Source organism: Zea mays, chromosome 5, assembly GCF_902167145.1.
Source record: "Zea mays cultivar B73 chromosome 5, Zm-B73-REFERENCE-NAM-5.0, whole genome shotgun sequence".
In the NCBI taxonomy this organism is placed as follows: domain Eukaryota; kingdom Viridiplantae; phylum Streptophyta; class Magnoliopsida; order Poales; family Poaceae; genus Zea; species Zea mays.
Genome location: NC_050100.1, coordinates 80,440,513 through 80,512,601, shown reverse-complemented (window position 1 = coordinate 80,512,601; position 72,089 = coordinate 80,440,513). Strand labels below are relative to the sequence as shown.

Genomic DNA, 72,089 nt, shown 5'->3' with positions numbered 1-72,089 from the left:
AGGGGAAGAAGAAGGAGAAGAAGAGGTACTACAAGAAGAAGGGCAGCGATGCCCATGTGTGTCGGGAATGAGACTCCGATGAGAGCTCCACCGACTCCTCCTCCGACGAGGACACCGCCAATATCACCGTCAACAAGGGCCTCCTCTTCCCCAACGCCGGCCACAAATGTTTCATGGCTAAGGACGGCAAGAAAAAGAAGGTACACTCTAGAGCCACCCCCAATTATACAACATCTAGTGATGAGGGTAGCTCTAGTGAAGATGAAGATGATTTACTTGTTCTTTTTGCCAACTTTAGCATGGAACAAAAGAAAAAAAATTAAATGAATTAATAGAATCCATTCATGAGAAGGATGAACTCTTGGATAGCCAAGAGGATTTCCTTATTAAAGAAAACAAAAAACATGTTAAATTGGAAAATGTTTATGCTTAGGAAGTAGAAAAATGTGAAAATTTATCTAAGGAGCTTAGCATTTGTCATGATTCAATTTCTAACCTTAGAGATGAAAATGCTAGCCTAGTTTCTAAGGTTAAAGATTTAAATGTTTGCAATGATTCTATTTCCTGTCTTAGAAATAAAAATGTCATGTTAAAATCTAAGATAGAAGAATTAAATGTTTGCAAACCCTCTACATCTACTGTTGACCATGTTTCTATTTGCAATAGATGTAGAGATATTAATGTTGAGGCTATAGATGATCATCTTGCCATGATTAAAAACCAAAATGATCATATAGCCAAATTAGATGCTAAAATTGTCGAGCATGAGCTCGAAAATGAAAAATTTAAATTTGCTCGTAGCATGCTTTACAATGGGAGACGCCCTGGCATTAAGGATGACATTGGTTTCCAACAGGGGAGCAATGTCAAGCTTAATACCCCTAAAATATTGTCTAATTTTGTTAAGGGCAAAGCTCTCGTGGTTCAGGATAGTGAGGGTTACATTTTATATCCTGCAAACTATCCCGAACATAAAATTAGGAGAATTCATACTAGAAAACCTCACGTTGTTTCTCATCATGCATTTATGTATAAAAATGAGGCTTCTAGCTCTAGGCATTCAACTCATGTTAAATTGCCTAAAAAGAAAACTCCCACTGCATCAAATGAGCATAATATTTCATGTAAAACTTTTGATGCTTCTTATGTGCTTACTAACAAATCAGGCAAAATAGTTGACAAATATGTTGGGGGCAAACACAAGAATCCAAAGACTTATGTTTGGGTACCCAAGGTGCTTGTTTATAACGTGAAAGGACCCAAGACTGTTTGGGTACCTAAGAACAAGGCCTAAAATTGTTTTGTAGGTTTACGCATCTGGTGGTTCAAGTTAGATAATCGATAGCGGATGCACAAACCACATGACAGGGGAGAAAAGGATGTTCTCCTCCTATGAGAAAAACGAAGATCCCCAACGAGCTATCACATTCGGGGATGGAAATCAAGGTTTGGTTAAAAGCTTGGGTAAAATTTCTATATCACTTTACCATTCTATTTCCAATGTTTTTCTTGTAGATTCTTTGGACTACAATTTGGTTTCAGTCTCTCAATTATGCAAAATGGGCTAGAACTGTCTATTTACAGATGTAGGTGTTACTGTCTTTAGAACAAATGATGATTCAATAGAATTTAAGGGAGTGTTAGAGGGTCAGCTATATTTAGTTGATTTTAATGAGAACAAAGCTGAACTTAACACCTGCTTAATTGCTCAGACTAATATGGGTTGGCTCTGGCATCGCCGACTAGCCCATGTTGGAATGAAGAATCTTCATAAACTTCTAAAGGGAGAGCACATTTTGGGACTAACCAATGTTCATTTTGAGAAAGACAGGGTTTGTAGCACATGCCAAGCAGGAAAGCAAGTTGGCGCTCACCATCCACACAAGAACATCATGACGACTGACAGGCCGCTCGAGCTACTCCACATGGATCTATTCGGTCTGATCGCTTATATAAGCATCGGCAGGAGTAAGTACTGTCTAGTTATTGTGGATGATTATTCTTGCTTCACTTGGGTGTTCTTTTTGCAGGAAAAATCACAAACCCAAGAGACCTTAAAAGGATTCTTAAGACAGGCTCAAAACGAGTTTGGATTAAGGATCAAAAAGATAAGAAGCGACAACGAGACGGAGTTCAAGAATTCACAAATTGAAGGCTTTCTTGAGGATGAAGGCATCAAGCATGAGTTCTCTTCTCCTTACACACCTCAACAAAACGGTGTAATGGAGAGGAAGAATAGAACTCTATTAGAGGTGGCAAGGACCATGCTTGATGAATACAAGACACCGGACCGGTTTTGGGCTAAGGCGATTAACACCGCCTGCTACTCCATCAACCGGTTATATCCACCGAATCCTCAAGAAGACATCATATGAACTCCTCACCGGTAAAAAGCCCAATATTTCATATTTTAGAGTCTTTGGAAGCAAATGTTTTATTCTTGTAAAAAGAGGTAGAAAATCTAAATTTGCTCCTAAGGTTGTAGAACGCTTTTTACTTGGTTATGACTCAAACACAAGGGCATATAGAGTCTTCAACAAATCCACTGGATTAGTTGAGGTTTCTTGTGACATTGTGTTTGATGAGACTAATGGCTCCCAAGTGGAGCAAGTTGATCTTGATGAACTAGATGATGAAGAGGCTTTGTGCGTCGCGCTAAGGAACATGTCCATTGGGGATGTGTGTCCCAAGGAATTCGAAGAGCCTCCACAAGCGCAAGATAAACCGTCATCTTCCAACCAAGCATCTCCACTAACCCAAGATGAGGATCAGGCTCAAGATGATGAAGTTGAAGATCAAGAGGTTGAGCCACCTCAAGAGGAGGACAATGATCAAGGGGGAGATGAATATAGTGAAGACAAGGAAGATGATTAAGAGATTCAGGGTCAAAGACCGCCACACCCAAGAGTCCACCAAGCAATTCAACGAGATCACCCCGTCAACTCCATCCTCGGTGACATCCATAAGGGGGTAACCACTAGATCTCGAGTTGCACATTTTTGTGAGCATTACTCTTTTGTTTCCTCTACTGAGCCATACAGGATAGAGGATGCACTACGAGATTCGGATTGGGTGCTGGCAATGCAAGAGGAGCTCAACAACTTCACAAGGAATGAGGTATGACATTTAGTTCCACGTCCTAACCAAAATGTTGTAGGTACCAAATGGGTATTCCGCAACAAGCAAGATGAGCATGGTGTGGTGACAAGAAACAAAGCCCGACTTGTGGCCAAAGGTTATTCACAAGTCAAAGGTTTGGACTTTGATGAAACTTATGCACCCGTAGCTAGGCTTGAGTCAATTTGTATATTACTTGCCTATGCTACTTACCATGGCTTCAAGCTTTATCAAATGGACGTGAAAAGTGCCTTCCTCAATGGACCTATCAAGGAATAGGTCTATGTTGAGCAACCTCTGAGAGCACCTAGAGGGGGGGTGAATAGGTGATCCTGTGAAACTTAAACTTATAGCCACAAAAAACTTGTTAAGTGTTAGCACAATAATCGCCAAGTGGCTAGAGAGGAGTCTCAACAAAACACAATACCACAAGAGATCAAACACAGAGATGACACAGTGGTTTATCCCGTGGTTCGGCCAAGACCAACGCTTGCCTACTCCACGTTGTGGCGTCCCAACGGACGAGGGTTGCAATCAACCCCTCTCAAGCGGTCCAAAGACCAACTTGAATACCACGGTGTTTTGCTTTGCCTTTCAATATCCCGTTCGCGAGGAATCTCCACAACTTGGAGCCTCTCGCCCTTACACTTGAGATTCACAAAGAAATACGGAGTAAGGGAGGAACTAGCAACGCACACAAGACTCAAAATCAGAGCAACAACACGCACACAAGTCGCAACAAGAGCTCGCAACACAACTCAATGAGTTCACAACTCAACAAGAGCTCTAGATGCTATCACAATGAACCAAATGCGCGGAATCGATGTCTTGGTGCTTAGGAATGTTGTAGGAATGCTTGGTGTCCTCCTCCATGCGCCTAGGGGTCCCTTTTATAGCCCCAAGGCAGCTAGGAGCCGTTGAGAGTAAATCTGGAAGGCTGATCTTGCCTTCTGTCGACTGGTGCACCGGACAGTCCGGTGCACACCGGACACTGTCCGGTGCTCGATTTCTTTCCTTAAACGGCGCAGCCGACCGTTGACCACCAGAGAGCCGTTGGCGCACCGGACATGTCCGGTGCACACCAGACAGTCCGGTGCCCCCTTCTAGCCGTTGGCTCGGCCACGTGTCCCGCGCAGATTGCGCGGCCGACCGTTGGCCCGGTCGACCGTTGGCTCACCGGACAGTCCGGTGAATTATAGCCGTACGTCGCCGGTAAATTCCCGAGAGCGGCCAGTTCGCCCGAGTCAGTCTGGCGCACCGGACACTGTCCGGTGCACCACCGGACAGTCCGGTGCTCCAGACCGAACAACCTTTTGGCTGTACACAGCCAACTTTTCTCTGACTCGATTTCTCCTGTTTCAAGCACTTAGACACAATACATTAGTCTTCAAAACAATGTACTAAGGCTTAGAAACATACCTTTACTCTTGATTTGCACTTTGTTCATCCATGGGTATAGATTCACTTTAAGCACTTGTGTTGGCACTCAATCACCAAAATACTTAGAAATGGCCCAAGGGCACATTTCCCTTTCAATCTCCCCCTTTTTGGTGATTTATGCCAACACAACATAAAGCAACTAGAACAAGTGCAATATCACTTCAAATAAAACTCAAATTTATTTTGATTCAATTTTTGGCATATATGGATCATCCTTTGCCACCACTTGGTTTGTTTTTGCAAATCTAACTCAAATTTCTATCTCTAAGTCAAACACACATGTTAAGTCATAAAGAGAATCATTTCAGGAGTATTTGATTCAGGATTCCAAAAAAAAACTCCCCCTTTTTCCCATAATCAACATTTCTCCCCACAAGAAGCCAACTTTTGACAAGAGAGACAATAAAAGAGTTTTGACAAAACAAAAAAAACTCTATTCTACTATTTTCAAAATCTCTCAAGTGGTAGCTGATCCATTTATCACTTTGGCCTTTATTTTCTCCCCCTTTGGCATCAAGCACCAAAACAGGATCAATCTTGGCCCTTTAACCCCATTGCCTCACCAAAATCATCAAAAGAGAACACAAAGGCAATAAGAGTATGAAGATGAACTTGAAAAGTTACTCAATTCATCGGAGTGCAGTGGAAGTCTTGCATGGTCCAAGTCCACCTTTTCCCTTTCAATTCTCCTTGGAGACTAAAACAACCAAACTCAAGTACATGGTTAGTCTCAAAGGGTCAAGTTGTAGCACAGCTCCCCCTAAATATATGCATCACTTGCAAAAAGGACTTGTGAGGTCCAGGGAGTGTTTGTACAACTTGAGCACCACAATAAGCAACAAAATGCAAAAAGGAACATGATCAAAAGCATAAATACATGTATGCTACAATTCAATCCAAGTTCCGCGAATCTAAGACATTTAGCTCACTACGCAGCCTGCAAAAGGTCTTCTCATCTAGAGGCTTGGTAAAGATATCAGCTAGCTGGTTCTCGGTGCTAACATGAAACACTTCGATATCTCCCTTTTGCTGGTGGTCTCTCAAAAAGTGATGCCGGATGTCAATGTGCTTTGTGCGGCTGTGTTCAACAGGATTTTCCGCCATGCGGATAGCACTCTCATTGTCACATAGGAGTGGGACTTTGCTCAGATTGTAGCCAAAGTCCCGAAGGGTTTGCCTCATCCAAAGTAGTTGCGCGCAACACTGCCCTGCGGCAACATACTCGGCCTCAGCGGTGGATAGGGCAACGGAGGTTTGTTTCTTAGAGTTCCAAGACACCAGGGACCTTCCTAAGAATTGGCACGTCCCCGATGTACTCTTCCTATCGACCTTACATCCAGCATAGTCGGAATCTGAGTATCCAACCAAGTCAAAGGTAGACCCCTTTGGATACCAGAGCCCGAAGCAAGGTGTAGCGACTAAATATCGAAGAATTCGCTTCACAGCCACTAAGTGACACTCCTTAGGATCGGATTGAAACCTAGCACACATGCATACGCTAAGCATAATATCCGGTCTACTAGCACATAAATAAAGCAAAGAACCTATCATGGACCGGTATGCTTTTTGATCAACGGACTTACCACCTTTGTTGAGGTCGGTGTGTCCGTCGGTTCCCATCGGCGTCTTTGCGGGCTTGGCGTCCTTCATCCCAAATCGCTTTAGCAGATCTTGTGTGTACTTCGTTTGGGAGATGAAGGTGCCGTCCTTGAGTTGCTTCACTTGGAACCCAAGGAAATAGTTCAACTCGCCCATCATCGACATTTTGAATTTCTGCGTCATCACCCTGCTAAACTCTTCACAAGACTTTTGGTTAGTAGAACCAAATATTATGTCATCGACATAAATTTGGCATACAAAAAGATCACCATCGCAAGTCTTAGTAAAAAGAGTTGGATCGGCTTTCCCAACCTTGAAAGCGTTAGCAATTAAGAAGTCTCTAAGGCATTCATACCATGCTCTTGGGGCTTGCTTAAGTCCATAGAGCGCCTTAAAGAGCTTACACACGTGGTCGGGGTACCGTTCATCCTCGAAGCCAGGGGGTTGCTCCACGTACACCTCCTCCTTGATTGGCCCATTGAGGAAAGCGCTCTTCACATCCATTTGGTACAACCTGAAAGAATGGTGAGCGGCATATGCTAGCAAGATACGAATTGATTCTAGCCTAGCCACAGGAGCAAATGTCTCCTCAAAGTCCAAACCTGCGACTTGGGCATAACCTTTTGCCACAAGTCGAGCCTTGTTCCTCGTCACCACCCCGTGCTCGTCCTGTTTGTTGCGGAACACCCACTTGGTTCCCACAACATTTTGCTTGGGACGAGGCACCAGTGTCCAAACTTCATTGCGCTTGAAGTTGTTGAGTTCCTCCTGCATGGCCAACACCCAGTCCGGATCTAGCAAGGCCTCTTCTACCCTGAAAGGCTCAATAGAAGAGACAAACGAGTAATGCTCACAAAAATTAACTAATCTTGAGCGAGTAGTTACTCCCTTGCTAATATCACCCAATATCTGGTCGACGGGATGATCCCTTTGAATCGTCGCTCGAACTTGGGTTGGAGGTGCCTGAGGTGCTTCTTCCTTTTGAACATCCTGTGCTCCCCCTTGATCATGTGCCTCCACTTGAGGTACCTGTTCGTCATCTTGGGTTGGGGGATGCACCATAGTTGAGGAAGACGGTTGATCTTGCTTCAGTTGTTCCTGAGGCCGTACATCTCCAATCGCCATGGTGCGTATCGCGGCCGTTGGAACATCTTCTTCATCTACATCATCAAGATCAACAACTTGCTCTCTTGGAGAGCCATTAGTCTCATCAAATACAACGTCGCTAGAGACTTCAACCAAACCCGATGATTTGTTGAAGACTCTATACGCCTTTGTATTTGAGTCATAACCTAACAAAAACCCTTCTACGGCTTTGGGAGCAAATTTTGAATTTCTACCCTTCTTCACTAGAATGTAGCACGTGCTCCCAAATACACGAAAGTAAGATACATTGGGTTTGTTACCGGTTAGTAGCTCATACGAAGTCTTCTTGAGGAGGCGATGAAGGTAGACCCTGTTGATGGCGTGGCAAGCCGTGTTCACGGCTTCCGACCAAAAACGCTCGGGGGTCTTGAATTCTCCAAGCATCGTCCTCGCCATATCGATTAGCGTCCTGTTCTTCCTCTCTACCACACCATTTTGCTGTGGTGTGTAGGGAGCGGAGAACTCGTGCTTGATCCCTTCCTCCTCAAGGAACTCCTCCACTTGAAGGTTCTTGAACTCGGACCCGTTGTCGCTCCTTATCTTCTTCACCTTGAGCTCAAACTCATTTTGAGCTCTCCTGAGGAAGCGCTTGAGGGTCCCTTGGGTTTCAGACTTATCCTGCAAAAAGAACACCCAAGTGAAGCGGGAAAAGTCATCAACAATAACTAGACCATACTTACTTCCTCCTATGCTCAGATAGGCGACGGGTCCGAAGAGGTCCATATGTAGCAGCTCCAGGGGTCTTGATGTGGTCATCACATTCTTGCTGTGATGCGATCCTCCCACCTGTTTACCTGCTTGACAAGCTGCACAAGGTCTATCTTTTTCGAATTGCACGTTAGTCAAACCTATCACGTGTTCTCCCTTTAGAAGCTTGTGAAGGTTCTTCATCCCTACATGTGCTAAACGGCGATGCCACAGCCAGCCCATGCTAGTCTTAGCAATTAAGCATGCATCTAGACCGGCCTCCTCTTTTGCAAAATCAACTAAATAAAGTTTGTCGTCTAATACACCCTTAAATGCTAGTGAACCATCACACCTTCTAAAGACAGACACATCTACATTTGTGAATAGACAGTTATATCCCATATTGCATAATTGACTAACAGATAGCAAGTTATAACCAAGAGACTCAACTAAAAACACATTAGAGATAGAATGCTCATTAGATATTGCAATTTTACCTAACCCTTTTACCTTGCCTTGATTCCCATCACCGAATATTATTGAATCTTGGGAATCCTTATTCTTGACGTAGGAGGCGAACATCTTCTTCTCCCCCGTCATATGGTTTGTGCATCCGCTGTCAATAATCTAGCTTGAACCCCCGGATGCATAAACCTGCAAGGCAAATTTAGGCTTGGGTCTTAGGTACCCAACTCATGTTGGGTCCTGCAAGGTTAGCACAAATATCCTTAGGGACCCAAATGCAAGTTTTGTCTCCCTTGCATCTTGCCCCTAATTTTCTAGCAACTATCTTCCTATCCTTTCTACAAATAGCAAAAGAAGCATTTAAAGCATGATATATTGTAGAAGGTTCATTTACTTTCCTAGGAACATTAACAACATTTCTCCTAGGCATATTATGAACAGCATTTCTCCTACCAACATTTCTATCATGCACATAAGAAGAACTAGAAGCAAACATGGCATGAGAATCAAAGGCATTATATGCATTACAACTCCTATAAGCATTTCTAGATTGTCTCCTATCATGGTACATAAAAGCATGGTTCTTTTGCACACTACTAGCCATAGGGGCCTTCCCTTTCTCCTTGGCGGAGATGGGAGCCTTATGGCTTGTCAAGTTCTTGGCTTCCCTCTTGTAGCCAAGTCCATCCTTAATTGAGGGGTGTCTACCAATCGTGTAGGCATCCCTTGCAAATTTTAGCTTGTCAAATTCATTCTTGCTAGTCTTAAGTTGGGCATTAAGACTAGCTAATTCCTCATTTAATTTGGAAATTGAAACTAAATGATCACTACAAGCATCAATGTCAAAATCTTTACACCTATTACAAGTTTCAACAATTTCTACACAAGAATTAGATTTACTAGCTACTTCTAGTTTAGCATTTAAATCATCATTAAAACTTTTTAACTTAGCAATAGTTTCATGACAAGAAGATAATTCACTAGAGAGCATTTCATTCCTCTTAATTTCTAGAGCAAGAGATTTCTGAGCTTCTAAAAATTTATCATGTTCTTCATACAACAAATCCTCTTGCTTTTCTAAAAGTATATTCCTATCATTCAAGGCATCAATCAATTCATTAATTTTGTCTACCTTGGTTCTATCTAATCCCTTGAATAAGCATGAGTAATCTATCTCATCATCATCACTAGACTCATCCTCACTTGAAGAAGCATAAGTACTAGTATCATGAGTGCTTACTTTCTTCTCCCTTGCCATGAGGCAAGTGTGACGCTCGTTGGGGAAGAGGGATGACTTGTTGAAGGCGGTGGCGGCGAGTCCTTCATTGTCGGAGCCGGAGGAAGAGCAATCCGAATCCCACTCCTTTCCGATATGTGCCTCGCCCTTGGCCTTCTTGTAATGCTTCTTCTTCTCCCTTTTGTTCCCCTTTTCCTGGTCACTTTCATTATCGGGACATTTAGCAATGAAATGACCAATCTTACCACATTTGAAGCACGAGCGCTTCTCCTTTGTCTTGGTCTTGCTTGGCTGTCCCTTGCGACCTTTAAGCGCTGTCTTGAAGCGCTTAATGATGAGGGCCATCTCCTCATTATTTAGCCCGGCCGCCTCAACTTGCGCCACCTTGCTAGGTAGCGCCTCCTTGCTCCTCGTTGCCTTGAGAGCAATGGGTTGAGGCTCATGAATAGGACCGTTCAACGCGTCGTCCACATATCTTGCCTCCTTGATCATCATTCGCCCGCTTACGAACTTCCCCAGAACTTCTTCGGGCGACATCTTGGTGTACCTAGGATTTTCACGAATATTGTTCACCAAATGAGGATCAAGAACGGTAAAGGACCTTAGCATTAGGCGGACGACGTCGTGATCCGTCCATCGCGTGCTTCCGTAGCTCCTTATTTTGTTGATAAGGGTCTTGAGCCGGTTGTATGTTTGAGTTGGCTCCTCGCCCCTTATCATTGCGAACCGTCCAAGCTCGCCCTCCACCAACTCCATCTTGGTGAGCAAGGTGACATCATTCCCCTCATGAGAGATCTTGAGGGTGTCCCAGATCTGCTTGGCATTGTCCAAGCCGCTCACCTTATGGTACTCGTCCCTGCACAAAGAGGCTAGCAACACAGTAGTAGCTTGTGCATTTTTATGAATCTGTTCATTAATAAACATGGGACTATCCGTACTATCAAAGTGCATTCCACTTTCTACAATCTCCCATATGCTAGGATGGAGAGAGAACAAGTGACTACGCATTTTGTGACTCCAAAATCCGTAGTCCTCTCCATCAAAATGAGGAGGTTTACCAAGTGGAATAGATAATAAATGAGCATTAGTACTTTGAGGAATACGAGAGTAATCAAAAGAAAAGTTCGAATTGACCGGTTTCTTTCTCTCGTATTCGTTGTGGTCGTCGTCCTTTTGGGAGGAAGTAGACTCATCGCTGTCGTAGTAGACGATCTCCTTGATGCGTCTTGTCTTCTTCTTCTTCCCATCTTTGCGTATGTGGCCCGAGCCTGAGTCGTTGGACTTGTCATCCCTTGGCTCGTTGACGAAGGACTCCTTCTCCTTGTCGTTGATCACGATTCCCTTCCCTTTAGGATCCATCTCTTCGGGCGGTTAGTCCCTTTGTGAAGAGAACGGCTTTGATACCAATTGAGAGCACCTAGAGGGGGGGGTGAATAGGTGATCCTGTGAAACTTAAACTTATAGCCACAAAAAACTTGTTAAGTGTTAGCACAATAATCGCCAAGTGGCTAGAGAGGAGTCTCAACAAAACACAATACCACAAGAGATCAAACACAGAGATGACACAGTGGTTTATCCCGTGGTTTGGCCAAGACCAACGCTTGCCTACTCCACGTTGTGGCGTCCCAACGGACGAGGGTTGCAATCAACCCCTCTCAAGCGGTCCAAAGACCAACTTGAATACCACGGTGTTTTGCTTTGCCTTTCAATATCCCGTTCGCGAGGAATCTCCACAACTTGGAGCCTCTCACCCTTACACTTGAGATTCACATAGAAATATGGAGTAAGGGAGGAACTAGCAACGCACACAAGACTCAAAATCAGAGCAACAGCACGCACACAAGTCGCAACAAGAGCTCGCAACACAACTCAATGAGTTCACAACTCAACAAGAGCTCTAGATGCTATCACAATGAACCAAATGCGCGGAATCGATGTCTTGGTGCTTAGGAATGTTGTAGGAATGCTTGGTGTCCTCCTCCATGCGCCTAGGGGTCCCTTTTATAGCCCCAAAGTAGCTAGGAGCCGTTGAGAGTAAATCTGGAAGGCTGATCTTGCCTTCTGTCGACTGGTGCACCGGACAGTCCGGTGCACACCGGACACTGTCCGGTGCCCGATTTCTTTCCTTAAACGGCGCAGCCGACCGTTGGCCACCAGAGAGCCGTTGGCGCACCGGACATGTCCGGTGCACACCGGACAGTCCGGTGCCCCCTTCTAGCCGTTGGCTCGGCCACGTGTCCCGCGCAGATTGCGCGGCCGACCGTTGGCCCGGTCGACCGTTGGCTCACCGGACAGTCCGGTGCACACCGGACAGTCCGGTGAATTATAGCCGTACGTCGCCGGTAAATTCCCGAGAGCGGCTAGTTCGCCCGAGTCAGTCTGGCGCACCGGACACTGTCCGGTGCACCACCGGACAGTCCGGTGCTCCAGACCGAACAGCCTTTTGGCTGTACACAGCCAACTTTTCTCTGACTCGATTTCTCCTGTTTCAAGCACTTAGACACAATACATTAGTCTTCAAAACAATGTACTAAGGCTTAGAAACATACCTTTACTCTTGATTTGCACTTTGTTCATCCATGGGTATAGATTCACTTTAAGCACTTGTGTTGGCACTCAATCACCAAAATACTTAGAAATGGCCCAAGGGTACATTTCCCTTTCAACCTCTCGGCTTTGAAGATAGTGAGTATCCTAACCATGTGTATAAACTCTCAAAGGCGCTTTATGGGCTCAAGCAAGCCCCAAGAGCATGGTATGATTTCCTTCGAGATTTCCTTATCACTAATGGCTTCAAAGTCGGAAAAGCCGATCTTACACTCTTTACTAAAACCGTTGCCAAAGATTTGTTTGTATGCCAAATTTATGTTGATGGTATTATATTTGGGTCTACTAACAAATCAACTTGTGAAGAGTTTAGTAGGATCATGATTCAAAAATTCGAGATATCTATGATGGGGGAGTTGAAGTATTTCCTTGGATTTCAAATCAAGCAACTCCACGATGGCACCTTCATCAGCCAAACAAAGTACATTCAAGACATACTTAAGAAAATTGGCATGAAGGATGGCAAACCCATCAAGACACCCATGGGAACCAATGGGCATCTCGACCTCGACACGGTAGGTACATTCGTAGATCAAAAGGTATACCGGTCGATGATAGGATATGCTTTCTGTATGCATGTGTGCAAGGTTCCAGGCTGACCCTAAGGAAGTTCACCTTAGGGTCGTGAAGAGAATCATGAGGTATTTAGTTTACACTCCTAAGTTTGGGTTGTTGTACCCCAAGGGATCCACTTTTGACTTAATAGGATATTCCGATGCCGATTGGGCAGGGTGTAAAATTGATAGGAAGAGCACATCAGGGACTTGTCAGTTTCTGGGGAGATCCCTGGTGTCATGGGCTTCAAAGAAACAAAACTTCGTAGCTCTTTCCACCGCCGAAGCCGAGTACATTGCTGCAGGCCATTATTGTGCGCAATTACTTTGGATGAGGCAAACCCTTAGGGACTATGGTTACAAATTGAGCAAAGTCCCTCTCCTATGTGATAATAAGAGTGCAATCCGCATGGCGGATAATCCCGTTGAACACAGCCGCACTAAGCACACAGACATTCGGTATCACTTTTTGAGAGATCACCAACAAAGGGGATATCGAAATAGCTTATGTAAACACCAAGAATCAATTAGCCGATATCTTTACTAAGCCATTAGATGAGAAAACCTTTAGCAACCTTAGGAATGAGCTAACAATACTTGATTCTCAGAATTTTGATTGAAACATTGCACACATAGCTCATTTATATACCTTTGATCATATCTCTTTCATTTGTTACAAATGAATATTTCTTATTATGTATGTACCAAGGCTACGACTAATGTGTTTTCAAGTATTTTTCTATACTAAGTCGTAGATTGAAAGGAAAATGCAGTATGTGACGAAGACAAGGCTTCCACTCCACTCTAACGGTATCATTTACCCTTCGTCGCTACTCCACTCACTCCAAATTGGTATAATCCTTCACTCTTATTTACTTGTACCAATGGGGAGAAAACATTAAAGGGCTCTCAACGTCTCCGTTTTTGGCGATTAATGCCAAAGGGGGAGAGAATATTAAGCCCAAAGCAAAAGGACCGCACCACCATGATTTCAAAATTTTCAAAATAAAGCTTTAATTGATATTTGGTAATTTCTCAATTGGTATCCATGCTTCACTTGTCTTGAGAAAGCAAAATTTCAATTTGTATAAAATTTTAAATTGGTATTTTTCACATTGGTATCTATGATGAAAACCCCTTCAATTGGTATCTTCAGAAGTTCATCTTTAAATTGGTATCTATTTTAAACCCTCTTGAAAGCTAAGAGGAGAATTTCATTCAGGGGGAGTTTTGTTTAGTCAAAGAAAAAGCATTTGAAACAGGGGGAGAAATTTCAAAACTTGAAAATGTTTCTTGCAATCTTATTCATATACCTTTGACTATTTGCAAAAAGACTTTGAAAAGATTTTCCAAAAGAATTTGCAAAAACAAAACAAGTGGTGCAAATGTGGTCCAAAATGTTAAAGAAAAGAAAAAGCAATCCATTTCGTATCTAGTAAGATTATCAATTGGTTTAATTCCAAGTAACATATGCACTTACCATATGCAAACTAGTTCATTTCTGCACTTTATATATTTGCTTTAGTTTGTGTTGGCATCAATCATCAAAAGGGGGAGATTGAAAGGGAAACAGGGTTAACCTTTTCCCATAATTAATTTTGGTGGTTGAATGACCAACGCAAACACATGGACTAACTAGTTTGCTAAGTATTCATGTATTACAGGTGCATAAAGGTTCAACACAAACCAATAAATATTCAAGTTAGGGATCCAATTCAAAGGAGCAAAAGGAACCAAGTGTGTTGTGGTCTAGCGCACCGGACTGTCCGGTGTGCCACCGGATAGTGTTTGGTGCACCAGGACCGTACAGGGTCCAAGCAGCCACTCTCGGGTTTTCGCAGGCGCGCCCCGCTATAATTCACCGGACTGTCCGGTGAGCCAGTGGACAATGTCTATCCACGCGCAATGGTCGACTGCAAAAGTACTGTCGAAGTGAACAGTGCAGCGACAGAAGTTAGAGTTGCGAAGTCAGAGGGTACCGGATTGTCCAGTGTGGCACCGGACTGTCTAGTGCCGCAAGGAGACAAAACTCCAACGGTCGACTTCGCTCCGAACCCTAACGGTTGGGTGACGTGGCGGCGCACCGGACAGTGAATAGTGCGTATCCGATTGCGCACCGGACTATCCAGTGCGCCCATCGCCAGCAGCCTCCCCAACGGCTACTTTGGTGGTTGAGGGCTATAAATACCCCCAACCACCACAACTCAAAGCATCAAGATTTCTGAACATCACATTCAATATAAGAGCTCTAGCATTCACTCCTAGACACAATTCAAAAATCAAAGCCTCTCCAAGTCCCAAATTCATCTCAAACACTTAGTGACTTGTGAGAGAGAGATTTTTGTGTTCTTTTGAGCTCTTGCTTCTTGGATTGCCTTTCTTCTTTTCCCATTCTTACTCTCAAGAGGTTTGTAAGCAAAGCAAGAGACACCAAGTGTATGGTGGTCCTTGCGGGGCCTTAGTGACCCGTGAGATTAAGGAGAAGGCTCACTCGGTCTAAGTGACCGTTTGAGAGAGATAAAGGGTTGGAATAAACCTGGTCTTTGTGACCATCTCAACGGGGACTAGGTTCTTTGGAACCGAACCTCGGTAAAACAAATCACCGTGTTCATTCGCTTGATTTCCATTTGATTTGTTTTCCCCTCTCCCCCGGACTTGATTTAAGTTCTAACACTAACCCCGGCTTGTAGTGTGTGTTGAAAGTCGTAAATTTCAGATTACGCCTATTCACCCTCCTCTAGGCGACTTTCAAGACCGCAATCAAATCTACTTTCACCACCCACGATGACACACCTACGCGAATAACGGGTACTATTCCCCCCACTCTAGTCACTTTTTCAACAACTCCAGGCAGGATATGCAACGACTAGCCACGCCCTCGGTCTCGCTAGGAAACTTTGCCTCGCTCGAGCTCGGCCTCAGCCAACTGCCCCGGTAGAGGCTCATGAAATGCCACCAGTCTCCTGCGAATCTCGCGGGAGACTACTCCAATTACTGTAACCACTCCAAGCATGGCTACGTACACGTGCGTAGACCCAGCCTCGGCCTCGAGAGAAGTCTCCGTCGCCTGAGCTCGGCCTCGGCCACAAGAATCAACAGAGAAACACGTGACACCACCAACCATCCAGCGAACACCGCTGAAGACAGGATGACTATAGAACCGCAAGGCCAGTATCCCGTCTGCTTTCCGCCATCGTAGATGACGAACGAGCCAGGTTACCATGTACTTTTCACCATTTTGAGCACTATTTCAACCACTACAACTCGACACACTTCTAAAATATCCCGTCCACGCCCCTCACTAGACAGGAACGGGTATGTACCCGAGCCCTTGAGCCCGGCCTCGGCAATCTACCCGGTCAAAGCATAGGCTACAAGGACCGGACATCCTTCTCCTGATCAAAAGCAACATCCAGGACAAGGGCCATCCCGATGACCATGCTGCTACAGGGGCTCGGATTCACCTCCTCTCAACATTACAGCAGCCCTACGACCCTTGTACTCCTGGTTCCCCCTTGCGGCTATAAAAGGAGGGGGTGCATGGTCCCGAGGGGAGAGGGGGACAACACTTCACCGTTTGCACTCCACTTCCAATATTAGCATTTGCCTCAACCACTCTCAAAAAGTTGGGATTCTCTCCCTCTATCGACTAGCTTGTACCCCCTACAATGAGCACCTAGGTGCAGGATAATATAAGTTTTATCCTCCTCGTTGGAAGCAGGGTGATAGTCGCCTAGAGGGGGGGTGAATAGGGCGAAACTGAAATTTACAAATATAAACACAACTACAAGCCGGGTTAGCGTTAGAAATATAAACGAGTCCGAGAGAGAGGGCGCAAAACAAATCCCAAGCGAATAAGCAAGTGAGACACGGAGATTTGTTTTACCGAGGTTCGGTTCTTGCAAACCTACTCCCCGTTGAGGAGGCCACAAAGGCCGGGTCTCTTTCAACCCTTCCCTCTCTCAAACGGTCCCTCGGACCGAGTGAGCTTCTCTTCTCAAATCAAAGGCGGGAACAAAACTTCCCCGCAAGGGCCACCACACAATTGGTGCCTCTTGCCTTGATTACAATGGAGTTTTGATCACAAGAACAAGTGAGAAAGAAAAGAAGCAATCCAAGCGCAAGAGCTCAAAAGAAACACGACAAATCTCTCTCTCTAATCACTAAAGCCTTTCGTGGAATTGGAGAGGATTTGATCTCTTTTGGTGTGTCTAGAATTGAATGCTAGAGCTCTTGTAGTGGTTGAGAAGTGGAAAACTTGGATGCAATGAATGGTGGGGTGGTTGGGGTGTTTATAGCCCCAACCACCAAACTTGACCGTTGGCTGGAGGCGTCTGCTCGATGGCGCACCGGACAGTCCGGTGCACACCGGACAGTCCGGTGCCCCTGCCACGTCATCACTGCCGTTGGATTCTAACCGTTGGAGCTTCTGACTTGTGGGCCCGCCTGGGTGTCCGGTGCACACCGGACAGGTACTGTTTGATGTCCGGTGTGCCAGCATGGGCGATTCTGACTACTGCGCGCGCAGAGGGCGCATTAAATGCGCGGCAGAGAGCCGTTGGCGCCGAAAAGAGCCGTTGCTCCGCTGGTACACCGGACAGTCCGGTGCACACCGGACAGTCCGGTGAATTTTAGCGGAGCGGCTGCCACGCGAATCCGAGGCTGGCGAGTTCCGGAGACCGCGCTTCCTTGGAGCACCGGACATGTCCGGTGCACACCGGACAGTCCGGTGAATTATAGCGCGCCGGCTTCCGAGAAATCCCGAGAGTGAAGAGTTTGAGTCTGAGTCCCCTGGTGCACCGGACAGGAACTGTTCACTGTCCGGTGGCACACCGGACAGTCCGGTGCGCCAGACCAGGGGTGCCTTCGGTTGCCCCTTTGCTCCTTTATTGAATCCAAAACTTGGTCTTTTTATTGGCTGAGTGTGAACCTTTTACACCTGTATAATCTATACACTTGGGCAAACTAGTTAGTCCAAAGATTTGTGTTGGGCAATTCAATCACCAAAATTATTTAGGAACTAGGTGTAAGCCTAATTCCCTTTCAATCTCCCCCTTTTTGGTGATTGATGCCAACAAAAACCAAAGCAAACAGAGATGTGCATATTTGAACTAGTTTGCATAATGTAAGTGTAAAGGTTGCTTGGAATTAAGCCAATATAACTACTTACAAGATATGCATGGAATGTTTCTTTCTTATTTAGTATTTTGGACCACGTTTGCACCACATGTTTTGTTTTTGCAAATTTTTTGTAAATTCATTTCAAAGATCTTTTGCAAATAGTCAAAGGTAAATGAATAAGAGTTTGCAAAGCATTTTCAAGATTTGAAATTTTCTCCCTCTGTTTCAAATGCTTTTCCTTTGACTAAACAAAACTCCCCCTAAATTAAATCCTCCTCTTAGTGTTCAAGAGGGTTTTGAAGTAAGATTTTTGAAATCCCCCTTTTGAACATAATAGGATAACAATTGATAAATACTTTTGGAAAACACTAAGTTTTTGAATTTGGTGGTGGTGGTGCGGTCCTTTTGCTTTGGGCTCATTTCTCCCCCTTTTTGGCATGAATCGCCAAAAACGGAATCATTAGAGCCCTTAGGTACTATCTTCCCCTTTGGTCATAAGTAAATGAGTTAAGATTATACCAAAGACGAAGTCCTTTTGCTTTGAATTCTCATTTCTCCCCAAAGAATAGAGAGATGCTTGGAGTGATGGCGAAGTATGAGTTACGGAGTGGAAGCCTTTGTCTTTGCCGAAGACTCCAATTTCCTTTCAATATACCTATGACTTGGTTTGAAATAGACTTGAAGACACATTAGTCATAGCATATAAAAGAGATATAATCAAAGGTATTCAAATGAGCTATGTGTGCAAGCTAGCAAAAGAAATTTCTAGAATCAAGAATATTGAGCTCATGCCTAAGTCTGGTAAAAGATTGTTCATCAAGAGGCTTGGTAAAGATATCGGCTAATTGATCTTTAGTGTTAATGTAAGAAATCTCGATATCTCCCTTTTGTTGGTGATCCCTAAGAAAATGATACCGAATGGCTATGTGCTTAGTGCGGCTATGCTCGACGGGGTTGTCGGCCATTTTGATTGCACTCTCATTATCACATAGTAAAGGAACTTTGGTTAATTTGTAACCGTAGTCCCGCAGGGTTTGCCTCATCCAAAGCAATTGCGCGCAACAATGGCCTGCGGCAATGTACTCGGCTTCGGCGGTGGAAAGAGCGACCGAATTTTGCTTCTTTGAAGCCCAAGACACCAAGGATCTTCCCAAGAACTGACAAGTCCCCGATGTGCTCTTCCTATTAATTTTGCACCCCGCCCAATCGGCATCCGAATAACCAATCAAATCAAACGTGGATCCCCGAGGGTACCAAAGCCCAAACTTAGGTGTATAAGCTAAATATCTCAAGATTCGTTTTACGGCCGTAAGGTGGGATTCCTTAGGGTCGGATTGGAATCTTGCACACATGCAAACGGAAAGCATAATGTCCGGTCGAGATGCACATAAATAAAGCAATGAACCAATCATCGACCGGTATACCTTTTGATCCACGGACTTACCTCCCGTGTCGAGGTCGAGATGCCCATTGGTTCCCATGGGTGTCTTGATGGGCTTGGCATCCTTCATTCCAAACTTGGTTAGAATGTCTTGAGTGTACTTCGTTTGGCAAATGAAGGTGCCCTCTTGGAGTTGCTTGACTTGGAATCCTAGAAAATACTTCAACTCCCCCATCATCGACATCTCGAATTTCTGTGTCATGATCCTACTAAACTCTTCACATGTAGACCCGTTAGTAGACCCAAATATAATATCATCAACATAAATTTGGCATACAAACAAGTCATTTTCAAGAGTTTTGGTAAAGAGTGTAGGATCGGCCTTGCCAACTTTGAAGCCATTAGAAATAAGGAAATCTCTTAGGCATTCATACCATGCTCTTGGGGCTTGCTTGAGCCCATAAAGCGCCTTAGAGAGCCTATAGACATGGTTAGGGTACTCACTGTCTTCAAAGCCGGGAGGTTGCTCAACATAGACCTCTTCTTTGATTGGTCCGTTGAGGAAGGCACTTTTCACGTCCATTTGATAGAGCTTAAAGCCATGGTAAGTAGCATAGGCCAATAATATGCGAATTGACTCAAGCCTTGCTACGGGTGCATAGGTTTCATCGAAATCCAAACCTTCGACTTGGGAGTATCCTTTGGCCACAAGTCGAGCTTTGTTCCTTGTCACCACACCATGCTCGTCTTGCTTGTTGCGGAAGACCCACTTGGTTCCTACAACATTTTGGTTAGGACGTGGAACTAAATGCCATACCTCGTTCCTTGTGAAATTGTTGAGCTCTTCTTGCATTGCCACCACCCAATCCGAATCTTGAAGTGCTTCCTCTATCCTGTGTGGCTCAATAGAGGAAACAAAAGAGTAATGTTCACAAAAATGTGCAACACGAGATCGAGTGGTTACCCCCTTATGAATGTCGCCGAGGATGGTGTCGACGGGGTGATCTCGTTGGATTGCTTGGTGGACTCTTGGGTGTGGCGGCCTTGGTTCTTCCTCATCCTCCTTTTCTTGATCATTTGCATCTCCCCCTTGATCATTGCCATCATCTTGAGGTGGCTCATCTTCTTGATTTTGCCCTTCATCAACTTGAGTCTCATCCTCATTTTGAGTTGGTGGAGATGCTTGCGTGGAGGAGGATGGTTGATCTTGTGCTCTTGAAGGCTCTTCGGATTCCTTAGGACACACGTCCCCAATGGACATGTTCCTTAGCGCTATGCATGGAGCCTGTTCTTCACCTATCTCATCAAGATCAACTTGCTCTACTTGAGAGCCGTTAGTTTCATCAAACACAACGTCACATGAGACTTCAACTAGTCCAGTGGACTTGTTAAAGACCCTATATGCCCTTGTGTTTGAGTCATAACCAAGTAAAAAGCCTTCTACAGTTTTAGGAGCAAATTTAGATTTTCTACCTCTTTTAACAAGAATAAAGCATTTGCTACCAAAAACTCTAAAGTATGAAATGTTGGGCTTTTTACCGGTTAGGAGTTCATATGATGTCTTCTTGAGGATTCGGTGAAGATATAACCGGTTGATGGCGTAGCAGGCGGTGTTGACCGCTTCGGCCCAAAACCGGTCCGGTGTCTTGTACTCATCAAGCATGGTTCTTGCCATGTCCAAAAGAGTTCGATTCTTCCTCTCCACTACACCATTTTGTTGTGGCGTGTAGGGAGAAGAGAACTCATGCTTGATGCCCTCCTCCTCAAGGAAGCTTTCAATTTGAGAGTTCTTGAACTCCGTCCCGTTGTCGCTTCTTATTTTCTTGATCCTTAAGCCGAACTCATTTTGAGCCCGTCTCAAGAACCCCTTTAAAGTCTCTTGGGTTTGAGATTTTTCCTGTAAAAAGAATACCCAAGTGAAGCGAGAATAATCATCCACTATTACAAGACAATACTTACTCCCGCCGATGCTTATGTAAGCAATCGGGCCGAAAAGATCCATGTGGAGTAGCTCAAGCGGCCTGTTGGTCGTCATGATGTTCTTGTGTGGATGATGGACTCCAACTTGCTTCCCTGCCTGGCATGCGCTACAAATCCTGTCTTTCTCAAAATGAACATTTGTTAATCCTAAAATGTGTTCTCCCTTTAGAAGCTTGTGAAGATTCTTCATCCCAACATGGGCTAGTCGGCGGTGCCAGAGCCAACCCATGTTAGTCTTAGCAATTAAGCAAGTGTCGAGTTCAGCTCTATCAAAATCTACCAAGTATAGCTGACCCTCTAACACTCCCTTAAAAGCTATTGAATCATCACTTCTTCTAAAGACAGTGACACCTATATCAGTAAAAAGACAGTTGTAGCCCATTTGACATAATTGGGAAACAGAAAGCAAGTTGTAATCTAAAGAATCAACAAGAAAAACATTGGAAATAGAATGGTCAGGAGATATAGCAATTTTACCAAGTCCTTTGACCAAACCTTGATTTCCATCCCCGAATGTGATAGCTCGTTGGGGATCTTGGTTTTTCTCATATGAGGAGAACATCCTTTTCTCCCCTGTCATGTGGTTTGTGCACCCGCTGTCGAGTATCCAACTTGAGCCCCCGGATGCATAAACCTACAAAACAATTTTAGTTCTTGACTTTAGGTACCCAAATGGTTTTGGGTCCTTTGGCATTAGACACAAGAACTTTGGGTACCCAAACACAAGTCCTTGACCCCTTGTGCTTGCCCCCAACATATTTGGCAACTACTTTGCCGGATTTGTTAGTCAACACATAAGAAGCATCAAAAGTTTTAAATGAAATAGCATGATCATTTGATGCATTAGGAGTTTTCTTTCTAGGCAACTTGGCACGGGTTGGTTGCCTAGAGCTAGATGTCTCACCCCTATACATAAAAGCATGGTTAGGTCCAGAGTGAGACTTCCTAGAGTGAATTCTCCTAATTTTGCTCTCGGGATAACCAGCAGGGTACAAAATGTAACCCTCGTTATCCTGAGGCATGGGAGCCTTGCCCTTAACAAAGTTAGACAAATTTTTAGGAGGGGCATTAAGTTTGACATTGTCTCCCCTTTGGAAGCCAATGCCATCCTTGATGCCAGGGCGTCTCCCATTATAGAGCATACTTCTAGCAAATTTAAATTTTTCATTTTCTAAGTTATGCTCGGCAATTTTAGCATCTAGTTTTGCTATATGATCATTTTGTTGTTTAATTAAAGCCATATGATCATGAATAGCATCAATATCAACATTTCTACATCTAGTACAAATAGATACATGTTCAACAATAGATGTAGAGGGTTTGCAAGAATTAAGTTCAACAATCTTAGCACGAAGTATATCATTCTTATCTCTAAGATCGACAATTGTAACTTTGCAAACATCAAAATCTTTAGCCTTAGCAATTAAATTTTCATTCTCTAATCTAAGGCTAGCAAGGGAAGCATTCAACTCATGAATCCTAGCAAGCAAATCAACATTATCATCTCTAGGATTTGAAGTTGAAACATTGCAAACATGTGAATCAACCTTAGCATTTAAACTAGCATTTTCATTCCTAAGGTTGTCAATCATCTCACGGCAAGTGCTTAGTTCACTAGATAATTTTTCACATTTTTTAATTTCTAGAGCATAAGCATTTTTAACCTTAACATGTTTTTTGTTTTCTTTAATTAGACAATCCTCTTGGGAATCCAAAAGGTCATCCTTTTCATGAATAGCACTAACCAATTCATTCAATTTCTCCTTTTGAGCTATGTTAAGGTTGGCAAAAAGGGAACGCAAATTATCTTCCTCATCACTAGCATTGTCATCACTAGAGGATTCATATTTAGTGGAGGATTTAGATTTAACCTTCTTTTTGCCGTCCTTTGCCATGAGGCATTTGTGGCCGACGTTGGGGAAGAGGAGTCCCTTGGTGACGGCGATGTTGGCGGCGTCCTCGTCGTCGGAGGAGTCGCTTGAGCTCTCGTCGGAATCCCATTCCCGACAAACATGGGCATCGCCGCCCTTCTTCTTGTAGTACCTCTTCTTCTCCTTTCTTCTCCCCTTCTTGTCGTCGCCTCGGTCACTGTCACTAGATATAGGACATTTAGCAATAAAATGACTGGGCTTACCACATTTGTAGCAAACCTTCTTGGAGCGGGACTTGTAGTCTTTCCCCCTCCTTTGTTTGAGGATTTGGCGGAAGCTCTTTATGACGAGCGCCATCTCCTCATTGTCAAGCTTGGAGGCGTCGATTGGTTGTCGACTTGGTGTAGACTCCTCCTTCTTCTCCTCTGTTGCTTTGAATGCAACAGGTTGAGCTTCGGATGTGGTGGCATCATCAAGCTCGTTGATCTTCCTCGAGCCTTCGATCATGCATTCAAAACTTACAAAATTCCCGATAACTTCCTCGGGGGTCATTTTAGTATATCTAGGATTACCACGAATTAATTCAACTTGAGTAGGGTTAAGGAAAATGAGTGATCTTAGAATAACCTTAACCACCTCGTGGTCATCCCACTTTACGCTCCCGAGGTTGCGCGCTTGGTTCACCAAGGTCTTGAGCCGATTGTACATGTGTTGTGGCTCCTCCCCTTTGCGAAGCCGAAACCGACCGAGCTCCCCCTCAATCGTTTCCCGCTTGGTGATCTTGGTGAGCTCATCACCTTCATGCGCGGTCTTGAGTAAATCCCAAATCTCCTTTGCGTTCTTCAACCCTTGAACTTTGTTATACTCCTCTCTACTTAAAGAGGCTAGGAGTATTGTTGTTGCTTGAGAGTTGAAGTGCTCGATTTGGGCCACCTCATCCTCATCATAGTTCTCATCCCCTACGGATGGTACCTGCGCACCAAACTCAACAACATCCCATATGCTTTTGTGGAGAGAGGTTAGATGAAATCGCATTAAATCGCTCCACCTAGCGTAATCTTCACCATCAAACGTTGGTGGTTTGCCTAATGGGACGGAAAGTAAAGGTGTATGTTTGGAAATGCGAGGGTAGCGTAGGGGGATCTTACTATACTTCTTGCGCTCTTGGCGCTTAGAAGTGACGGAGGGCGCATCGGAGTCGGAGGTTGATGTTGATGAAGTGTCGGTCTCGTAGTAGACCACCTTCCTCATCCTCTTGTGCTTGTCGCCTTTCCGATGCGGCTTGTGGGAAGAAGATTTTTCCTTCTTCTCTTTGTGGTGAGAAGAAGATTTCTTCTCTTTCCCTTTGTTGGAGGAGCTCTTCTTCTTCTCCCTCCTTTTGGTGCGGGACTCTTCCGATGAAGTGCTCCCGTGGCTTGTAGTGGGCTTTTCGCCGGTCTCCATCTCCTTCTTGGCGTGATCTCCCGACATTACTTCGAGCGGTTAGGCTCTAATGAAGCACCGGGCTTTGATACCAATTGATAGTCGCCTAGAGGGGGGTGAATAGGGCGAAACTGAAATTTACAAATATAAACACAACTACAAGCCGGGTTAGCGTTAGAAATATAAACGAGTCCGAGAGAGAGGGCGCAAAACAAATCCCAAGCGAATAAGCAAGTGAGACACGGAGATTTGTTTTACCGAGGTTCGGTTCTTGCAAACCTACTCCCCGTTGAGGAGGCCACAAAGGCTGGGTCTCTTTCAACCCTTCCCTCTCTCAAACGGTCCCTCGGACCGAGTGAGCTTCTCTTCTCAAATCAAAGGCGGGAACAAAACTTCCCCGCAAGGGCCACCACACAATTGGTGCCTCTTGCCTTGATTACAATGGAGTTTTGATCACAAGAACAAGTGAGAAAGAAAAGAAGCAATCCAAGCGCAAGAGCTCAAAAGAAACACGACAAATCTCTCTCTCTAATCACTAAAGCCTTTCGTGGAATTGGAGAGGATTTGATCTCTTTTGGTGTGTCTAGAATTGAATGCTAGAGCTCTTGTAGTGGTTGAGAAGTGGAAAACTTGGATGCAATGAATGGTGGGGTGGTTGGGGTGTTTATAGCCCCAACCACCAAACTTGACCGTTGGCTGGAGGCGTCTGCTCGATGGCGCACCGGACAGTCCGGTGCACACCGGACAGTCCGGTGCCCCTGCCACGTCATCACTGCCGTTGGATTCTAACCGTTGGAGCTTCTGACTTGTGGGCCCGCCTGGGTGTCCGGTGCACACCGGACAGGTACTGTTTGATGTCCGGTGTGCCAGCATGGGCGATTCTGACTACTGCGCGCGCAGAGGGCGCATTAAATGCGCGGCAGAGAGCCGTTGGCGCCGAAAAGAGTCGTTGCTCCGCTGGTACACCGGACAGTCCGGTGCACACCGGACAGTCCGGTGAATTTTAGCGGAGCGGCTGCCACGCGAATCCGAGGCTGGCGAGTTCCGGAGACCGCGCTTCCTTGGAGCACCGGACATGTCCGGTGCACACCGGACAGTCCGGTGAATTATAGCGCGCCGGCTTCCGAGAAATCCCGAGAGTGAAGAGTTTGAGTCTGAGTCCCCTGGTGCACCGGACAGGAACTGTTCACTGTCCGGTGGCACACCGGACAGTCCGGCGCGCCAGACCAGGGGTGCCTTCGGTTGCCCCTTTGCTCCTTTATTGAATCCAAAACTTGGTCTTTTTATTGGCTGAGTGTGAACCTTTTACACCTGTATAATCTATACACTTGGGTAAACTAGTTAGTCCAAAGATTTGTGTTGGGCAATTCAATCACCAAAATTATTTAGGAACTAGGTGTAAGCCTAATTCCCTTTCACAGGGTCTTCTCTTGCCCGAACTAGGATAAACCTTGTGTCTTCTTGCATCACCCATCTAGGCTAGGGCATGTAGCACAAATTCACTTGTTGGTTAGGATCTTTGGGTCGAAACACCGACAAAGGACAAGTGTTTGATCTAGTCGTAGTTAGTTAAGATATAAGAGTTCTAATCCTATTACAAAGATAGCATTTTATTTATCCAACTAAGCCAGATTACATCCTTGAAGACCATATATTGGTATGTGTCTTTCTCGCAGTATATGATTTATCAATCCCATTGTCGGGAAGTTGGGCTTATATGGAACCCTTAGTATTTTGGTCCATTAAACCCCCAAGCTCATCGTGATTGAACTCTAAAGTCTATTTGAATCTCTAGATCATTACGAAATTGAGTGAAGTGGTGTCTGATTACCTTCTTAAGATAAGCCATAAAATGCTCTTAAAGTTTTACTTCTAATGGTGTGTGCTTTCTTGCAAATCACACCATTACGTGTAGCCCTGACCCCTGTGTAATTTAACATAAAAAGATTGGAAATCATTCTTGCAATCTTCTGAAGGATTTAAAAATCTTTCACTAAGCATATATTCCATAGCCACAAAGCCTAAAACGCGAGTACCCAACTAGGGATCGATTTTTAGAGTCTTAAACATCCTCAAGGGTGGTGAAAAGTAACCACCAATGGCAATGGTTAAGGACTACTTATCAGTGGGTGGTTTGTTGATTTCTACAAACATGTGCAAATAGTATAGGGAATCTTGTATTGTTTTATGTGTTACTTTTGTCAAGATGATTTAGCTTCAGTATTGAGTGCGTTGCAAAAGCAAGCACACACTAACTGCCTTCTTGCAACATGTTAACATTGTCCTTATCCACGGATGTTGGGCTATAAATATCCTCTCACAAGTAGAAGACTTCCACTAGTGTTATCTTTATTTGAAAACTTTGTCTTATGCTTTGAATATGTCAGCTTTTGAGATGTTTGGGCCCAGACTTAGTTGGAAGAGTTGAAACCTTATCTTGCAACTAGAAAAAAATCATGTTATAGGCTTTAGTCCAAGGCCAAGTAGTTGTCAGTTATAGCTAGAAGGACTCTTGTGATGGCTAGATATAGTTTCAATCTGGCACACTTGTTCTTCTTGGCAACTCTAATCGATACCCAAGGTTGCCCCATGTCAGAAGTAGAGTAGTTATCACTAGAATTATAATATATCTTGGACACACTCTTTTGCTATTATGGTACTTAGGATGCAACATTCTCATGCACGAACCAACTTCTTCGATAGACCTTGATGCACTGTCATCGAGGTCAGTGTTGCTTTTGTGGTAACACTTAAAAGTGTCTACACTTTTTTTATGGCTGACTAGGTTATATACCATTATTGTATGTGCCGACTAAGTCATGTATTCATTCCTTAATTATGTCTTGTAATCCTAGCTACGTCAACTAAGATCCACAAGTGTAACTCACAACTAACTTATCTAAGTATGTCTGCTTGTATTAACCTTGCCATGATAATTGATACATAATTAATGGTCATGCAGTAAGTGAAAAAGGCATAGCTGGGTAGGGGGTGAATAACTCATTAAAACTATTGTAGAAAACTTACAAATGGTAACTAGAGTTATTAAGTATGAAAATGTCAAAGCGGTTACCTATTATAGTTTTGTTCTAAACTATTTTCCTAAAGACACTAATAACCTGTGAAATATATATGTGACAATGACAAGCTATTTAATAAACTAGAGGAACAAATATTACATAATAAGTAGATGAACTAGTAACAAGTGTTTATAATTACAATGATAGTTTGGAGTTCAAACCACATGGGGCAAGAGAAGACACAATATTTATCCCTAAGGTTCACTTTCTTGGGTGACAACCTATATCTTCTATACGGTGAGTCCAAACAAGGTGATTCACGCATTAATCGGTGTAACAAGCCAAGCCCACAATATAGGCATCATAAGAATCACACTAATGAGATAGTATAACAAGCCATGATATTACTAGAGTTAGTCTTTGCTAATCTCCTATGGAGATGGCGTTATAGCCCCTTACAATCAATGACCAGAGTCAACATCAATCACGAAAGTGGCTCGATGATCCTCCTCTACCTATAAGCCATCTAGGTGGCGACCACCACTAAGAGTAACAAGAACCATGCAACTCAATATGACCACTAGTGCCACTAGATGCAACAACTTAATGCAAATCACTATAGATCACTCTCAATCTCACTTTGGACAAATCATTATCACTGGAGGTGTGTCGAAGATGTTTTCTTGGGGTTAGTAGGGTGTATATCAAGTTGGAAAGTCAATATGGTCACTCCAATTTCAGACAAGCTCCCTTTATAAAGTCAAAAGAGGCATGTTGCCATTGGTTATTTATTGTGCAAATTTTAGGGGTGTTGGATATCTCATGCCCCATTGTTGGACCATATGCCTTATAGCGTGACCGTCCTAATCAGTAGTGTTGCGTCTGGTCTGATGCACCTCTTTACTCAACTGTCGGACCAATTCATCAAAATCTGATGTTCTCCCGAAAAATAACAAAAGAGCAACTATGAGTGTTGAATTGGTCCAAGGCCTATCGTTGTACCAACTCCTGTAGTTCGGATATATTCCTCTCCCTCTTACTCTTTAGAGTTATTATAATATTATCCTTCACTGAATTTTTCGTAAGGATTTCAAAATCGACATATATTACCAGCTCAAGCGTCTTAAGTATAAAAGATCCATGATTAGAACTGCTAGGTGTATATTTCATAGGAATTTCACTCTAAAAATGTAGCATCTCTGAACTTAATAATTGAACTAAGATTCATATCAGGTACTCCATGATTTATTATTAAAAATCTATAAACACACATTGTTAAAAGCATACACAAGAGAGGCACAATCCACATTTTTTGGTCCAAGCTTTCGCTTCTTGTTAATTAGCGCATTCATCTTGGCCAACCACCCCATGTTCATATGTAAGAGAGATTCAATTTCTTCTCATATTCTTCGAATGGTGTAGTTTATTTGTTCTCTGTTGGTATTTTATTATTACACGACACGATGTCATTATTGTCTCACACTACCATTTTTAGATAGTCCCATTATCTCTAACATGACATTAACCAACTTCGTTAGAGTGCGATTTTTTGGCAATCCCACCGGACTGTTGCGAGTATGAAAGTGTCCTCTCATGACTAATCGTTCTGGGTAATCCCACCGGAACTCAAAAAATCATTTGGGAAATATTCCCCCATGCGATCAAACCTTAATTATTTAATCTTGTCATCGAGTTGATTTTATACCTTAGCTTTGTAGATTTTAAAATGTGTAATGCTTCAACCTTTAATTTGAACAAGTACATGTAGCGGAATATATTACAATCATCTACTAATATCATAAAGAACCTTTTGCCACATTTGGTCAATCCTATTCATTTCATGTAAATTAGAATGAATTAGTTCTAACGGTGCCACGTCCCTCGCCGCAGTAGACGAGTGAGGCTTAGAAGGTTGCTTTGATTGCACACACATACGACACCTAGAATCTTTTACCAAATCAAATTTTAGGATTAAATTCATATCGGTCAGTCATGTCACGCAACCAGAATTTATATCCCATAAATGGGAATGTCAGATATTTGTCTCACTCTTATTGGCTCACATAGTTCACAGATTTAATACAAGCATTAGATAAAGATACGCGGAACACGCCTCCGCTTTTGGATCAAATATAATAAAGTGACGTAGGCAGGTTAAAAGAGATGATATGTCATATTTATTGTGACGTGGAAGAAACAAAAATGGAGAGAGAAAGAAAGCAGACCGCTCACTAATAGCCACCTGAAATAGGTTGTTCGCATACTCCAAGATACTTAGCTTTATTAGAGAAAGAGATGAAGCAAGTATTAAATCTATAGCTTTATATAGAAGAGTTATTTTGTAAACAAACTTTTAGTTGGATATATGTGACATGACAACGTCATAAAGCCACGGCTACAGTATTATTAAACTTGCTCTTTTAGTTTTTTTTTTAAAAAAAAATCTCCGGATTATTGTACTTTCTTTGTGAGTTTTATGGAAAAGGCTCTGTTTCTGCTTATAACGCAAACCGTGTCAAGACAGGGTGTAGACTGGAGAGAGAGAGATGAGAGACGATGGTGCGGTGGTTGCCGAGGAGAATCTGACGGTCCGGCGGGCTGTCCCTGTATGACAGGCTCACGTAGCTGGACATGTCGGCCCTCCTCTTCCTCCCTCGTTCGTCGTTGCTTGCTATGCCACTGCCACCGGATGGAATTGGAATGGAACGGATACCTTAAAAACATCCCAATGCAACCAACCACGCAATCATACGCTGATCCTACTAATTCACATGCCAAATCGCCCTTTTCTAATCCCAATAGGAGCTTAATTTTTTTTTTCGACGACTGGCCCATGCACAGTAAAATCGACTGTGCTCATAAGACTGCAAGGACAGTGACGGCCGGCCGGTGGCAGGAGGGTTGTGTAGTGCAAGCCGTAGCAGACTGCTGGTCGGCTCGTGCAGTCATGTGTCGGCAGATGGCACGCTCGGTGGACGGCCGCGCGCGGCGCTGCCAGCTCGGTCCCCGCCGTGGACGTGGACGTACAGCACGGCTGCTGGGCTTCTCTGGTCGAAGACGAAAGAGTGGCGCCGTTGTCCGCATCCCCGGTCGGTGCCGGTGCCGGCGCCGGCGCGGCGAGCTCGATCGGTACCGCCCGCACGGCACGGCACGGCAGCGTTGCGAGCCTGGACGCCATCGCCAGTGTGGCCGGCCAGGCACTAGTCGCGGGCACCGACTTTGGCTGTCCTGTCAGAGCGGGGAGGTGCACGACTGCACGGTGCACCCGGCCGCGCCCAGCGTAGAGTAGAGGTCGTCGAGTCGTCGCGACCGAAGGTGCTTGGCCATGCCCATGCGGCGGCGGCGGGCTCGGACGGCGCGGCGCCATCGTCGTCTCCTGCACTGGGCCGAGGATCATGCATGCTGGCACCACGCGCTGTGCCTGTACGTGCTTCTGAACTGCAACCACCGCCTGTTGACCATGGCCGACATGGCCCCCAACCCCAACCAAAAGATCCACAGGCGGTTGCGCGACTCACCTTTGGCTTAGCCTGGCCGGGACTCGACGTCGACGAGCAGCGCTGCGACCCCTGGCGGAGCGCAGAGGCTGAGGGAAACCGGTGGAGGAGAGCCGACGGCGGGCGATGCCAGTCCGGCGGGATTCTACGAATAACATACATCAATTCCCGGGGATCACGGAGCGAGCGAACGTGGGGGGCGATGGTGAGCACGGCAGGAGTACAAGACTCAAGATCCGAGTCACTTCCACACGTGCGAAATGCATATAGAATTTCGCTCATTTTTCACATTAAGAATGTCAACCATAGACCCATGGCCGGAGTCAAAGACCGGTGATAACTGATAAATGTATGTACAAGTGCATGTGCATGGCAGGAGTATATGAGGTTGTACGTGAGTCTTTAGTGCATTTAGGTTACACGTGAACTAACAGAGTTCACAAAAACTTTTGAGAAAATTCATACATATTTTTCTGCTATACTTCAATAATATATAAAACTTCAAGTTCAAATTCGTATCACGTGAAGAGTAATAAAAAAAACAATTTCTGACAAATTTAAATTAGAAAATCGGTTGATGTTTTGTTTGGATGTCGATATTGGAGGGCATAGAATTGGATTTGGTTCAATACAAAATCAATCATAGTATTGAAAATGAGATGTAATACCAATTCCATTGTTTGGATGTCAATGAATTGGAGTTTGTAATTGTGTGGTCTAATTCCACGTGATACAGATGGGTGACGCTCAGTATTGAGTCTCTGATTCCAAATCTTAATTCTGTGTGCAACCAAACAACATAATTTAGGAAAGCTGACTCAAATTCCTAATTCTGTTCTCCAATATCGACATCCAAATGAGCTATAAAATGTTCTTTTTATTACAACTAAAGTATAACGAATTTAAACTTGAAATTTTGAATATAGCTGGGGTAGGGTGGAAAGAATATATATGATTTTTTCCTGTTTTTTAAACTTTGTTAGTTTATTTACAATTTATGTGTACCAAATGCTTATGTACACTGGATATGTTCTATTCTAACTAACTATATATATATATATATATATATATATATATATGAATAACCATTATTTTAATCTATAGTCAATATGTAATCATTTTTCACATGAGACTAGTATTTTATTGCATCAAGCATTTATTATGAGCCATGTACTTTAGTCTTTGTATCAATTCCTTGTCCTAAGTCAATTCTCTCTCTCTCTTGTGTTTGGTCAAACTTATAGAAAAAAGAACACATATTTATAACAGAAAATAAGTAACATTATAAGAGTATATTTTATAGTGTATCTGATGACACTAATTATTTGGTTTCACAGACCTTACCGTTCTTTTCGATAAGCTCGATCGAACTTAAAACATATTAACTCAATGTAGCTTTAAGAAATGTTTTATTCAAAAATAGAGGAAGTATTCGATCATTTTGTTGAAATAAGGTTTAGACAAATCCAATTAAAACCTACACCAAGATAGTTACCCACAGTATGGCTGGCACGGATTGGCGTAGGTGACCTCGTAACAATTTATATATCTCACCGTAACGTAGAGCATACTGGACGAAAATAAACAATATACTCGCTCTATACTAAAATATATTCCCTCTGCTCCAATTTAAAATCCGTTTCAACATTTTAATATATTCATACAATAATTAATATATGTGTTTTATATATGTGTCTAGATTTATCATCATCTATTTAAATATAAACATAAAACGTAAGTGCTAAAAGGAATTGTGTAGTAGAACAAAGGGAGTAGTTCTTTCTATATTATTTTTTTCTGTCCATATTAAAATAAATGATAATAAATATAGACATATATACAAAGACAAACTATATTTATAGGTTAATTAATAAATAATATTTGATTAGTATAAAACGAAATACATTTTGGGTGTTGTAGTATCTCGAATTCTCGTGGATCACCAAATTGATATTTCGGTGGGTTGGCATATATTTCCAATCAATAAAACACAAAAAGTCTTGGAATCAATAGAACGCTCGGTAGCAAAAATCGGATTGTTGTGTGTTGACATTTGCAAAATTCTGAAAATCCACTACCGTGTCGCACTAACCAATACGCAGGGTGCTAATTTATCCAGATACCTTTATGAGCACACAAAGTCGTCAAAGTATCTCTCCTCACGGTAAACTCGCTGTCATGGTCACTGTAACACAGCCCATTATTGGTCATGTCCAAGGAAATAAATAAATAAAGCTTACGATGTCATGGAGGCGTAGGTTAAAGCATATAAAAATATCTTTAGAAAAAAAGCTTTCACTTTGAGGGAAAAGATTTTCGTTTTTAGTTAGGACTTACGAGTAGAAACGCTGGGGCTGGGCTGGGCTGAGCTGAGCCGAGCCTGCGAGCTGCAGAGAGTAGGAGCAGTAGAGGACATCCTCTTCCTGTCGTCCACCCTCCTCTCTCTCTCCACTCGCGCAAGAAGACGAGGAAAAAGAGGGAAACAAGGAGCGTTTCGTTTTAACTCCCGAGGCAACGCACCAACTAGCCAGCCCACGCAGCTCAGCACCACCCCTCTCTCTCTCTCTCTCTCTCTCTCTCTCTGCGGGAAGACGGCCCTTGGTCTTCGTGAGCTGCTGCTCGCGTTGTCGGGGAGGCGCCGCCACGCCGCTCGCCTCGCCTAGCGCCGCGTCCGGATTCCGGAGCAACAACTCCTAGGCAGGTAGTAGTAGTAGCCTAGTAGGTTGTGAACGACCCGGCCGGCCGGCGGCGCGGTGCAGCGTCCCCGCTGCTCCATGCCCGAGGGCCACCAGTGAAGCTCCCGCGTGGCCACGCGACGCGACCATGAAGCAGTCCCCGGCCAGCTCTGGTGTCACGGCCGCGCCCGTCGTCCCTGCCCCCGCGCCCGCGGCCGCCTCCACCGGCGCGGCGCCGCCATGCGAAGGTACCTCTTCTACCACCACCTTCCTCCTGTTTGCGCTTGCGGCGTGCGCATGACGCCGGCCTCGACGGAACGCCGCGCCCGTCTGTCGCCGGCGCGGCGGGCGGCAGTTCGCGTGTTCGTTCGAGCTGCGTATCATCCGTCCCAAGCTCAGAAAGGCGTCGCCTTTTCATGTGTTGGGTTTGTTGTTGTTGTGTCGCTGACGCCAACGCCGGCGTCGCCGTGCGCCCGCAGGGGAGCGGAAGGCGCCGGCGATCAACGCCGACCTGTGGTACGCCTGCGCGGGCCCGCTCGTGTCTCTGCCGCCGGTGGGCAGCCTCGTCGTCTACTTCCCGCAGGGCCACAGCGAGCAGGTGAGTGACACCGCGCTCTCCCTCCTCGTCCCCGTGCTGCTCATGCTTCTCCAGGCAACGGTCGCTGCTGACGCCATTGCTGCAGCCATTGGGATGCTCTGTTGTTTTAATAGGCTGTAACATCCGCTGATGGATGCTTTGGTCATCTTCTTTGGGATCATGTGACCACATCTTCAATTGGTGGTTACCGATATGTCGGTGTTCTCTGTTATCTGTGCAGAGTTTGTGGTTTCATTGCGATTTCAGGTGGAAAGTTGTGTTTTTTTCCTTCTACTGTTCATTCTGTGAGTTTTTGCTTCGTGTCGAGTTGATTTTACTAAAATGTTTTTATTTTATAAAGGAAAAGGGATATGGATATATGATATAAAGGGTACTACAACTATAAGTGCAGGAATAGTTTAAAAAACAGTTTTTTGATTTGTTGTGGAGCCTACTGTTTGTTGCAGAACTAATTGGAATAGCCCCCGCACCCCCACCCCCACGGCCCCATCCGAAACAATCTGCTTTATAACCAGATTTCTGGTGATTTTTTCTTTTCCATTCAGATATTTTTGGCACAAGAAGATTCCCATCCTTCACTAGAAATGTGAAGATTTCACTCGGTTGCTGATACCCTCGGGTGCAAGAACCTGCTAATGTTAGCTCATTTGCCAAAGTGGTTGGAACTATAGGGGCCCTACTTGCTTCTTTCCTCTGTTGGTTTCTGGTGTGCTGTGTGGACAACTTCCTTGTGAGGAGTTTGGGGGTGTACATGAAGCATCTTCTCTGCATGTGGGCTGCTTGCATTTATGGTCCTGGGATGTGTAATTATTTGTCCCAGGTTCCTAAGATTTGTCACTGTAAAATAACATGATCATGAAACATTTTTCTTTATCACAAGTCATGGTGCTCCATTAAAAAAAATCTTAATCCAAAAGCCAGCCACCGTGTTCTTTTCAGAAAGATAAGAACATAAATTACCTTTCTATTTCATTTCATCAGTATTAAAAAAAATGAAGGAAATGGAGTCCTTTTGTTTTCCATGACACATCTGGTTGTGCTGCGCATGATGGTAGAGGGCTTTGTGACAGTACTTGTAAAGAGTTTATCTAACAAAAAAGTTCACTCATGCGGCGCTCCTTTTAAACCGCAGACTACTTTCCGCTTCAATTTTTTTAGTCAAACCGCAGAAAGGGTTAGCGAAAGGGGAAGCATGTTCGAATGGCTCTACTTTCTTAATCATTTCATGGAATGATCTCTTTTTTCCCCGCAAAATCCGCAGAGTACTGATGAGTCTCGGCACTAGCACGTCTTTCATTTCATGAAATAGTAACAACAACACCAAGATAAATATTTTTTCCCCGTGCATTATTCTGACTGTCACAGTAATGCGGCAATGAACATACAGGACAGGTTTTGTGGTATAATACTGGAAAATAATGAGAGAAAAAAATACAAGATCCGATATACTTGGTGCCTGCAATTTAATGTATTCCGAGATTAAGACAAAACATTTGAATGCTAATATATATATATATATATATATATATATATATATATATATATATATATATATATATATATATATATATATATATATATATATATATATATATATATATATATATATATTTCACTTCCATCCAAACGGAATTGTGTATGGTGGTTGGACTTACCGTGCTGCTGATTCAGGTTGCAGCTTCTATGCAAAAGGACATCGATGCACATGTGCCAAGCTACCCAAATCTTCCCTCAAAGCTGATATGTCTTCTTCACAGTGTTACTTTGCACGTAATGCACACAGCTCCTACCATGTCCCCTTTTGACACGGAGCTTGCATCATCGCCCATTGTAAAACCGTTCCTCTTTTTGTCCTCAGGCTGACCCGGATACTGACGAGGTGTACGCGCAGATGACTCTTCAGCCAGTGAACACGGTGAGCATCTAGAACTGGTGGTTCCCCCCAAAAGGCTGTTGCTTGTTCAGACGTCCTAAAACCATGTCTTTGGCTCTGGGTTCAGTATGGGAAAGAGGCTTTACAGCTATCGGAGCTTGCACTGAAACATGCAAGGCCACAGATGGAGTTCTTCTGCAAGACGCTTACTGCAAGTGATACGAGTACACATGGAGGCTTCTCTGTGCCTCGTCGTGCTGCGGAGAAGATATTACCTCCACTGGTATCCAGTCCAGGCATCGAATACCTAATATTGCCTGCCAGAACAAGATGCTCTCTGTCCATCAACTTCGTAGTGCCATTTTAATGTTTTTTTTTTGTGCTCTCCTGGTCTGCCCCTATAGGACTTCGGTATGCAGCCTCCGGCTCAAGAACTTCAAGCCAGGGACATACATGACAATGTGTGGACATTTCGCCATATATTTCGAGGTGGGGAAAAGAAAGTATATCACTTTCATTGCTACAAGATGGCAGTAGCAGTAGGACTTCTTCAGTTTTTGTATGCAAGCATCCCCCCCCCCCCCCCCAATATGGTTTCAAGCATTTGAAGAACCTTGCACATCATTCTTTTATGTTCTGGGTGGTCTGCAAGGGAAAGTTGCTGTTACTGTTGCCGACCTTATGAATCATTCTATGACCAGGTCAGCCGAAAAGACACTTACTAACCACTGGGTGGAGTCTTTTTGTGGGCGGCAAGAGACTATTTGCTGGTGATTCTGTCATTTTTGTTAGGTAACTTTCATGATTTTTTTCCTCTTGCAAAAGCTTGTCTTGATCCTTTCTAGAGTAAAGATTCTTACCAACTTACCTGTGAAACAATGAACAAAACTGGAGTTTAAATATCATCTATGTTTTGGCTCATCATGTTTTTAGGGACGAAAGGCAGCAACTTCTACTGGGAATCAGACGGGCTAGCCGGCAACCCACTAATATATCTTCTTCAGTACTTTCAAGTGACAGTATGCACATAGGGGTGCTTGCTGCAGCAGCCCATGCTGCTGCCAACAATAGCCCATTTACCATATTTTACAATCCTAGGCGAGTGATTTTCCTACACTATATTTTTTCCCACCCTGATGGCTCTAAACAGCCTTTTTATGTAGCTCAGTAGCTATTAATGATCTATTTGAAATGTGCACTTTCAGGGCTAGCCCTACTGAGTTTGTTATCCCATTTGCCAAATTCCAGAAGGCACTGTATAGTAACCAAATATCTTTAGGAATGCGATTCCGGATGATGTTTGAGACCGAGGAATTAGGGATGAGAAGGTACAATTGCTCTTTTTGTCTATTTTAATTTGGCACATTATTGGCAAACAATCAATTTATGTTTACTTTTCTAAATCCTAAATTATAGGCATGGTTTTGTTGCCTATTCTACACTAATCAAATTATTCAATGTTCTTCAGGTACATGGGTACAATAACTGGGATAACTGATCTAGATCCTGTAAGATGGAAAAACTCCCAGTGGCGCAACTTACAGGTTAGATTGCCTGAACCACACCATTGATGACGGATTTGGTTTGCATCTGATTCACAGATGTAGTGTAATTTTGTAGGTTGGTTGGGATGAATCTGCCGCAGGGGAAAGGAGAAACAGAGTTTCAATGTGGGAGATTGAACCAATTGCTGCTCCTTTCTTCATATGCCCCCAGCCTTTCTTTGGCGTAAAGCGCCCTAGGCAAATAGGTAAATCAGCCATAAGTTCATCTTTCTGTGTTATATTGCAACGCAAATTGCATACAACGACAGCCATTCTGATGGTTTACATGGTTCACTCATTTGAATTAACAGATGACGAGTCATCAGAGATGGAAAACCTTTTCAAGAGGGCAATGCCTTGGCTTGGTGAGGAGATATGCATAAAGGACGCTCAGACCCATAACACCACAATGCCTGGTTTGAGCTTGGTTCAATGGATGAACATGAACAGGCCGCAGAGCTCCACATTAAATACAGGCATACAGTCAGAGTATCTGCGATCTCTAAGTAACCCTGCCATGCAAAACCTTGGTGCGGCTGAGCTCGCAAGGCAGCTATATGTCCAGAACCATCTCCTGCAACAAAACAGTGTACAGCTTAATGCTTCCAAGCTCCCTCAGCAAGTGCAACCTATAAATGAGCTTGCTAAGGGATCATTGTCTTGTAATCAACTTGACGTCATCATCAATCAACAAGAACTGAAGCAAGAAGTTGGCAATCAGCAGAGGCAACAGCAGCCCGTTAACCAAGCAATTCCTTTAAGTCAGGCTCAAACCAATCTTGTCCAGGCCCAGGTAATTATCCAGAATCAGATGCAACAGCAGCAGCAACAACAGCAGCAGTCTCCAACTAGGTGCCAGAAGGGAACCAGTGTGCAACAGCTGCTTCTTTCACAGCAACAGCAGGACCAGAATTTTCAGCTGCAGCAACAACAGCAGCTTTTACTTCAGCAACTGCAGCAGCAGAATCAGCAGCAGCAGCAACAACAGCAGAATCAGCAGCAGCTAAACAAGTTGCCAGCTCAACTTGTGAATCTGGCTGGTCAACAGGCTCAGTTGTCTGACCAGGAACTTCAGCTGCAGCTATTACAGAAACTACAGCAGCAGTCACTTGTATCACAGCCAACAGTTACACTCTCGCCGTTACAGGTAATACAGGAACAACAGAAGTTACTTTTGGACATGCAGCAGCTATCAAGCTCTCATTCACTTGCCCAGCAGCGGATCCTGCCTCAACAAGATAGCGATGTTTCGCTGCAAGCATCACAGGCGCCACCACCAATGAAGCAAGAACAGCAGAAGCCTTCACAGAAACAATTTGTGCTTGCAGATGTGTCAGATGTTGTCTATCCACAGATTTCATCAACCAACGTTTTGTCCAAAGCTGGAACCCAACTGATGACTCCAGGTGCTACACAATCTGTACTAACGGAGGAAATTCCTTCTTGCTCAACATCACCTTCTACAGCCACCGGAAATCATTTGGCATACCCAATCATTGGCAGGAACGAGCATTGCAAGGTCACCATTGAGAAAGTTCCTCAATCGTCTTCTCTGATGTCAATTCCAACAGCTGGTGAAGCTGTAACAACTCCAATAATGGCGAAGGAATTGTCAAAGTTGAACCATAATCTGAAGGAGAATGTAACCACATCAAAGTCACCCATTGTTGGGACTGGACATGAGAATCTTTTGAACATTGTACCGTCAACAGACAACCTGGAAACAGCTTCATCAGCAACTTCTTTATGGCCTACCCAAACAGATGGACTTTTGCATCAAGGTTTTCCTACTAACTTCAATCAACAACAAATGTTCAAAGATGCACTTCCAGATGTGGAAATTCAAGAAGTGGATCCGACTAACAATGCCTTCTTTGGGATCAACAGTGATGGTCCATTGGGCTTTCCTATGGAAACCGAAGGCTTGTTGGTAAGTGCAATTAATCCTGTGAAGTGTCAGCCTAATTTGTCAACTGACGTTGAGATCAATTACCGAATACAAAAGGATGCCCAACAAGAGATCTCAACCTCCATGGTTTCACAGTCATTCGGTCAGTCTGATATAGCTTTTAACTCAATTGATTCTGCAATCAACGATGGTGTCATGTTGAATAGAAATTCTTGCCCCCCTGCACCTCCGCAGAGAATGCGGACATTCACAAAGGTTTGTGCTTCTTTATATAACCCAACTTACTGGTATTATAACATTCAACAGTATAATTTTGTTGTTGTATTTACTAATTCCAGAATATTAAATTGTGGGGTTTTAATGGAAGAATGGAATGCACTTCTGTTCACTGCTGGACACCAAATATAACATGAATTAATGGAGCAGATATGACAATATATGTCAAGTACAAGTAAAAATTTCAAATGTAAAAAAGTTTAAGGACAGGGTAGTCAAAATTCTGCCATATTCGAACTAGTAGAAAAGCACATGTATAACTGTCTTTTCAAGAGCACATTTATGGTTTTAGCCGTGTTAGTATATGGTGCCATGCTATTATGCCAATTGAGTAGTCAGCTACTGTCAAGCTGTTTTGAAATCATGATTCAAATGAGATAGGTGTATTAAATGCTTGCTTGGATGTATGGTTGATGAGGTGGTCACATATAGCTTTAAAAGCTTGTCAAGGACTGGACTCTTGGTAATTGGGACCCTCTATGACCATGCTTACTCTGTAGCCATAAACTCTTGAGCATGTGCTTTGCTTGCTATGGCCATTTCATTCTTTTGAATGTGGACCTAACATTTTCATAAAAAGTGGCCCTAACATAAATCCTGTAGGTCTACAAGCGTGGAGCTGTAGGCCGATCCATTGACATAGGCAGGTTCTCCGGATATGAAGAATTGAAGCATGCTGTGGCCCGCATGTTTGGTATAGAGGGCCAACTTGAGGACCGACAGAGAATAGGATGGAAGTTAGTCTACACGGATCATGAGGATGACGTCCTACTTCTTGGTGACGACCCATGGGAGTAAGTTTACCTTCCTACTTTTGCTTTGTATTAATTTTTGTATTTTCACTATGAAAATCTGTCAAGAAAATAACATTATAAAGGTGCCGAATGTAGATGTGTACACTGTCTAGGAATGTAATATAGTAAAAAAAAAGATGTACAAAACGTAGACTGCAATGTGCCTATGTCTTCCTTTGTATTGAATATTGATAAGCACATGCTGGAGCTTATAGGGTGTGTAAGTTTTGTAAATGCACTAAACATGAATGATAGAAGAATTTCGTTGGTTATTATCATAATAAAATGTGTTGTGAATTATACAGGGAGTTTGTGAATTGTGTGAAGTGCATTAGGATCCTATCCCCCCAAGAAGTGCAGCAGATGAGCTTAGATGGTGATTTGGGGAACAATGTCCTCTCCAACCAGGCTTGCAGCAGCTCAGATGGTGGGAATGCCTGGAAGCCTCGCCGCGACCAGAACCCTGGTAACCCTTCCATCGGGTTCTACGACCAATTTGAGTGACCTGATCACGGGTACGTTACACACAGTTCGAGTACAGTATTTCGTTTCATCCCTGTATTAGTTGTTGAACTGGACTTCACAATTATGAATCCAGAAATTCGAGATGAGAATTATAGCTGCAAAAAGCAACCAGTGTCCAGCCATCTACAGAATTATCGCCACGGAAAGGGTAAGCAGATGCAGGATGCCGTAGACGTCTTGGCTTTTATAGTTGGGAGAGGAAATGCTCCTCAGATTAGGGTATGTTCTAGATATATGTGTAGTTTTCTTTGTTTTGAAACAATGTAGGCAAGAAGAATGAAACTTACCTAGAGCTGTTGCTGAGTCGAAACATCAGACAGATGGTTAGGCAAAACCTGAACTTCAGACAGAGTAGGCAGATCTGAAGATAAAGTATTTTGATTGAGAGTATTTTGTAATTCTGTATTGAACTGCCGCTGGGGTTTGCTTGAGACCCATGCGGCACTATATGAGTCTCTCTCAGTTCAGAAAATACTGAAGCAGATCTAAGAGGTCCTACTGATTATTACTATATGTTTGATGTGAATGGCCCCATTTACAAATGGACAGTCTGTCCGTCTCCACTTGTAGGTGTAATATGTTCAACAACAACCAGGTTTTATAACACTGGCATTACGAGGAAACTTTTTGTACAACTTATTTTTCTCAAAGTGTAATGATAAAATTCGATATATTCTTTTTACTACCAACTAAGTCATTGGTGACCAAATGGCTAAATGTAGACGCAGGGCAGCACAGCGAAAACAGGGCAGAAGAGAAGAATCGATTTGTTCACATCCAAATGACTAAATGGCTCAAATAACATGTGTATGTTCCCAAAGCAGCATAGTAGCAAGAACTCGTCGAGCACAAGACACAAATTATTCTATGGTAGTTTTGCAAGGATCCTCTGACTCCTGTGTAGTTACAAACCAGAGAAGTGTTTAAAATTGCCCGAGTTCCAGCATGAATTCCCGAGTCATCTCAAGGTAGTACTTCAAATGCACCTTCCTCCACTCCTAAAGACCAGAAGCCGAGACATCAATACAAATCGAAGCAACATACGGACAGAAACACGAGCATCATACGATGGCATTCAGTCAGACCTCAAAATCCCATTCCCCGTAGAGGTCAGGATCACCCTGGTTACCCCATATGTAGGCGTAGGCGAGTGATTTCTCCGATGCATCCTGCGAAACCCCAGAACAACCGTTTTGATCGGCGAGAATGGAACCGTTCCATCAATAAAAGAGTGCGATTCTCGTTTTTTCGAACCGTTTGAACTTCGACTAAATTCATATAAAAATATAGTAACGTCCATGATATAAATCATGACACAAAATAAGTATCATTAGATTAGTGACAGAATCGTCGTAAATCTATCTGGAGACATACAAGTTAATAAATACTATTTATTGTAAATCTGATCAAAATTGAGCTAGTTTGACGCGTACGGATTCCATAACTTTTCATTACGGAGGGAGTACTAAGGTTCAGAAGTTCGGAACAATAATGCGAGGTAAAGCATGGGCAGTCGACGATGGTGTAGATAGGGTTGCAGTGGACTCACAGTCAGTGAGACCTCGACGGTTGTCTTCACATACTCCTCGTCCTCGAACATGTCGAACACATGGAGTTCCCTGTCGGTGAGCCCCTGGATAACCTGGACGGAGCAGGGGCAACGGATTCAAACGGGAGCGCTGTCTCGGCGTCTTTCGCCCAGACGGGTTACGGCTGGCATGAAGAGAGCGAGAGGCGGACGCGGACCTTTCCGCTCACCGCGTGGGCGCGGGCGGGGAGGATGGCCGGGTAGACGCGGCCCCTGAGGCTGAACCTGCGGTGGTCGGGGAGGAGCGCGGGGGAGGAGGAGGGCGGGGCGCGGCCCAGGAGCACACGCACCACCTCCTCTTCCATCAGCGTGCCGTACACGAAGACGCTGTGAGGCCCCGCGGTCGCCACGGGAGGAGGCGACGCCATCAGGGTGTCGCCCAGCCGTGGCCTGCAGAAGCGGAGCGGGGCGATCACAGGAGGAAGATGACGACGGTGACAGCGACAGGCTGCCGTGCTGATTGAATTTACTTGGGCCGAGGCTTTGTTTGAATTGGGTTTCGTCCGCCAGAAAGATTGGGCTGGGCTAAGCTGGGCTGTGCAAAAGGACATGAAATTTTAAAAAATAAAAAGGATATGAATGTGGCTGCTGGGATTCGAGCCCAGGTCTCCACGGCCACAACGTGGAATTCTAACCACTAAACTACAGCCACTTCGTTGTAAATATTTTCCATATGACCAATTATAAACACTGCTTACAGTAGAAACTAAGGAAACTTTGGGCGCCGCCACCAGAACCCTAACCTTGTTCCTCCAGCACCCGCCAGCCTTCGCCGGACTGGCGATCCAAGAATGATACCAGGAAGCAATGGGCATCTTGATATGACGTCGTGCGCGTGTTCCGGAGTAAAATGCATGTATGTGAACAATAATTAGGTAGCAGCTGCACAAGAAAGTCTTTGCGGCTTACACCGAGTTAATTTAGTTGGCGTAACCATGCTGGGAGATAACATAACACAGATGGCGCTCCATGTTAATAGGGCGGTATCGGAGGTTCCCTTGGAGGTCTCGATCAACCAGCGAGAATTTGCCTAAATTATTCTTCATCACTTGCTCTCTGACTCTCTCAGTCAGGTGTGATAGTCAGGTGTGATGAGGCGCGAGGATTGGTTGATCTGATCTAGATGTTAACTTATTCTAAGGTCCTGTTTTAGAGAGCTTAACTTTAATAATTTCAGGGTTATAGCTGAGTGCCCGTTATAATACTAGTATACTATAATAACTTATATACAAAATGTGTGTTATACTGTTACGAGAAAATGTTTCATAATCAATTTGTGATCCTAGCCATACATAAATTCTGTTATTTTAATATAGTTGTTTCACCACTACATTGCAATGATCGATATAATGCAGACTTCGATATATGTCACGATTTGTATGGTCTCATCATTGGAGAGCATGTTCCACACATGCCAAAAGAAATTCCCTCGTACATCGTTAGTCATCAGACACGCACCATCATACTGTAACACTCCAAAATCGTATTGTGGGTGATGTAAGGAAAAAAATATTCTAAAGCTCTAAATAAATATGCTTTATAATACAATAAAGATCTTTTAACGAGTAAACATTCCTTTCATAATATATTTAGAAATCATATCAAAGAAAAGATTTAAGTAAAAGTATATTTCACGTCATAACATATTTTCTCTTAAATTAAGAGTAGTAATGAATATGAAAACGTGTATGATCTTCCAGTTTTGTTACACATAAAAAAAAATATTCTCTTAAAATAATATGTGCATTACATATTTGCAAACATTTGGACTAAATAACGAATAGAATAATAGATCAAAAATTAAAACATTGCATGCTGAAATCTTGGTTTGCTGCATTTTGAATTTGAAAGATTGATCTTGAGTCTAATTTGAAGTTGAAAATTTAAACAGAAAAAAAATGTTGCCCAGGTCGACTTTTCCCCAAACGCCCACTAGCCTTTCCAAATACCGTAGCCACATCCCTTCTTTTTATTTTATTTTATTATTTCATCTTGCCGCATATATATCATACTAACATCAAGCAAGCAAAAAAAATGAGTCGATCATTTCCTGCTTGTCGCTTTGACGTGATAACGATGCCAGCCATGCACGTTGCTCGGGCGTTCACCTGGTCGCTGCCCCAGGCCCCACCGTGCCAACCCTTCCTTTCGCGCATAGCCACGTGCGTGTGGGACCCGCTGGTCGGGTGCGTCTTCCCCATCTCGCGTGAAAGTCACGCAGGCTCGGCTGAATGTGTTGCTGCCACCAAGAATCACGGGCCGTAGAGATCGGAATGCCGTTTTGATGTGCAACCCACGCCGTGAACCTCGCAATGAATCCGAGCTGCCCGGCAACCGCCCGACGGAGATCTTCTTCCACAACCGAAGCAGCGACCGCGGTGGTAGGAAATCTCAACAAACCGAGCGATTCTCTCGCTTCTAGCCGGACTCGGCCTCCAGGGTATAAAGCGCTAAGCCGTGGCCGCCTTCGTTAATCCATGCGGGCATCGACATTGTGGCGGAGTCGAGTGGACGGCTGGGGGTGCGCTTCTTCCGCGGCTCCCCGAGGTGCCCATGTTCACGCTCGCCAACGCCGCCCTGGTGTTCGTGCTTATGCTGTCCGCACGCATGGGAAGGCAATGGGGCAGGGTACTCCACTGCTCGGATAAAGGTAAGGAGCCGCATAATACCTTCGTCGTTCTACCCGCTGTGTATTTCATGGGTTGGATTAAAGCATCGACACTCTAAACTCGTGGTCTGGGGGTGGTCAGAACCATCGGCGCTGCCTCGGTTCTCAGCGTGAGAGATGGGAGAGAGAAAGGGGAGGCAGGAGCACGTGAGGTTGAAGATATACGATGACCATCGGATTGTTCCCAACGCACGAGATTAAAGGTTGTGAACCGATCACCAGGGTTGAATTACCACCGTTGATCTGAAATCGTGTGGTAATCGAGGGGATCTCGTTTCATTAAACCACGGCCACTGATCTCGGATCTAAGGGCCAATACTGGATACCGGTTTGGGGTGGTGCTCGATTTAATCTGAGCCTTCCATCTCAGATCAGACGGCCCAGCCAGCCCCGTACCCCCTTCGGTGCCGCAACTTTGCTAAAACGCCCCTGATAAATTAGCTAATCAACCCGCCGTCCCCGCTCACTATTCGCTGAGTCTAGGGAACCTTGCGCTCTGGCCCCTGAGTTTATTTTTATTTGGCGCGCAGTCTCGACAGATAATTAATCACAAAATCTATTTAAGAAATGAATATTTAAGTGTAAAAATAATCCTAGAACTTGTAAAATCCATATAAAATTCATTTTAACTCCTTTTGATCCATTCCAGTTCCTATAATTTTGTAATAATGTTGTTTATCACTGTTGGAGACTTGTTCTCAAATGCTATGAATCAAGAACAAGGCAACATAAAATGTTAAATATCAAAAGCCCTTCGTCCTTCAAATCATTATTTCCCTTCGGATATAACGAATTTAGGACGAAGGTCATGAAGGACGTACCTTTATGATCATGATAAAAAATGGAGAACATTCAAACAAAATACAGAAGGTAACATAATTTCTGTAAACATTATTATTAATCTATTTCTATTTGTATTACTTGTGTAAACAAAGATAAATTACAAATGTACCTTCGGCTTGAAGGAAAGAAAATGCAGGCGTGGCGCAAAAGTGAATGCCAAGTCAGCGTGAACAGTACGGGAATACTGTTCACCTATTTATAGGCACGGGTCGCAGCCCATGCAAGATTACATTAATGCCCTTTACATTTATCAATAATTCTATAGTAATTCTTCGAGGTCTAATCTGGCTTTTCATCTTTAAGTCGGTTTCCCTTTCCGCCGTTATGCCGAAGCTCTTCTGCGCATAGCTTCGTGATCGTCTTATCCTTCGTCGTGATTGCCGGCTCAGTTAAGCTTCGTCTTAACCATGCTTTTGTATACTCGCAACTTGACTTCGAAGGTACCTGTTCACATATTTCTTTTGGAGAACATAGTCAATTACGTTTTTGAGGACCTTCGAAAGCCGAAGGCCCCCAACAGTAGCCCCTCGCAATATTAATTTGCTGTAAAAATAAATTTATATTGCGAAATGGACGAAGGCTATGAGCCGAAGGTCCGAAAAAACACCTTCCTTTTGCTAGAATAGCAACAGTCATTGACAAGCGGGACCCTCCAGTTTCCGACATAATGGGTGTATAAATAGGGGCTCGCCACAATTTATTTGGCACACTCTCTTGCCATCTGTTTTGCCTGCTCAAATAGCTTTCTGCCCACAAATATTTGGTTGCCTCCCTAGTTTTAAGCTTCGGAAGCGAGAGACAGGAATTCCGAAGGGATGTCTGAGGAGAAGAAGGTTGCTGCCGAAATGAAGCTGAGCCTTTCTGAGGAGAAAAATCTGGGCTTCATTGAATCAATAGCAAAAACAAATACAGAGAAAATTACTAGGGAGATTTTGGAAGGCTTATCTGAAGATACTGGTGAAAGTGTTAGTTATGATGCAGACAGTGGGGGTGAGGATTCCGAAGATCGACCATGGCGACCAAGCCATTCAGTCTTCGGAAAATCAACTATTGGGCAAAGTCACCTTGAAAACATGAGGGGGAGATATTTTCGAGATATGTCCATCGTGAGGGCAGATGACGGAGAGAGGACTGTGCCGTCTCCCAAAGATAATGAAGTCGTTATCTTCCGAAGCTTTTTTAAAGCTGGGCTACGATTCCCTATAAGCAGGTTTGTGGTAGAAGTTCTGAAAACATATCAGGTTTACCTTCATCAACTTACCCCTGAAGCAATAATAAAAATGGGAATCTTCGTCTGGGCTGTGAAGAGCCAGGGCCTAGAGCCAAGTGCGAAAAGCTTTTGCAATATACATGAATTATTATACGAAACGAAACCCTGGGGTAAAGAGCAATATCATAACAACTTTGGTTGCTACAGCTTCGGTGCTCGCTCTGGATCAAGCTGTCCCGTGCCAACCTTTCGGAAGAGATGGCCCGGAGAATGGATGAAAGAATGGTTCTATGTAAAAAATGATTTGAAGGTTCGAGAAGATATTAAGGATGTCATCATGTGCCCCATCTGGCAGCACTTCGGACTCCGGAAACCGAAGGTAGAAATGGATGAAGTAGACGAAGAATGCCAACGGGCCTTCGGCGTAGTCTGCTCTTTTATTGGGACAAGGGATTTAATACAAGAACATATTGCCTTCAGAGTGTGGCCTCTTGCAGATAATTGGGAAATGCCGAAAGAAACTGTTAAAGAAACTGACGAAGGTGGGCTAGTCAGGCTGAAGTATACATTCAAGTACGGAGACAAGTTCGTTGAACCAGATGATGATTGGTTAAAGAGCATTGAGACTGTAAGTGATGAATTGCTTGGGGTCTATTCGAAGGCCGAAGACACTGCATTGTCAGCGGCCTTCGGAGGCCGAAAAAAGAAAAGACTCAACCGAGTGTTTGATGCAATCGGGTTTGTCTACCCCGACCATCGCTATCCAGTGCAGGGGCAAAAAAGAAAAGGCACAACTTCTGCGAAAGAAACTGCTGCAGCTGCTCCTAGCGAGCCAGCGCCGAAGAGAAAAAGGGTAAAGGTTCTCACACACCGGCCACGCTATATTGAACCAGCCATGGTGCCTGAGTTCGCCGGTGAGACCTCTTCGGCCATCGAAGCTAAAGAGCCAACCCTGCTGCCAGAAGTCAAAGAAATGGCCGAAGTGCCAGCGACAGAAAAGATGGAAGAACCAAAGACGGAAGAAGCGAAAGCATCAGCTGAGGGAGCAAAAATATCATAAATTTTAAGTCCTTCAAAAAGAAATTGAAGCAGCAAAAATTTAAAAGGGGCCAACAGTGACCCCAAAAAGAAAAATAATGGTTAATGTGTTAGATGTTTTGGAAACAATTAAACTTCCAAGCACAACCCCAAAGAAGACTGCTGAAACTTCTGAGGCGCTTGCTGAAGTATCCGTTGCTGAAGCTCCGAAGTAACAAACTGGAATTGAAACCGGGCATTCAGAACCAACCAAGGTAATACCTTTGGAAGCAGAAGAAACAAAAATTGCAAAGGCAACCGGAAAAATGAAAATGTCAGAGCCAACTTTGGTTGAAGAAATTGATACCGCTGCCCCGAAGCATCTTCCAAAATATACGATTATATCGTGCGACATGCTTCGGGAAAAAAGTTATCGGAAGAAGAAGTTTTTGAAGCTAATCACTATGCCAAAGAATTGAAATATCCGAAGGGGGCACTAGTGTTCAATGGGACGAACGAAGAAGATTTCCTATACTGCCTCCCAGACAACAAAGAATTATCCGTCTGTCGGGAGATGGATAGAAGTATGGGGTTTCCGAAGCTTGAAGCTGGATTATGCGCTATGACGAAGGACGATCTTGCGGATAGTCTTGCGTACAATAGCCTGAAGGTACGAGAACTGCGCGTTTGGAAATTTTATGATTTGCAACTCATTCTTTTATTCTTATACCAACTCTTTTACATATAGGGTTTAATACTAAGCAACGCGTTGAGAGCGCAAAAGAATGCCGAAGACGAGAGCTATGAAATTGCTTTCAACAACCTACGATCAGAGGTTATTAAACTGAGAAACGAAGCTCTGGAAAAGGATAAAATTCTGCTTACATTGGTGGACAAGGTAAAAGAGGACGAAGCTGCCTCAAAGGCCCAGGCCGAAGCCCAAAAACGCGAAATTAAAGATCTTCAGAAACAGCTAGCTAGAGCCAAAGAAGAACGTATACTTGAAGAGACAAAACGAGAGCTTAGTGATCAATGGGCCAATCATTTAGAGATAAGTGTTAAGGAGCTTCGTGCATCCCAGAGAAAATGCTATGTTAAATCAATAGAGTGCGTTAAGAAGATAAAATCCAGCTTCACCAACGTTGGCGCATTCTCTAGTGAAGAGAATTTCTCAAGAGGCAATCCTGAAGGTCCAATGGAATGGATCAGTCACGAAGCAGAGGCCTTCGAGGAAATCCTGAATAGCCGCGGTGACATCTGCGCTTTTTCGGGTGCTCGAGGGATTGCTGCTGTTTTGGAGAGGAAAGGTTGCGAGCATGTAAAATCCTTAGCGCAGTCCGAAGCTACCTTGTCCTCTGAAGACATTAAAGACCCCTCAGCCGAAGCAAGCATGGTCGGCGGAAAATTCTTTACCGATATCTGGGACAACGACGACCGAGAAATGGTGCAAGAAATTATTCAAAAGAGTGAAAAAGGCATCCACGATGCTAGAAAGTAGCAGAAGCTGCCGAGAAAAGTACAGAGCCCGAAGGGCAAATAGGTATTAATTAGTGGTTTTTATTATGTTGTAATTTTTAATTCCAGACTTTGCTCGCGGTTTGTAATAGTAATATAGTCGTATCTTCTCTTCCCTCAGAACCTGCTGAGGCATCTCCGGGCCCCCACCCGAAGGGGGACGATGAAATTAGAAAAATGGCCGAAGCCATTATGGACAAGGTTGTCGACCAGCTACTGAACGAAGCTGCAAAAATAGTTCTTAAGGAGGATTAAACGCTATTGTAGAAACATTTGGAACGTAACATGTGTAATACATTGTAACTTTGAATTTAATATATGTAATCTATTTATAGTTTAATTCTTTACGATGCATGAAATTTTGCATACATACCATTTTTTGAGCCTTCGGCGAAAAAACACCTTCCCTTCTTTTCATGCTTCGTGAAGAAAATCTTTTCTATATCACAAGAATTTGCTTACTTTTCTAATGAAGAATATCCAAGCTTCGTGAAATATTCTCCGAAGCTATAAAAAGTTTTGTGTTGCCCTTCTAATGAGGCTACACTTCGTCTCGATTTGTCTTGTGCCTTAGCACGATTTTCTCTTTTCCAAAATATTCTCCGAAGATCAACACTGTATCCCCTTCTTGTTCCACATGCAATATGTTGTATGATGCTTATGTTATGCAAAAATGATGTGATGATGTTATGTTATGCAAAATGATATTTGTGCCACAGATATAAGTCCCTGTAATAGAGCACACATACTTTTTATATCAGCGCTGACTTTTCGCTGTAAGCCTCCCTTAGGAGCTTCTTCGCATTTTACTTTCAGCGGAATCAGCATTTATTTTTCGCTGTAAGCCTCCCTTAGGAGCTTCTTCGCCTTTTACTTTCAGCGGAATCAGCGTTTAAGCCTCCCTTAGGAGCTTCTTCGCCTTTTACTTTCAGCGGAATCAGCGTTTATTTTTCGATGTAGGTTCAGAAAACTTACACTGCGCTCCCTTAGGAACGACTTTTCACTGTTTTGCAGAATTTGCACTGTGTCTGTTAGAACAAATTTTTGATAATACAAAGGTCCTTCATGCCACCATAAATTCGTATGCTTCGGCAACTCAAGCCTATGGAAAGGACATATTTTTATTATGGTAAAAAGACGAAAGTGTTACAAGAAATTGAAAAACGATAAAAGACACTTAAACTTCTCATAATTGTTCCTTATTAACAAAAAGGTAATACTGAATGTAAAAATGCGAAAAAATTGCTGTTGAGGTAGGATATTTATCAATAAATGTGTTTTGACTCTGGCACAGTGCTATTGACTGTGCGAGCTTCGGACTCCTCTCTGAAGTCTCTCTGAAGGTGATTGTTCTGACTCCCTTCTGGCTGCTGTCCTCGTTGCGTCGGCGGTGGTGGTGGAGGGTGCTGCCAGGATGCTTGGGGTTGGCTTGCCGAAGCAACAGAAGCTGCGGGGTGGTTGCCTACATATTCTGGAATATAAGGCGAATGATACGAAGCAGTATGCATGACCTGCTTCGGCTGACTTTGTTGCGCAGCTGCTTCTGCTATCTCCTTCTGCTTCTAGATGGTAACGTGACACATCCTGGTGGTATGGCCCTTGTCTTCACCATAGAATAGGCAATAAATTTTTCTTGGCTGATCTCCAAACCTTCCCCCGAAGCCCCTGGCGCCTCTGCCCCTTGGCGCTGGCGACCGAAAAGAACTTTGCTGCTGGCCCAAAGCTTGTGAAGAGTATTGTGGCCTTTGCTGCTGACTCCCTCGATCATCAGTTTGAGTAGAGTTATGAATTGACCTAACGTGCCTCGGGTGAAATCTTCCTCCAAAGCCCCTGGTCATTTCAGAGAACCTGAATGCTTCCTCCCTTCTTTGGCGGAAGTCATTGTCAGCTCGAATGTATTCGTCCATCTTCTGGAGCAGCTTCTCCAACGTCTGTGGTGGCTTCCTGGCAAAGTACTGCGCTGAAGGTCCCGGCCGAAGCCCCTTAATCATGGCCTCAATGACAATTTCATTGGGCACTGTTGGCGCTTGTGCCCTCAGACGCAGAAACCTTCGGACGTACGCCTGGAGGTATTCTTCATGGTCCTGGGTACACTGAAATAAAGCTTGAGCAGTGACTGGCTTCGTCTGAAACCCTTGGAAGCTAGTTATCAACATATCCTTCAACTTCTGCCAAGAAGTGATTGTCCCTGGCCGAAGAGAAGAGTACCAGGTCTGAGCAACGCTCTTGACGGCCATGACAAAGGATTTTGCCATGACTGCAGTATTGCCACCATACGAAGATATGGTTGCTTCATAGCTCATCAAGAATTGCTTCGGGTCTGTATGACCGTCATACATGGGGAGCTGGGGTGGCTTGTAAGACTGGGGCCATGGTGTAGCCTGCAATTCTGTTGAGAGAGGAGAAGCATCATCGAAAGCAAAGTTTCCATGATGGAAATCTTCATACCAGTCGTCCTCATTGTGGAAGCCTTCCTGATGGAGCCCTCTGCGTGGAGGCCTTCGGCTCTGATCATCTTGAACAAGATGACGAACCTCTTCAGAAGCTTCGTCTATCTGTCTCTGAAGGTCAACTAGACGAGCCATCTTCTCCTTCTTGCGCTGCACCTGTTGCTGAAGGATCTCCAGGTTTTGGATCTCCTGATCCAAGTCATCCTCCGGAGGTGTTGGACTAACGGCCTTCCTCTTCTGGCTTCGGGCCTCTCTAAGAGAAAGGACGTCCTGATTGGGATCCAGCGGCTGTAAAGTACCAGCCCCTGTCGCTGAAGCTTTTTTCGGCAGCATGACGAAGGTGATGCTTGCCGAAAGTGTTCAAGACTCAAAAAATGGAAGTGAGTTCACCGGAGGTGGGCGCCAATGTTGGAGACTTGTTCTCAAATGCTATGAATCAAGAACAAGGCAACATAAAATGTTAAATATCAAAAGCCCTTCGTCCTTCAAATCATTATTTTCCTTCGGATATAACGAATTTAGGACGAAGGTCATGAAGGACGTACCTTTATGATCATGATAAAAAATGGAGAACATTCAAACAAAATACAGAAAGTAACATAATTTCTGTAAACATTATTATTAATCTATTTCTATTTGTATTACTTGTGTAAACAAAGATAAATTACAAATGTACCTTCGGCTTGAAGGAAAGAAAATGCAGGCGTGGCGCAAAAGTGAATGCCAAGTCAGCGTGAACAGTACGGGAATACTGTTCACCTATTTATAGGCACGGGTCGCAGCCCATGCAAGATTACATTAATGCCCTTTACATTTATCAATAATTCTATAGTAATTCTTCGAGGTCTAATCTGGCTTTTCATCTTTAAGTCGGTTTCCCTTTCCGCCGTTATGCCGAAGCTCTTCTGCGTATAGCTTCGTGATCGTCTTATCCTTCGTCGTGATTGCCGGCTCAGTTAAGCTTCGTCTTAACCATGCTTTTGTATACTCGCAACTTGACTTCGAAGGTACCTGTTCACATATTTCTTTTGGAGAACATAGTCAATTACGTTTTTGAGGACCTTCGGAAGCCGAAGGCCCCCAACAATCACATAGTGTCTCTGTTTTGACATGAAAACCATATTAAAATATATCTCTTAATTAATCTTGTATCAAATGTATAAAACCTTTGGAAATTCATAACTTAAAATCTATAACTCCAAAATTAATAATTCATGTTCCTGTGATCTTATTTTAATATGTAGATTATTAATATGTATTTTGCATATATGTTTGGTGTGATGTTAAATTTTGCCTATACATTGTTTGTTTGTATTGCTACGACTAGCGCGAGGTCACGAGTTATCTGAAGAGCAAGTTGGTACCTGAAATCTCAAGTCCCAGGCAAGTTGTGCCCTTGATCACTTCTTTTTACCCACTCATGTTCTAATTAATCATAATGATCTGCATAGGTTAATTTTGATGGGACCCAATAGGATACCCTAGTTTGTCTATCTTTATACCTTGTTTACCACTGAACTTTCTGGGTAGTACTTGCTATTGCTTTATGTGGTTTTGGGTATGAAGATTACACTATTCATGATTATACTTCTGTTATCAGTTGTTATTTATTGTTCATGTTAAGATCATTATGTTAATTGGAACATGGAGAACCACCCGGGAAAACAGTGCTACCACAAGGGTTTATGGACGCCCTTGGCTGACTAATTAGGAAAGCTAGTGGAGGACTACCTTACCTGAAAGGGGCAAGGGCAGTAGGGGAGTGGTCAGTGTAGGGAGGCCCTTGGGATGATTTTGCTGCGATGGCGGTCATGCGGGGGATTCCTGCATTGGAGCTTCCTATAAACTGTAGCGGGTTTTCTGAAGCTAGTGGAACTTTGTAAAGGCCTCGTAGTGTTACCCTGCCTCGCCTCCTCGGTAGAGGTGTATGGGATTGGCCGTCTCTTGGCAGATGGGTAACATGACTTGTGGGTAAAGATGCGCAACCTCTGCAGAGTGTAAAACTGGTATACTAGCCGTGCTCACGGTCATGAGCAGCTCGGACACTCACATGATTAATCTATGGAACTAAATTCAATTTGTCATATGCATTGCATTGCAGGGGATGTTATTACTTTTGTTCTACTATTTAATTGGGTTGGTATTTACTTATACTTAGTAATTGCTAATAAAATTTTGACCAACTTTAAAATCAATGCTCAGCTCTAACCATCCTCCTTGGTAAGCCTTACACTTCACATGAGCTCCCACCTTTGGCGAGTTCATGCACATTATTCCCCACAACTTGTTGAGCGATGAACGTATGTGAGCTCACTCTTGCTGTCTCACACCCCCCACAGGTCAAGAACAGGTACCACAGGATGAGGCGCATGGAGGATGCTGTGACGAGTTCGTGAGAGGTCTAGGTCGTCGTCTCCCAGTCAACTTTGGGTTGCTAGACCGTTGTCTCCTTATAATGTAATTGTTTATTTTGTATAGAACTCCTATTATATAGTAAAGATGTGACATTCGATCCTGTGCCATGATTCATCATATGTGTAAGACTTGGTCCCAGCACACCTGGTGATTATGTTCGCGCCCGGGTCTTGGTGCCCCGAAACCCGGGTGTGACACATACGCTCTTGCTTAAATAAAAAGGTAAGTGTGTGTGTTTGCGAAGAGAATTAAAGACAGGCCGGCACAAAAGCTACCCTGACGGTGGCGAGGATGGCGAACTGGTCACTGTTGTCGATCCTCCTCTGTGTCACCTTCGACGCCAAGATGACGCCACAATCCTAGATATAGTAGTCGTCGAACGCGCGTGACATGACGAGTACCGATGACTCTTGGTTGGGCTGTCAAACGAAGTGCACCCCGGGCTCATCAGCGAGGTAGTACCCCTGGCCGTTGCACCACCGGATGCGCTACTCCACTGCATACATCATGTTCGAGGACACTCACACAACGTCAGCAACGTCCATCGTCCCAGCGCACAAGAATTCATGTCCGGTCAGTAGCGACTTACGTGGCAGGTTGGGCTTCAGGTGGACGATGAGTTGGACAGTGTGATGGCGTCGTCGTCAGATGCAGTGTCCAGAACAACCCGAGAGTCATCGATGTTGGCGACAACCATGAGGCCCCACTACTTAACGATGGACAGCGCGGTACAGCTGCTCTGGACCGCGTCCAAGCGGCGGCTTCGCGGGAGCTTGTCGTACACAGCGGCGCATGCGACCATGTATGACTGCTTCTAGAAGTCGAACTGATAGTCGTCAAGCTTCTTCTCGTCATCGATGAGCGACGCCAACGCGAGTGCCTCCTGCTCATGGTGTTTGTTCGGGGTTTCAAGTAAGAAACATGAATTTATGCTAGGCGTTGGTTTATGAAAATGACTCACAAGTCTAATCCATGGAAAAAATATTACGAAGAATAAATGTCACGCATGCAAAAAAGGGAATTTAAGTATAAAACATTATTCAAACAAAAGAAATTGTATGCAAAGCTCTTCTTTAAATAATATTACTGAAAGGGAATTAGGCTTACACCTATTTCCTAATTGATTTTGGTGGTTGAATTGCCCAACACAGATAATTGGACTAACTAGTTTGCTCGTCTATAAGTTCTACAGGTGCGAAAGGTTCACAATAAGCCAATAAAAGGACTAAGTAAAAGGTTCAAACAAGAGAGCAAAAGACAACCTAGAAGGCACCCTGGTCTGGCGCACCGGACTGTCCGGTGCACCAGGGCACACGAGGCCCAACTCTTCACCTTCAAGAATTTTCAGAGGAGCTCCGCTATAATTCACCGGACTGTCCGGTGCACCACCGGACAGTGTCCGGTGCCCCAAGGGAGAGCAACTCTGAACTCGCCTGCTTCGGGAATCCGCTCCGCTATAAATCACCAGAATGTCCGGTGAGTCACCGGACAGTGTCCGGTGCGCACCGGACTGTCCGGTGTGCCAACGGAGCAACGACTACTAAGGCGCCAATAGTCACCTGCAGAGGCATTTAATGCGCGCCAGAGCGCGCAGAAGTCAGGCACGCGCGAGACGGCGCACCTGAAAGGGAATTAGGCTTACACCTATTTCCTAAATGATTTTGGTGGTTGAATTGCCCAACACAAATAATTGGACTAACTAGTTTGCTCTAGTGTATAAGTTATACAGGTGCCAAAGGTTCACACTTAGCCAATAAAAAGACCAGGTATTGGGTTCAACAAAAGAGCAAAGGGATAACCGAAGTGTGCCCTGGTCTGGCGCACCGGACTGTCCGGTGTGCCACCGGACAGTGTCCGGTGCACCAGGGGACTTCACGCTGAACTCCTCACCTTCGGGAAAATCCAGAGGGGCTCTGCTATAATTCACCGGACTGTCCGGTGCCCCAAGAAAGAACGGCTCTGGAACTCGTCAGCCTCGGGAAATTGCTCCGCTATAATTCACCGGACTGTCCGGTGTACACCGGACTGTCCGGTGAGCCAGCAGAGCAACGGCTAGTTCGCGCCAACGGTCACCTGCAGCAACATTAAATGCGCGCCAGAGCGCGCAGAAGTCAGGCACGCGCGCGCTGGCACACCGGACACTCTACAGTACATGTCCGGTGTGCCACCGGACATTCAGGCGAGCCCAGCAGTCAGAGCTCCAACGGTCGGAACCCAACGGCCTGGTGACGTGGCTGGCGCACCGGACACTGTCCGGTGTACACCGGACTGTCCGGTGCACCATACGACAGTCAGCCCCACCAAACGGCTAGTTTGGTGGTTGGGGCTATAAATACCCCCAACCACCCCTCATTCAAGTCATCCAAGTTTTCCCACTTCAACTACTTACAAGAGCTCTAGCATTCAATTCTAGACACACCCAAGTGATCAAATCCTCTCCAAACTCCACACAACGCCTTAGTGATTAGAGAGAGAGATTTGCTTGTGTTCTTTCGAGCTCTTGCGCTTGGATTGCTTTCTTCTTTCTTTGATTCTTCATTGCGATCAAACTCACTTGTAATTGAGGCAAGAGACACCAATCTTGTGGTGGTCCTTGTGGGAACTTTGTGTTCCAAGTGATTGAGAAGAAAAGCTCACTCGGTCCGAGGGACCGTTTGAGAGAGGGAAAGGGTTGAGAGAGATCCGGTCTTTGTGACCACCTCAACGGGGAGTAGGTTTGCGAGAACCGAACCTCGGTAAAACAAATCCACGTGTCTCACTCCTTATTCGCTTGCGATTTGTTTTGCACCCTCTCTCGCGGACTCGAGTATATTTCTAACGCTAACCCGGCTTGTAGTTGTGATTATTTTTGAGAATTTCAGTTTCGCCCTATTCACCCCCCTCTAGGCGACTTTCAATTGGTATCGGAGCCTGGTGCTTCATTAGAGCCTAACCGCTCGAAGTGATGTCGGGAGATCACACCAATAAAGAGATGGAGACCGGCGAAAAGCCCACTACAAGCAACGAGAAAGCTCTATCGGGAGAGTCCCACAACAAGGAGAAGAAGAAGGAGAAGAAGAAAGAGAAGAAGACTTCTTCTCACAAATCGCATCGGAGTGGCAACAAAATAAAGAAGATGAGGAAGGTGGTCTACTACGAGACCGACACTTCATCACCTTCTACCTCCGGCTCCGATGCGCCCTCCATAACTTCTAAGCACCATGAGCGCAAGAAGTTTAGTAAGATCCCCTTACATTATCCTCGTACTTCTAGACATACTCCATTACTTTCCGTTCCATTAGGCAAACCGCCAACCTTTGTCGATGAAGATTATGCTAGGTGGAGTGATTTAATGAAATTTCATCTAACCTCACTCCACAAAAGTATATGGAATGTTGTTGAGTTTGGAGCACAGGTACCATCCGTAGGGGATGAGGATTATGATGAGGACGAGGTGGCCCAAATCGAGCACTTCAACTCCCAAGCCACAACCATACTCCTCGCCTCTCTAAGTAGGGAGGAGTACAACAAGGTGCAAGGACTAAAAAGCGCCAAGGAAGTTTGGGACGTGCTCAAGACGGCGCACGAGGGTGATGAACTCACCAAGATCACCAAGCGGGAAACGATCGAGGGGGAGCTCGGTCGCTTCCGTCTTCGCCAAGGGGAGGAGCCACAAGATATGTACAACCGGCTCAAGACCTTGGTGAATCAAGTGCGCAACCTCGGGAGCAAGAAATGGGATGACCACGAGGTGGTTAAGGTTATTTTAAGATCACTTATATTCCTTAACCCTACTCAAGTACAATTAATTCGTGGTAATCCAAGATATACACTAATGACTCCCAAGGAAGTAATCGGGAATTTTGTGAGCTTTGAATTTATGATCAAGGGCTCACGGAAGATCAACGAGCTTGACGGTCCCTCCACGTTCGAAGCTCAACCGGTTGCATTCAAGGCGATGGAGGAGAAGAAGGAGGAATCTACACCAAGTAGACAACCAATCGACGCCTCCAAGCTCGACAATGAGGAAATGACGCTCGTCATCAAGAGCTTCCGCCAAATCCTCAAACAAAGGAGGGGGAAAGATTACAAGCCCCGCTCCAAGAAGGTTTGCTACAAATGTGGTAAGCCCGGTCACTTTATAGCTAAATGTCCTATTTCTAGTGACAGTGACAGGGGTGACGACAAGAAGGGGAGAAGAAAGGAGAAGAAGAGGTACTACAAGAAGAAGGGTGGCGATGCCCATGTTTGTCGTGAGTGGGACTCCGACGAAAGCTCTAGCGACTCCTCCGACGACGAGGACGCCGCCAACATCGCCGTCACCAAGGGACTTCTCTTCCCCAACGTCGGCCACAAGTGCCTCATGGCAAAGGACGGCAAAAAGAATAAGGTTAAATCTAAATCCTCCACTAGATATGAATCCTCTAGTGATGAAAATGCTAGTGACGAGGAAGATAACTTACACACTCTTTTTGCCAACTTAAACATGCAACAAAAGGAGAAATTAAATGAATTAATTAGTGCCATCCATGAGAAGGATGATCTCTTGGACTCCCAAGAGGACTTCCTAATCAAGGAAAACAAAAGGCATGTTAAAGTTAAAAATGCTTATGCTCTAGAAGTTGAAAAATGTGAAAAATTATCTAGTGAGCTAAGCACTTGCCATGAGACAATCGACAACCTTAGAAATGAAAATGCTAATTTATTAGCTAAGGTTGATTCAAATGTTTGTGATATTTCAATTTCCAATCTTATGAATGATAATGATGATTTGCTTGCTAAGGTTGAAGAATTGAACATATCTCTTGCTAGCCTTAGGATTGAGAATGAAAAATTGCTTGCTAAGGCTAAGGATTTTGATGTTTGCAATGCCACTATTTCCGACCTTAGAACTAAAAATGATATATTGCATGCTAAGGTTGTAGAATTAAAATCTTGCAAACCCTCTACATCTACTGTTGAGCACACTTCTATTTGTACTAGATGTAGAGATGTTGATGGTAATGCTATTCATGATCAGATGGCTTTAATTAAACAACAAAATGATCATATAGCAAAACTAGATGCTAAGATTGCCGAGCATGACTTAGAAAATGAAAATTTTAAATTTGCTAGAAGCATGCTCTATAGAGGGAGACACCCTGGCATTAAGGATGGCATTGGCTTCCAACAGGGAGGCAATGTCAAAATTAATGCCCCTCCTAAGAAGTTATCTAATTTTGTTAAGGGCAAGGCTCCCATGCCTCAGGATAACGAGGGTTACATTTTATACCCTGTCGGCTACCCTGAGAGCAAATTTAGGAGAATTCATTCTAGGAAGTCTCACTCTGGCCCTAACCATGCTTTCATGTATAAGGGTGAGACATCTAGCTCTAGGCAACCAACCCGTGCTAAGTTTCCTAAGAAAAAAACTCCTAGTGCATCAAATGAACATAACTTTTCATTTAAAACTTTTGATGCATCTTATGTTTGAACTAACAAATCCGGCAAAATAGTTGCCAAATATATTGGGGGCAAGCACAAGGGGTCAAAGACTTGTGTTTGGGTACCCAAAGTTCTTGTTTCTAATGCCAAAGGACCCAAAACCATTTGGGTACCTAAAGTCAAGAACTAAACATGTTTTGTAGGTTTATGCATCCGGGGGCTCAAGTTGGATTATCGACAGCGGGTGCACAAACCACATGACAGGGGAGAAGAAGATGTTCTCCTCCCATGAGAAAAACTAGGATCCCCAACGAGCTATCACATTCGGAGATGGAAACCAAGGTCTGGTCAAAGGTTTGGGTAAAATAGCTATATCCCCTGACCATTCCATTTCCAATGTTTTTCTTGTTGATTCATTAGATTACAATTTGCTTTCCGTATCTCAATTATGTCAAATGGGCTACAACTGTTTATTCACTGATATATGTGTCACTGTCTTTAGAAGAAGTGATGATTCAGTAGCATTTAAGGGAGTGTTAGAGGGTCAGCTATACTTGGTAGATTTTGATAGAGCTGAACTCGACACTTGCTTAATTGCTAAGACTAACATGGGTTGGCTCTGGCACCGCCGACTAGCCCATGTTGGGATGAAGAATCTTCATAAGCTTCTAAAGGGAGAACACATTTTAGGATTAACAAATGTTCATTTTGAGAAAGACAGGATATGTAGCGCATGCCAAGCAGGAAAGAAAGTTGGTGCCCATCATCCACACAAGAACATCATGACGACCGACAGGCCACTGGAGCTCCTACACATGGACCTATTTGGCCCGATCGCTTACATAAGCATCGTCGGGAGTAAGTACTGTCTAGTTATTTTGGATGATTATTCTCGCTTCACTTGGGTGTTCTTTTTGCAGGAAAAATCTCATACCCAAGAGACCTTAAAGGGATTCTTGAGACGGGCTCAAAATGAGTTCGGCTTAAGGATCAAGAAAATTAGAAGCGACAACGGGAAAGAGTTCAAGAACTCACAAATTGAAGGCTTCCTTGAGGAGGAGGGCATCAAGCATGAGTTCTCTTCTCCCTACACCCCACAACAAAATGGTGTAGTGGAGAGGAAGAATAGAACTCTATTGGACATGGCAAGAACCATGCTTGATGAGTACAAGACTTCGGATCGGTTTTGGGCCGAGGCGGTCAACACCGCCTGCTACGCCATCAACCGGCTATATCTACACCGAATCCTCAAGAAGACCTCATACGAACTCCTTACCGGTAAAAGCCCAACATTTCATATTTTAGAGTCTTTGGTAGCAAATGCTTTATTCTTGTTAAAAGAGGAAGAAAATCTAAATTTGCTCCTAAGACTGTAGAAGGCTTTTTACTAGGATATGATTCAAACACAAGGGCATATAGAGTCTTTATTCACTAAAACTCTTGAAAATGACTTATTTGTATGCCAAATTTATGTTGATGATATTATATTTGGGTCTACTAACGAGTCTACATGTGAAGAATTTAGTAGGATCATGACACAAAAGTTCGAGATGTCAATGATGGGGGAGTTGAAGTATTTCTTAGGATTTCAAGTAAAGCAACTCCAAGAGGGCACCTTCCTAAGCCAAACGAAGTATACTCAAGATATCCTAAGCAAGTTTGGAATGAAGGATGCCAAACCCATCAAAACACCCATGGGAACCAATGGGCATCTCGACCTCGACGAGGGAGGTAAATCCGTCAATCAAAAGGTATACCGGTCAATGATAGGATCTTTGCTATATTTATGTGCATCTCGACCGGATATTATGCTTTCCGTATGCATGTGTGCAAGATTCCAAGCCAACCCTAAGGAAGCTCACCTTACGGCCGTAAAACGAATCTTGAGATATTTGGTTTATACTCCTAAGTTTGGGCTTTGGTATCCTAGGGGATCCACGTTTGATTTAATTGGTTATTCGGATGCCGATTGGGCAGGGTGTAAAATTAATAGAAAGAGCACATCGGGGACTTGCCAGTTCTTAGGAAGATCCTTGGTGTCTTGGGCTTCAAAGAAGCAAAATTCCGTAGCTCTTTCTACCGCCGAAGCCGAGTACATTGCCGCAGGCCATTGTTGCGCGCAACTACTTTGGATGAGGCAAACCCTTAGGGACTACGGTTACAAATTAACCAAAGTTCCTCTTCTATGTGATAATGAGAGTGCAATCTGCATGGCGGATAATCCCGTTGAGCATAGCCGCACTAAACACATAGCCATTCGGTATCACTTTTTAAGGGATCACCAACAAAAGGGAGATATCGAGATTTCGTACATTAATACTAAAGATCAATTAGCCGATATCTTTACCAAGCCTCTTGATGAACAAACCTTTAACAAACTTAGGCATGAGCTAAATATTCTTGATTCTAGGAACTTCTTTTGTTGATTTGCACACATAGCTCCTTTATATATCTTTGATCATGTCTCTTTCATATGCTATGACTAATGTGTTTTCAAGTCTATTTTAAACCAAGTCATAGGTGTATTGAAAGGAAATTGGAGTCTTCGGCGAAGACAAAGGTTTCCACTCCGTAACTCATCCTTCACCGTCACTCCGAGCAACTCTCCATCTTTGGGGGAGAAAAGGACTCCGTCTCTGGTATAATCTTCACTCATTTATTTATGACCAAAGGGGGAGAGAGTATTTCTAAGGGCTCTAATGACTCCGTTTTTGGCGATTCATGCCAAAGGGGGAGAAAGTATTAGCCCAAAGCAAAAGGACCGCACCACCAACTAATTTTAAAAAGAGTTTTTCAATTGGTATGATTCTCAATTAATAAATTTAAAATTGGTATCTTATTATGTTCAAAAGGGGAAGAAAAGTAGTATTTCAAAATTGATATATCAAAACCCTCTTGAACACTAAGAGGAGAATTTTATTTAGGGGGAGTTTTGTTTAGTCAAAGGAAAATCATTTGAAATAGGGGGAGAAAATTTCAAATCTTGAAAATGCTTCGCAAAATCTTATTCATTTGCCTTTGACTACTTGCAAAAGAACTTTGAAAAGAATTTACAAATAAATTTGCAAAAACAAAACATATGGTGCAAGCGTGGTCCAAAATGTCAAAAATTGAAGAAACAATCCATGCATATCTTATAAGTATTTATATTGGCTTAATTCCAAGTAACCTTTGCACTTACATTATGCAAACTAGTTCAATTATGCACTTCCATATTTGCTTTGGTTTGTGTTGGCATCAATCACCAAAAAGGGGGAGATTGAAAGGGAATTAGGCTTACATCTATTTCCTAAATGATTTTGGTGGTTGAATTGCCCAACACAAATAATTGGACTAACTAATTTGCTCTAGTGTATAAGTTATACAGGTGCCAAAGGTTCACACTTAGCCAATAAAAAGACCAAGTATTGGGTTCAACAAAAGAGCAAAGGGATAACCGAAGTGTGCCCTGGTCTGGCGCACCGGACTGTCCGGTGTGCCACCGGACAGTGTCCGGTGCACCAGGGGACTTCACGCTGAACTCCTCACCTTCGGGAAAATCCAGAGGGGCTCCGCTATAATTCATCGGACTGTCCGGTGTACACCGGACAGTGTCCGGTGCCCCAAGAAAGAACGGCTCTGGAACTCGCCAGCCTCGGGAAATTGCTCCGCTATAATTCACCGGACTGTCCGGTGAGCCAGCAGAGCAACGGCTAGTTCGCGCCAACGGTCACCTGCAACAACATTAAATGCGCGCCAGAGCGCACAGAAGTTAGGCACGCGCGCGCTGGCACACCGGACACTCTACAGTACATGTCCGGTGTGCCACCGGACATCCAGGCGAGCCCAACAGTCAGAGCTCCAACGGTCGGAACCCAACGGTCTAGTGATGTGGCTGGCGCACCGGACACTGTTCGGTGTACACCGGACTGTCCGGTGTACACCGGACTGTCCGGTGCACCATACGACAGTCAGCCCCACCAAACGGCTAGTTTGGTGGTTGGGGCTATAAATACCCCCAACCACCCCTCATTCAAGTCATCCAAGTTTTCCCACTTCAACTACTTACAAGAGCTCTAGCATTCAATTCTAGACACACCCAAGTGATCAAATCCTCTCCAAACTCCACATACGCCCTAGTGATTAGAGAGAGAGATTTGCTTGTGTTCTTTCGAGCTCTTGCGCTTGGATTGCTTTCTTCTTTATTTGATTCTTCATTGCGATCAAACTCACTTGTAATTGAGGCAAGAGACACCAATCTTGTGGTGGTCCTTGTGGGAAATTTGTGTTCCAAGTGATTGAGAAGAAAAGCTCACTCGGTCCGAGGGACCGTTTGAGAGAGGGAAAGGGTTGAGAGAGACCCGGTCTTTGTGACCACCTCAACGGGGAGTAGGTTTGCGAGAACCGAACCTCGGTAAAACAAATCCACGTGTCTCACTCCTTATTCGCTTGCGATTTGTTTTGCACCCTCTCTCGTGGACTCGATTATATTTCTAACGCTAACCCGACTTGTAGTTGTGATTATTTTTGAGAATTTCAGTTTCGCCCTATTCACCCCCCCTCTAGGCGACTTTCAGCACCGGACAGTCTAAAGTACCTGTCCAGTGCCCCCACCGGACAGCCAGGCGACCCCACAAGTCAGAGCTCCAACGGTCGGAACCCAACGGACAGGTGACGTGGCTGGCGCACCGGACAGTGTCCGGTGGCGCACCGGACTGTCCGGTGCGCCCGTCGACAGCAGCCTCCACCAACTGTCAGTTTGGTGGTTGGGGCTATAAATACCCCAACCACCCCCACATTCAAGTCATCCAAGTTTTCCACCTTCCAACTACTTACAAGAGTTTTAGCATTCAATTCTAGACACAACCAAATAGATCAAATCCTCTCCCAACTCCACACAAAGCTCTAGTGATTAGAGAGAGAGAGAGATTTGTTGTGTTCTTTTGAGCTCTTGCGCTTGGATTGCAACCTCGGGAGCAAAAAATGGGATGACCACGAAGTGGTTAAGGTTATTCTAAGATCACTTATTTTCCTTAACCCTACTCAAGTTCAATTAATTCGTGGTAATCCTAGATATACACTAATGACTCCCGAGGAAGTAATCAGGAATTTTGTGAGCTTTGAATTGATGATCAAAGGCTCAAAGAAAATCAACGAGCTAGATGGCCCCTCCACGTCCGAAGCACAACCGGTCGCATTCAGGGCGACGGAAGAAAAGAAGGAGTCTACATCAAGTAGACAACCCATCGACGCCTCCAAGCTCGACAACGAGGAAATGGCGCTCATCATCAAGAGCTTCCGCCAAATCCTCAAGCAAAGGAGGGGGAAGGATTACAAGCCCCGCTCCAAGAAAGTATGCTACAAGTGTGGTAAGCCCGGTCATTTTATTGCAAAATGTCCATTATCTAGTGATAGTGACAGGGGCGACGACAAGAAGGGGAGAAGAAAGGAGAAGAAGAGGTATTACAAGAAGAAGGGCGGCGATGCCCATGTTTGCCGGGAATGGGACTCCGACGAGAGCTCCACCGACTCCTCCTCCGACGAGGACGCCGCAAACATCGCCGTCACCAAGGGTCTTCTCTTCCCCAACGTTGGCCACAAGTGCCTCATAGAAAAGGACGGTAAAAAGAAGAAGGTTAAATCCAAATCCTCCACTAAATATGAGTCCTCTAGTGATGATAATGCTAGTGATGAGGAAGATAATTTACGTACCCTTTTTGCCAACCTCAACATGCAACAAAAGGAGAAACTAAATGAATTAATAAGTGCTATTCATGAGAAGGATGACCTCTTGGACTCTCAAGAGGACTTCCTAATTAAGGAAAATAAGAAGCATGTTAAGGTTAAAAATGCTTACGCTCTAGAAGTAGAAAAATATGAAAAACTATCTAGTGAGCTAAGCACTTGCCATGACACTATTGCCAACCTTAGAAATGAAAATGCTAAATTAATTGCTAAGGTTGATTCTAATGTTTCTGATGGTTCAATTCCCAATCTTAGAGATGATAATGTTAATTTACTTGCTAAAATTGAAGAATTGAATGTCTCACTTGCTAGCCTTAGGATTGAAAATGAAAAATTGATTACTAAGGCTAAAGATTTTGATGCTTGCAATGTTACTATTTCTAACCTTAGAAGTGAAAATGATATATTACATGCTAAGGTTGTAGAATTAAAATCTTGCAAACCCTCTACATCTACCGTTGAGCATACTTCCATTTGTACTAGATGTAGAGACATTAATGTTGATGCTATCCATGACCACCTAGCTTTAATTAAGAAACAAAATGATCACATAGCTCAACTTAATGCTAAAATCAATGAGCATGACTTAGAAATTGAAAAGTTTAAATTTGCTAGAAGCATGCTCTATAGTGGGAGACGCCCTGACATCAAGGATGACATTGGCTTCCAAAAGGGAGACAATGTCAAAATTAATGCCCCTCCTAAAAGGTTGTCTAATTTTGTTAAGGGCAAAGCTCCCATGCCTCAGGATAACGAGGGTTACATTTTGTACCCTGTCGGTTATCCCGAGAGCAAAATTAGGAGAATTCATTCTAGGAAGTCTCACTCTGGCCCTAATTATGCTTTTTATGTATAAGGGTGAGACATCTGGTTCTAGGCAATCAACCCGTGCAAAATTGCCTAAGAAGAAAACTCCTACTGCATCAAATGATCATAACATTTCATTTAAAACTTTTGATGCATCTTATGTTTTAACTAACAAATCCGGCAAGGTAGTTGCCAAGTTTGTTGGGGGCAAACACAAGGGATCAAAGACTTGTGTTTGGGTACCCAAAGTTCTTGTATCTAATGCCAAAGGACCCAAAACAGTTTGGGTACCTAAAACAAAGAACTAAACTTGTTTTGTAGGTTTATGCATCCAGGGGCTCAAGTTGGATAATCGACAGCGGGTGCACAAACCATATGACAGGGGAGAAGAAGATGTTCTCCTCCTATGAGAAAAACCAAGATCCCCAACGCGCTATCACATTCGGGGATGGAAACCAAGGTTTGGTCAAAGGTTTGGGTAAAATTGCTATCTCACCTGACCATTCCATTTCCAATGTTTTTCTTGTAGATTCTTTAGATTACAATTTGCTTTCTGTATCTCAATTATGCAAAATGGGCTACAACTGTCTTTTCACAGATGTAGGTGTTACTGTCTTTAGAAGGAGTGATGATTCAATAGCATTTAAGAGAGTGTTAGAGGGTCAGCTATACTTAGTAGATTTTGATAGAGCTGAACTCGACACTTGCTTAATTGCTAAGACTAACATGGGCTGGCTCTGGCATCGCCGACTAGCACATGTTGGAATGAAGAATCTTCACAAACTTCTAAAGGGAGAACACATTTTGGGACTAACAAATGTTCATTTTGAGAAAGACAGGATTTGTAGCGCATGCCAAGCAGGGAAGCAAGTTGGTGTTCATCATCCACATAAGAACATCATGACGACTGACAGGCCACTCGAGCTCCTACACATGGACCTATTCGGCCCGATAGCTTACATAAGCATCGGCGGGAGTAAGTACTGTCTAGTTATTGTGGATGATTATTCTCGCTTCACTTGGGTGTTCTTTTTGCAGGAAAAATCTCATACCGATGAGACTTTAAAAAAAATTCTTGAGACGAGCTCAAAATGAGTTCGGCTTAAGGATCAAGAAAATTAGAAGCGACAACGGGACGGAGTTCAAGAACTCTCAAATTGAAGGCTTCCTTGAGGAGGAGGGCATCAAGCATGAGTTCTCTTCTCCCTACACGCCACAACAAAATGATGTAGTGGAGAGGAAGAATCAAACTCTATTGGACATGGCAAGAACCATGCTTGATGAGTACAAGACTTCGGATCGGTTTTGGGCCGATGCGATCAACACCGCTTGCTACGCCATCAACCAGTTGTATCTACACCGAATCCTCAAGAAGACATCATATGAACTCCTAATCGGTAAAAAGCCCAATATTTCATATTTTAGAGTCTTTGGTAGCAAATGCTTTATTCTTGTTAAAAGAGGTAGAAAATCTAAATTTGCTCCTAAGACAGTAGAAGGCTTTTTACTAGGATATGATTCAAACACAAGGGCATACAGAGTCTTTAACAAGTCCTCAGGACTAGTTGAAGTTTCTTGTGACGTTGTGTTTGATGAGACTAACGGCTCTCAAGTAGAGCAAGTTGATCTTGATGAGATAGGTGATGAAGAGGCTTCGTGCATCGCGCTAAGGAACATGTCCATTGGGGATGTGTGTCCTAAGGAATTCGAAGAGCCTCCAAATGCACAAGATCAACCATCCTCCTCCACACAAGCATCTCCACCAACTCAAAATGAGGACGAGGCACAAGTTGATGAAGGAGAAGATCAAAACGATGAGCCACCTCAAGATGACGACAATGATCAAGGGGGAGATGCAAATGATCAAGACAAGGAGGATGATGAACCAAGGCCGCCACACCCAAGAGTCCACTGAAAGGATCACGATGCCCAAGAGGGCGGGGGGAGGGGTGAATTGGGCTTTTCTAAAAATCAACACTAATTAAAAGCTAAGCAAGAGCTAAGCAAGAGCCCAACTTCACCCCAACAACTAGCACTAAGATAATAATACTAGAAATACAATAATGCTAAGACAATACTTCAAATACTTGTTAAACAAATACACAATGTAAAGTGCTTGAATTAAGTGTGGAATGTAAAGCAAGGTTTAGAAGACTCCTCCAATTCTTCCCGAGGTATCGAAGAGTTAGCACTCTCCACTAGTCCTCGTTGGAGCACCCGCGCAAGGGTATCGCTCCCCCTTGGTCCTCGCAAGAACCAAGTGCTCACTACGAGATGATCCTTTGCCACTCCAGCCCGTTGGATCCCTCGAGACCGCTTACAAACTTGAGTCGGGTCACCAACAAGATCTTCACGGTGATCACCGAGCTCCCAACGCCACCAAGCCGTCTAGGTGATGCCGATCACCAAGAGTAACAAGCCGTAGACTTTCGCTTGACCAAGAGAAGCCTAATGCAAGTGGTGTGTGCTTTAGGTGGCTCTCGCTAGCGCTAATGAGGAACAAATGCGGATTAAGATTCTCTAATCTCCTCACTAGGCTTTTGGTGCTTGCAATGCTCTAGCAATGTGCTGGAATAAATATGGGGTGCAAGACATTGAATATGGTGGGTGGAGGGGGTATAAATAGCCCTCACCCATCAACTAGCTGTTACCAGCATTTTCCTACGTGTGGGCGCACCGGACAGTCCGGTGTGCCACCGGTGCGCCAATGATCGTTTCCAATGGCTAGTTCTGACAGTTAGCCGTTGGGCTGATGGCACACCGGACAGTCCGGTGCACTGTCCGGTGCGCCACTATAATTCAACTCTGAAACCTGCGCTCTTGGGTTTCTGCGTGGGGAAGGCTCTACCCCGGGCCAGCCTGGCCCCACCTGGCAGAGGGTGCACCGCACAGTCCGGTGCCCCAGGGCCAGAAACCCTACTTCTTGTTTTTCAGCTGTTTTTCAAATCGTTTTCCGTTCTAACTTGTGAGTGAGTTCTAGAGTGACACCTAGCACTTAATGTGAGTGTGATTGTGCACCAACACTACACTAGAACTCTCTTGGTCAAACTACTCATCGACAACCCCTCTTTATAGTACGGCTAAAAGAGAATAAAAGACCTAACTAAATCACGAGTGTCCACATCTCCTTGACACTCGGACTCCGTAGTCCTTCACCTTTTGTTTCGTCGTTTTAGCCATCGCTTCGAGTTCTTGTCTCCGGGATTGTTTTCACCGTTGTAGTACTTCTACCTATCATGCGACCTAACTTACCATTTGTCTCTACAAAACACACGTTAGTCACATATAACATTACGTTGTCACTAATCACTAAAACCAACCAGGGGCCTAGATGCTTTCAATCTCCCCCTTTTTGGTGATTGATGACAAACCTACAAGATTTGTGAGAGTAGTTTGTTTGGAAATTTCTGTCAATAGAAAAGATGGTTAGTTATACTCAGTAATCTTTGACAGAAAGAATGTGTACCATAATAATAAGAATGAGCGCATACACATCATAAGTTTCTTGTTCATATAAAGGTGAAATTAAATCGATGAACAAGAACTAGAAGACTGGTGATAAAATATAAGGTGAAAACATAATACACACAGTCAATCATAAGCAACGAGAGTATATATAGAGTTTGTGAGCCAAAAGCACCAAGCTAGTACAGAGAGTAGCAAGCACATATATTACATCAAAATGACTCTCTACTAACTCTCTAACTCCCCCTAGCTCTCACAACTCATATCTCTCCCCCTTTGGCGTCAAACACCAAAAGGGTACCCGAACCTACACATCTGAGGCGGGAGGAGGCGGCGGGGCGCATCCGGTCGCGGTCGAGGCAGCAGAGCGAACGCCGGCGGGGGGTCAGAGTCAGTCTCGGATCCAGGATCTGCGGTAGAAGCTGGAGCTGGTACTGACTCGGACTGAGGCCGCGCTGCAGAAGCTGCAGGAACTGAAGTGGTCACAGATACTGTCACAGCAGGAGTGGTAACAACAGAAGCTGGTGGCACTGGCGGCTGAGGGCAGACAGAGCTGAGAACCAGTGACGTGAAAGCCAGAGTGACCGGCCGGAGCAGAGAGGAAGAAGGACCAACAGAAGGAAGAGGGGGTCCTGTCTGAATCGCTGGCACAACAGGATCCTGAAGCGGAGGAGGTGGAGCAGACTGAACCGGGGGAACTGAGACACCGGAATGTTGTAGCATAAGAGCCATGAATGCCCTACTCTCAGCCCGATCCTGAAGGAGCTGCTGCTGAAGGGAATCCTGCCTGTCCTGTATGGTCTGAAACATCGAGAGCATCCTCTCGGATAACTGCTGATGGGCTGCTGCCTGGCGGGTCTGCTCGGCTGCCAAGTGAGCCTACTACTGAGTGAGAGTCTGAAGAATCGAAGCAATAGTAGGGTCAATAGCCGGAGGGGCAGCAGGGGTAGCACTAGAACTCCCAGCCTCATGATCATGTGAGCGCGGAGGCATAGGAGGCGGAGGCGGAGGAGGAATCCCAAAATCATCATCATCATCATCAACTGCTGCATCCTGAGCTTCGAACTGATGAAGAGCAGCATCCTCGGCCTGAGAGTCAAAAACTAGAGCAGAAGCTGGCACAGGAGCCTCAGGCGCAGGTCGGTAGGACCCAAAGACAAGGCGCGAGGCCTCAAGGGTGCCCTGAAACTGTGGAGGCCGAATTAGCTGCGCAAAAATGTGGCACAAGTAGTGAGCATACGGCAGCTGGCGTCGAGCACACAGACCATCCAATACAGTGTCCTCGATCTTACAAATAAGGAAATCCACGACGTCAAACTCAGAGTGAGAGACCAGGGCACCAAGGAGCCAGAGCTGGATATGTGTGGTAGCCTCCCTGTATCCCATCCTCGGCAGAAGAGTCTGTCTGATAAGCTCAAATAGATACTTGGCTGCTGTAGTAAAATCTGCCGGTGAACGTCGCGACCCATCTGAGAAGGGCGGGCGGAACAGAGCCGCGACGTGAGCTGTACCCGAAGCCACACCGCCGTGAGGGCGACGAGGAGGGTCAGAGGTGTCGTAGCATAAACTGTGAAGTCGAGTCGATGACTCGGTAAATCCAAAGAGCTGGTGAATCTGACTGGCAGTAATAGTGACATCCTCTCGCT

The 72,089-nt window shown here is 44.3% G+C and overlaps 2 protein-coding genes and 1 non-coding gene across 3 annotated transcripts; 1 reads left to right on the top strand and 2 right to left on the bottom strand.

Annotated features, from left to right (window-relative positions):
- Positions 1-33,499: 33,499 nt before the first annotated feature.
- Positions 33,500-41,880, top strand: LOC103626605 (auxin response factor 5). The gene is made up of 15 exons (XM_008647013.4): positions 33,500-34,067; positions 34,299-34,417; positions 36,089-36,187; positions 36,276-36,332; positions 36,418-36,573; positions 36,695-36,779; positions 36,992-37,082; positions 37,224-37,388; positions 37,496-37,618; positions 37,759-37,834; positions 37,911-38,040; positions 38,146-39,998; positions 40,623-40,813; positions 41,119-41,328; positions 41,412-41,880. Exons 1-14 carry the CDS (start codon positions 33,968-33,970, stop codon positions 41,315-41,317), a joined length of 3,444 nt encoding a protein of 1,147 aa, XP_008645235.1. The 5' UTR covers positions 33,500-33,967; the 3' UTR covers positions 41,318-41,328; positions 41,412-41,880.
- Positions 41,881-42,110: 230 nt separating this feature from the next.
- On the bottom strand, positions 42,111-43,356 carry LOC100284125 (AIG2-like protein). The gene is made up of 4 exons (NM_001157022.2): positions 43,085-43,356; positions 42,888-42,980; positions 42,424-42,507; positions 42,111-42,336 (listed from the first exon to the last, which is right to left on the bottom strand). The coding sequence occupies exons 1-4, from the start codon at positions 43,292-43,294 to the stop codon at positions 42,262-42,264; spliced, it is 462 nt and encodes a 153-aa protein (NP_001150494.2). The 5' UTR covers positions 43,295-43,356; the 3' UTR covers positions 42,111-42,261.
- A 150-nt stretch (positions 43,357-43,506) lies between these two features.
- TRNAH-GUG (transfer RNA histidin (anticodon GUG)) lies at positions 43,507-43,578 on the bottom strand. Its single transcript has one exon. It is a non-coding gene; the product is annotated as a tRNA-His (tRNA).
- Between the last annotated feature and the right edge of the window lie 28,511 nt (positions 43,579-72,089).

What these genes read in the sequence shown, in the direction of transcription:
- LOC103626605 (XM_008647013.4), top strand. Translation starts at nt 33,968, where the DNA reads ATGAAGCAGTCCCCGGCCAGCTCTGGTGTCACGGCCGCGCCCGTCGTC. An exon ending in CGCGGCGCCGCCATGCGAAG is followed by an intron (nt 34,068 to 34,298) that starts GTACCTCTTCTA and finishes GTGCGCCCGCAG; the next exon opens with GGGAGCGGAAGGCGCCGGCG. An exon ending in GATTCTGTCATTTTTGTTAG is followed by an intron (nt 37,083 to 37,223) that starts GTAACTTTCATG and finishes TCATGTTTTTAG; the next exon opens with GGACGAAAGGCAGCAACTTC.
- LOC100284125 (NM_001157022.2), bottom strand. Translation starts at nt 43,294, where the DNA reads ATGGCGTCGCCTCCTCCCGTGGCGACCGCGGGGCCTCACAGCGTCTTC. An exon ending in CCCACGCGGTGAGCGGAAAG is followed by an intron (nt 42,981 to 43,084) that starts GTCCGCGTCCGC and finishes TGCTCCGTCCAG; the next exon opens with GTTATCCAGGGGCTCACCGA. An exon ending in ACGGGGAATGGGATTTTGAG is followed by an intron (nt 42,337 to 42,423) that starts GTCTGACTGAAT and finishes TCTGGTCTTTAG; the next exon opens with GAGTGGAGGAAGGTGCATTT.